Source organism: Erpetoichthys calabaricus, chromosome 4 (assembly GCF_900747795.2).
Source record: "Erpetoichthys calabaricus chromosome 4, fErpCal1.3, whole genome shotgun sequence".
Lineage (NCBI taxonomy): Eukaryota > Metazoa > Chordata > Cladistia > Polypteriformes > Polypteridae > Erpetoichthys > Erpetoichthys calabaricus.
In genome coordinates, this window is record NC_041397.2 from 315,187,349 (window position 1) to 315,259,437 (window position 72,089).

Consider the following 72,089-nt stretch of genomic DNA (forward strand, 5'->3'; position numbering starts at 1 on the left):
ATGGCCTCCCAAGAGATGAGCGTGTGCTAACTCACAGACCTGCCACCGGTAGGTTCGTGGGATTAGCAACAGTATTCTCATCTCCCCCTCATGTTCTGCTACTCGATATAATAGATCATTTTCAATCACAAAGCGACGACTCCGTGGCATGGGTTTCTGAGTGCGTTGGCCATTGACAAGCACAACTGCATTTTTCGCAAACTTTAGGGAGTCATCATTCCACTGCTCCTGTTTGAAAGAAGCTGGCATTTCTCTAAATTGAAACTGTATTTTGGAGAGAGGGTCCAGTCTGACCTCAAGGAGCAGAGAATCATCCTGGCTCATCAAGGTGCGGGTTGATGATGTATCTGCCTGTAACGGCCCAGGAATCTCCCCGCTGCCTTCTTGGGTTTCCGTATCTCTCTCCACCGGCTGATTACACGGCATGGAGACAGCTTGAGTCTGGTCATCACCGTCTATAACTAGGCCTAAGCTTCGTTCAGGAGTAGTCAAAAGTATACCGTCCTTATTTTCAGACCAGTCCCGCCCTGAATCACCGGAAAAGGTGGCGAAGGGAGGGCCGCCACGGGAATTTTTCTCAGCGATCCTCCGTGACTGATGAAACATAGGGCGGTTTTATATTTTTGGACTTCTCTGTGTATACATTTAATTTTGGTCTTTACCTTTATCCACTGTCATGGTAATACATATTAGCAATCAACAATGGAGATGTTGCTACCTGAATCAAAGAGTGCCTTGACTTTAAATCCATTAATGACTACAATTCCCATAGGAGATAGTGTCAGGGGGTTGGTAAGTGAACATAAACCGTCCCTCCACCTCCACCTGCATTCCACCTCATCCCTGGGCAGGTTGCACATCCAGCAGCCCAAGAACTTCAAAACAGGCTTCGGAGCACATGAAAGGGGCCGGTTTTGTTGGACATAACCCCATACAATCCCCATCGAGTCCACTAGGGGACTGTTCTGCTCTCCCAGATTGCGAGGCTGGCTTTGATTTTTTGAGGAGCCTGATGACCTGGTGAATGTTGCAGAAGTCTCCCCAGACTGGCTGGATGAGGCTAGTGGGGAGGCTTTTTAGCAGTAAGAAGCAGGCCACCTGCTGCACGATGTGAAACGTGCTGAGTTCAAATGGCCTTAGCCATTGTGCCACCTGCTCCCACAGAGCCTCCGCCTGTTCTCGGGTGTCTTTTGGGTGTTAAATTCCCAATTTATTAGGTTTCTCACCTGCTGCTCAGGGGAAAGCCAATATTTCTCTGGGGTCTTAACCTCAATGGATGGCTCAGCTCTATCCTCCGAGAGAACATAATGAGCCCTCTTCATTTCCTCCCCAGGAACCAGCCCATATCTGTAAGTCTCTTCCATATTCCCCCTGTGGTTATATATTAGCCTGGGTTTATATATAGGGAGCAAAGCCTGTTCTGAGTTACACCTGACCTCCAAACTAACTCCCCACCCAGAAACATGGCCCCGGTACTTTCCCACCTGGGTAGTTTTCAGGTCCTGTCCCATTTTTTTCAGGGTATACACCATCCTGCCGACTACGCCACTGTAACAAATTGACTCCAGACAGTCACAAAGGCTTGGGACAGCCACCCGTATAATATGATCCTGGCTGCAAAAGGTTTGTAAAAGTGAGTTCTTTACAAGACAGAGTCCAAAACAGAACTGATTAAGTGGAGGTAAGATGGCGATTTTAAGGGCTAGGTAAAGGAAATGATGTCATCAGTGGCACTGGAACCAGAAGTGGTGTCATCAGTGGCGCCTGAACCAGAAGTGACTTCATCAGTGGCACCGGAATCTGGTTGGATTTCTCAGGAATGGTCTGCAAGAGACTGAGAGAGATAGTCAGCACACTCTGCCACCCCATGGTCTGACATAGTATTACAGTTACTTAATCCCTTTAGCTGCCTCCTAATCGCACATGTGTGACTATACAGTATATATCCATTAATGACTACAATTCCAGTAGGAGATAGCGTCAGGGGGTTGATAAGTGCACATAAACCATCCCTCCCCCTCCACCTGCATTCCACTTCATCCCCGGGCAGGTTGGGTGTCTGGCATATACATGCATATTGTGGAGGATGGTTAGGATACCCCTTCGATACCTGGTCCGGGGGAACAGCCATGGGCGGCATACTACTTACTCCGGAACGCTTGGTGGCATCCCCCCTGGGCTGCATTGGGGCCACAGACATGGGACTCCAGAGCTCTGCCCTGTTGGGCTCCATGGCTACCACCAGGGGGAGCTGCACAGCTTCCTGAGACCGTCTGGGCGGAAATGCAACCACACCTGGAAGTGCAGCCAGATGCAGGTTATCAAGCACCTGCAGCACTTCTGGGTGGTCTATAAAAGGAGCCAGCAGCCACCACTCTGGGAGCCAGAGTCGGGAGGAGGAAGACAATGCTTGCCGGGAGGAGTGGTGGTGAAGACAAGTGCATTTTGTTTTATTCATTATGTGCTTTTCGGTCTATGCTGTGGCTGGGGGACATGGGGAAGACGTGCCCCCCAGATGAAGAAAAATAAAGTTCTTTAAGTTTTACATGTACCTCTGGGTATCGGTGTGCCAGGTCGGGCAACTATATAGCGCCTTTCACAATTGGAGTCGGCAGGATTCCTGTCCGTCCTTGAGACAGGGACCTGCACATTTTTTTAGGTGGCAACCTGGCACAGCCGTGCAATACGTGCATATGGCGCAGCAGCATGAAGAGCACATCCCTGAGACCCAAAGGTCAGCAGCCAGATGCACCCACACTATCCAGGATGACAGGATCCACAAGGATATAGGTGCTGGGTCCAGGGATAATCAACTCTGGGCCTGTTATACAGCATTTCTGTCCACTTACCTCCTAGATGCTGATGCGCCGGATTCCCATTGGTGGCCTGGAAATGCTTGTCTTTGGCACAATGGAAGGGTGAGACTGGGTGAGATCGAGGACGACCTGGGCCCCCTCTTTGACCCCGGACAGCAGTCAGACAAGGAGAGCTCAAACGATCTCCCCGGTGCAGTTATACCCAAGGAGGAGCAGGGAATCCTCCCTGTAGCAGCTAAGGGGATGGGGGATGTGTGTCAGCTCCCCACCGATAAAATAATATAGGCGGGGGCGACGAATCTCCACCCCGATCTCGAGAAACACTCGAAGGGTCCTGCGAAGACGGCGCAGGGCCTGGATGGCTCGCAGTCGGAATGGTTGGGGGGAACCTGGTGAGTCTGAGTCTACCACCAGTCGACTTAACTAACCTGCTGTATGGGAGATGGAGGACATCGTCCAACCCATACAGTCCTTATTCCAGATTTTGGGACTGCTCCAGGAGACACTGGAGAGGCTGGAGAAGAAGGTCGTGCCATTAGGATCCATTCTGGGTTGGCTGAAGCAGCACAATGCTGGATTCCCAAGCCTGGGTGATACGGCGGTACAGGTAAGTGACGCCTGTACCATAAAGCAAGGAATAGGAGGGTCATGCGAAAAGGCAGCAATATATGTTAGTTCCACTTGTCAAGTAGCCACACCTCCTACAAGGGACACAGCAGCGGTGACTGATTGCATTGCAGAAGTGTGTGCAAGGAGACGACTGGTAAACAACCTTGCGCCGACTGCCGGCATCGGTCTCGCAGGCGTCTACCGGGGCGCAGATGCAAGGGGTCTCTCTTCTTCTCATAAGGGGACCCAGACCATTGTTGCACCCCAGAGCAAGAGGAGGACCCGGAAAAGGAAGCTGGGAAGTCCTAACCGTGTGCAGTCGAGGGCTGCGCTGTGGATGGGCAGAGACACCAGGTGCCCTCAGCTGGGCGGACGTCACGGCAGGAATTTTCACCCTGCTTCCTATCCCACAGGGATCGAACTAGAGGGGAGCAGTGTTGCTACAAATGTGGCCGCTGTGGTCACGGCTGGAGGTGTTGTCCGTGGAGGACGTCCGGAGTGGGTGGACGCCGGGGCAACACCTCCAGACCTGTTAGTTATGTCTTTACAGGGCCGAGCTGTGGATCAGATGACGTCGTCTCCCCATCCTGGAGAAGACCAGCCCTTGTGGCATGTGCCACTGTGCCCCACGGGGATCAAATGAGGGAGGATGCCCCTTCGATACCTGGTCTGGGGGAACAGCCATGGGCGGCATACTACTTCCCCTGGAACACTTGGTAGTGAAGGGGCGTCTGCCACAATATACATATATATATATATATATATATATATATATATATATATATATATATATATATATATATATATATATATATTATATACTGTATATATACAATATATTATACCTGCCAAATAACACAAAGAGTACATGACATATGTTTAGCCCTAATTGGGGCTCATCAAATGTTCGCACCTTTGCTTCCCCTCTCGGGATTGAATGTCAGCACCTGCGGCGAAGGCTCAGACGTTGCACCATGGCGGCTGATTCACTTACGTGACAGCGTGTATATCTATATCAGGGATTCCCAAACGCAGCCCTGGGGACCCACTGTGGATGCAGGCTTTTGTTCCTACCAGATTCCTAATCAGTGACAACACCTGATAACGCTGAGCTCATTTGATTAGCTAGGATTTTTTTTACTTTTATTTGTACACCAGTGCCATCTGAGAAAGAGAAACATAATAATAATTAATTTTATTTTTAAGGCACTTTACATTTGTAGTAAAGCTCAAAGTACTACATAAAAAATGTAAACAAAGACACAACAAGATAACAACAAAGATAAAACAATAATTAGAAGCAATTTTGTTAATATGCTTTCCTAAACAGTAAATCTTTAGCTATTTTTTAAAACAGCCCACAATCCGCTGTGTTCTCAGGTTCTCTGGTAGGACATTCCAGAGCCGTGGAGCAGCAACTGCAAAGGCTCAGTCACCCTTTGTATGAAGTTTGGTCATCGGGGGACAAAGGCGGTAGGTATTTGCAAGATGAAGGTTTCTTGTAGTGAATTGTAATATAAGCTGTTCCTTGAGATATTGTGGAGCATTTCCATGGATAAACTGGTGAGTGAGCAAACAAAGATTGTATTCAATATGGAGGTGAATAAGGAGCCAATGAAGTGACTGAAGGATTGGTGAAATGTGTTCATATTTCCGCACCCTCATTAGGATTCTTGCAGCACTATATTGGATTTGTTGGAGCTTTTGAAGGCTCTTGCTGGGGATCCCGATGAGGAGTGCATTACAATAGTCCAGCATGGAGGAGACAAAGGCATGAACCAGCTTTTCAGCATCACAAAGGAAAAGGCAGTGATGGAGTTTGGCTATTTTTCTGAGATGAAGGAATGCAATTTTACAGAGGTGATGGACATGTGTATCAAATGACAAATGGGAGTCTAATTTGACACCCAGATTTGTAACAGAGCAGCACGGTGGCGCAGTGTTAGCGCTGCTGCCTCACAGTTAGGAGACCCAGGTTCGCTTCCCGGGTCCTCCCTGTGTGGAGTTTGCATGTTCTCCCCGTGTCTGCGTGGGTTTCCTCTCACAGTCCAAAGACATGCAGGTTAGGTGGATTGGCGATTCTAAATTGGCCCTAGTGTGTGCTTGGTGTTTGTGTGTGTCCTGCGGTGGGTTGGCACCCTGCCCGGGATTGGTTCCTGCCTTGTGCCCTGTGTTGGCTGGGATTGGCTCTAGCAGACCCCCGTGACCCTGTGTTCGGATTCAGCGGGTTGGAGGATGGATGGATGGATTTGTAACAGAAGGGGAGAAAGTAATGGTATGACCAGAAAAGGAAATACAATTTAAAGAGGAATGAAGTTGATGGGGAGTACCAGTTAAAAGAGCTTCAGTTTTGGTGCTGTTCAGCTTAAGAAAGTTCTTGGACATCCAAGCCTCAATCCCATGCAAGCAGGAGGAAAGACTTGATGGAGGTGTAAGAGAAGTCGAATCCAGTCTCACATAGAGCTGCGTATCTGGACAGGCTGAAGTCAAACTAGCAGACCAAGGTTCAAGGTCAAGGTTCTCTCTCAGAAAAGTGAAGACTGGTCTTTACAGGAGCAGAGGGGAGCTGCGTCTCAAGAAAAATCACTCGATTTACAGGATGGACTTCATTCCTCTCCTCACCTAAGGTCATGACTGAAAGAATAAGATTACCAAGTACAAGCAGCAGAAATGTGGTTTCTTTGCAGGGCCACCGAGCTGACACTCCATGGAAGGACAAGAAACTCAGTGATTCCTGATAGCCTTAGAGCACAGTCTCTGCTTCCCCAGTGGAGTCAGTTGAGATGGTCTTGGTATGTCAAAAGGATGGAAAATCTTAAACTTAACATTAGGGAGATTTACATTTTTCTTCTGGCTTGGGAACACCTTGGAATTCCCCAGGAGGGGATAGAATCTGAAGTGGGTTACATGAAATCACGCGTGATCTTCTTGTCCTGCTGCCACTGTGACCTTTACCATTAATAATTGTGGGAAAAGATAAGCTGAGATAAGATGAAACCCTATTAGGTCCAAGAACTTCCACAAGAATATTCGATTCGTCTTCTTGTTCTTCTTCATCTTCATATTATGTGCATCCCCTTTCATCTATTGAAAGATTAAGGGAGATTCCATTGTAAATCTACTGTGCCAATGATTCTGTCACCTCATTTGTTAATCCTCTAAGAATGGTTTACGATTCTGATGCTCAAGAAACTGTGTGGCCTCCTGAACTCTTCAGTGTGTGCCATATCGTCCTTGTCATTAGGTGCTTTTCTGGCGTTCATTAGGGACTCTTAGGAATGCTAAGCGTTCAGAATATTCCATTTTCATGTCACTGCAACACTTAAGGTGATGTAGTGGAAAGTTTTTGGTCCTCCTCATTGTGTTTTTCTGCCAGCTGGGTATTACCAGTGAGAAGCTGAGAACTTCCCAAACAGCAATAACAATATGGAAGGTAAGCACCATGAAAAAGTAGCAATTCCATACAGGTCAAACTCTGAATGTGTTGATTCTGTTTTCAGAATATGAAGCTGACCATTGAGGAAGAAATCCACTGAAATAAGAAAAAGCCAATCAAAGTTGAGAAAGAAGGTAAATCAGTTGGGCACCAAAATGGGAAGAATGAACATGGTGACACTAAGCACATGGCACTTTTTCTTTACTACAAATTTCAGCAGAACTGGGACCCCAGGTGGTCACATGGCATCTTTCAGCCTTTCATTCTTTTTACAAACTTGCTTATTCCAGTATAAGGTTACAGGGGTCCTGCTCTTCCCCTTCCCACATTAGAACCAATAAAAACTCTGGAGCTTTCAAATGAATGTTATGTTTGTTCACGATGAGGAGGACACCATCCATCCATCCATCCTCTTCCGCTTATCCGCGATCGGATCGCGGGGGCAGCAGCTTGAGCAGAGATACCCAGACTTCCCTCTCCCTGGCCACTTCTTCTAGCTCTTCCAGGGGAATCCCGAGGCATTCCCAGGCCAGCCAAGAGACATATTCCCTCCAGCATGTCCTGGGTCTTCCCTGGGGCCTCCTCCTGGTTAGACGTGCCCGGAACACCACACCAGGGAGGCGTCCAGGAGGCACCCTGATCAGATGCCTGAGCCACCTCATCTGATTCCTCTCGATGCGGAGGAGCAGCGGCTCTACTCTACTCTACGTGACAGGTGTCATGGTTGACTCCCCTTGGTGGTGGCTCTGCATGGATGTGACAGCATTTCAGCTAACATTGGTTGGTGGTACTTTCACCCTGAGTGAGGTCATAAAATACTGAGACAGTGGTCGACTTCCTCCCAGAGCAAGTTTGTTCCACCAACACACTAGGTGGCAGCAAATTTCTGGCTGTGCTCCGTTTTGGACACCCACTGGACTGTAAGGGATATGCAGTCCTGTTATCATCTGTAGTTTTTCATATTCTAGAATTGTCAAGAAATGCTACTGGAGCTCCTTTATACCAAAAGCAATATACCTGCTGGGATGCAGCTAAAGGGCTTGAGTAAGGGCAGTTCCGAGTCATACCGGGATGTGGCACAGTGCACTGACTCTTTTTCTCCCTTTCCTGTAGACTATTCATGGGAGATTTCACCTGGATCTCTTGACGTCACTTCCGGGACCGAGCCTATGGAAGGAAACCTTGCCGGCTCCGGCCCCTGTGATGTCATGTCTGGACTCAAACCAATGGCTGAAGACCTTCATGAGCCTTCCCTATTCCCTCAGTTCTGTTTTGGGCTTGGTTTTTTGCACAGCAGTGCTGTATTTATTTACTCAACTTTGCAGCCAGGAAACCAATTATACTGGTGGCTGCCCCAAACCTTCTCATGACTCTGAGTTGAGTTTCTGACACTGCATAACTCCTTGTGGTGAATGAGACATGTAAAATTGCTAATCGAAAAAAATTGGATGAATAAAAGAATGGGACCGAGTACAACTTCTCTCAGCCATCCAAGAACAGTTTGGTGACCAACAATGAACAATCCAGCATGATGGAGCACCGGACCATAAGGCAAAATTGAGAAGTAAGTGGCTCGGGGACCAAAACATCAAAATTTGGGGTCCATGGCCAGGAAACTCCTTAGACCTTTATCTCATTGAAAATCCTCAAGAGGTGGGTGGACAAACAAAAACCCACCAGTTCTGATTATGCAAGAATGGGCTGCTGCCAAGAGTCAGGATTGGGCCCAGAAGTTGTTGGACAGCATGTCGGGGTGAATTGCAGAGGTCTTGAAAAAGAAAGAAGGGCCAACACTGCAAATATTGACTCTTTGCATAAACGTAAGGTAATTGTCAATAAAAGTCTTTGAAATGTATGAAATGCTTGTAATTCTACTTCAGTCTACCATAGAAACATCTGACAAAAAGATCTAAAAACACTGAAGGAGCAGACTTTGTGAAAATTAACACTTGTGTCATTCTCAAAACATTTGGCCACAACTGTATGTAATTGTAGCAAAACATTTAAATAAAGCCATTTAAAACTAATTATTGTTTACTGTTGTTAGACGATACTCCGTCATTACGATATTTGCACATTTTTCAAAGTCTACTCTTAAGTACAGTATAATTGTTGGCTTTACTGAGCTGTCATCACTCTCATTTAATGCAATGTTTTGCAAGCAAATTAAAAATAGCTTTAGAACAGACAGCAAAGTGAAAAAAAAAACAAATCCAGATTATTTCTACAAGTATTTTCCAGAAATTTTCTTCGTCACGACTACCATGAAATTCTTCTACTGGTACGTATTTCTTGGTATGTGTCATTCAGCGACAACCTTAATGTGATGTGATGTGTACTCCACAACTCTGCATTGAACAGAAGTCTGGTATCTGAGTCTTGGGAAAAAAATAATAATAATTACTTTACACTTAAAAGTCTCACTCCCCTTTAGAAGTACATATTAAAAGCTGATGCCATTCCAAGTCTAAGTATATTGAAAGAAAGCATGCAGAAGCAACATGAAAGGTTTGGGGCACCCAAAGGAAAATCCCTTTAATAATCTGATGAAAAAAATAAATAAATAGCATTGAAGATGTATTTTCAGCCAGGGGTCTGCCTAGGATGTCGGATCTTCTGGTTTTAGACAGTTCTGGCAAGTAGAGACGGGTTCAGGAAGATGAGTGCTGGAAATGACATCATGGTGGTGTTAAAGTCTTCAATCTTCCAGTCTGCAGAGGGAGGAAAAGTAAAGGCATTAGTACACCACTAGAGCTCTTGAGCTGTCTCCTGTGCGCATGCATGTGACAATACACACACACACACACACACACACACACTACGATCTGAACACAAGCCAGAATGACTAAAAAGGAAGAAAATTAAAAAGAAAGAAAACTTCTGACTTGGTAGTCCGAGTTCCAGTGAGGTGTTATACATGGCCGAATTGTGTTTCTTAACAAACCTCTGAGTAATTTGTTTAGCTGAAAGTCTTCGGTGTTGGTGTGGCACAGAGAGAAAATTGTGACTTTGTTCATAATGGCACTTAATCTTAATACTCTGCTCCTCTGTGATTTCCAGGGGGTCTGTGATGGCCAGTGTGGTGTGCTGGGCTAGTAACATCACCTCAAGCGAGGACCACCGAATCAACAGGCTAATAAAAATGCCATGCTCAGTGATGGGATACAGTTGATTCGGTGGTCCTCTCCTGAGGTGATGTTACCAGCCCAGCACACCACACTGGCCATCACAGAGTTGTAGAAGATGTGAAGGATGTCACTACTCACATTAAAGGAGCGCAGTCTCCTCAGCTCATCTCTTTCTTCTTTAGTTCTTGTGTGTTCTGAGACCAGTCATTGATGTGGACCACCAAGTACTTGTAGGAGATGGACCACCTCTACATCCACTCCCTGACTGGTGACCGGACACGGTGGCTCTTTGGTGTGGTAGAAATCAATAAGCAGTTCCTTGGTTTTGCTGATGCTTAGTTGTTGACAATTCTCAATGTTTTCCACCAGACTCCTCTCCTCTGTCTCATCCCCCTTGTCAAAATCAAAGCCAACCAGCAATGCCAGTGACAAGCATTAGTAGCAGCCGTGCTATAATTTACAAAAATACAGGAATGAAAAGCGTTTGTACTTACATGGAGATGCAGGAATGCACTTGACCTGTCTGAGAGGTGGAGTTCAGTCAGCAGGAGGACGGACTTATTAGATTCTGCCTTCCACTGAGTGAAGTACTGTGGGTAGCAGGAAGAAAGAGAAAGTATTTGCACTTCACAAAGTTAGAGAGTTCCTTAGAAATAGTGTGTGTCAAATGAAGCAGCGTAAGTTCTGTTCATTTGTTTTTTGTTAGTATTATAATAGTTACGCTTGTAATTTCATTAACACTAAAAAGTTTCTCAATAGTGACTTTAGTTATAAGGTGCCACCTAGTGACCAATTTCAGTAATGCAACTTTAAGATTAATATTTGTGTAAGATTTGCAATGGCGGCACGGTGGCGCAGTGGGTAGCACTGCTGCCTTGCAGTTGAGAGATCTGGAGACCTGGGTTCGCTTCCCGGCTCCTCCCTGCGTGGAGTTTGCATGTTCTCCCCGTGTCTGCGTGGGTTTCCTCCGGGCGCTCCGGTTTCCTCCCACAGTCCAAAGACATGCAGGTTAGGTGGATTGGTGATTCTAAATTGGCCCTAGTGTGTGCTGGGTGTGTTTGTGTGTGTCCTGCGGTGGGCTGGCACCCTGCCCGGGATTGGTTCCTGCCTTGTGCCCTGTGTTGGCTGGGATTGGCTCCAGCAGACCCCCGTGACCCTGTGTTCGGATTCATCGGGTTGGAAAATGGATGGATGGATGGATTTGCAATGTGTAATTTGAGAACTAAGAATAGATCTACTTTATTTTTTATTGTAGACCACACACCCACACTGTCATATGTACAGCTGTATCTACAAATTAAAGGTTTGGATTTGAAATCTACCTTCCAAGTGTTTTAATGGACACTCTACTGCGAATGCCAACTATTCCTGCACAACCAGAAGAAGTCCTTTAGTTGTTTCTCTATTTCATGACCTGAAGAGATCTTTTTCAGCTGCAGACCTTGTCAGTTTTGTATTGAACTGATTTGGTGATGTAACGTATCACACTGAATAGGCACAGTGCAATGTCTGTATAATTGACTGCGTTATATAAATTTTGCGATACAACACAAAAATAAAATTTTGAAGAATAAGGCAGGACAGCAAAATTAGAACTGGAAAAATCAGGCTGTCCTAGGACATGCAGAACATTCTGTCACCCTCTACCTACTTTGTGACAACCTGCATGCAGAGGACGTCTCCAGTCGAGGTAGCGAGCTGCTGCTGAGGCTCTCATGGCTTGAACTGGAGGAGAAATCTTCAGGTGTAGATGAAGTGGTTAACCTTGATGGTATGTCTACATGTCCGCTCTTGTTATATGCAACAATTTGAAAAAAAAAAAAAAAATCACTCCTTTTGTTGTAAACATGCCAGCTGTTGTATTTATACTCTCATCCCTGTAATTTAACAGTAGTCTGAAAAGGCAGATAACAGGAGACCACCTGGAGGCCTGTGAGGAAGGCTTCTGTTGTGTGCCGAAAGATGGTCTTTTATTATTCTAGCAGTAAAAGTCTGAAAGTTCAACAACACTGCTGCGTATTGACACAAAAGCAGATAACTGACTAGAGCAGATGGCTCGCTTTCCATAGGGGTATCAGCAACCTGAGCAGCTTCTCCCAGCATTACAAACTACTGCATGTGCATCCGACTTTATAAGGACAGCAGAAAAACGGGGCAAACACCAAGGTGGATGAATACTTTCACTGTGAATGTAAAAATAAAGTGATGTGTAAATCTAGAACAGTCAGCACTGCATCTCTTCCTCTGACTCCTCCCTAAGATTTCAAACTTATCTCTCTATCTACAGTATATAAAATCCAACATCTGTCTGTCTGTCTGCTTTTCACAGAGGAACTACTTAATGGATTTTGATCGGGTTTTTTTCTAGAATTTGCTTGAATATTCTGGTTGATTTTGTAACTTCTCTCATTGTGCTAAGAATCAGAGTTTGCTTCCAGGAGCGATATATTCACACTACTGTAATCTAAGACAGAGGCTGCGGGCAGAGGGGATGGGGGAAGTGTGGCGTCAGGAGTAGGGAGCTGCGGGTAGAGCCACAGGGGCTGGCTAGTAAAAGATAAAAGAGATTTTGAAACAACAACGTATGGGGGGCTCACCTCGTAACACAACATGTTTTGTCCATTTGGATGATAAATTAGACTGGACTGCCAATACTGATGCGCTGTGCAAGAAAGGACAGAGCCGGCTATACTTCCTTAGAAGGTTGGCAATAAGATGCTGCAGATGTTCTATCAGACGGTTGAGGTGAGCGCCCTCTTCTACACGGTGGTGTGCTGGGGAGGCAGCATTAAGAAGAAAGACGCCTCACGCCTGGACAAACTGGTGAGGAAGGCAGGCTCTATTGTTGGCATGGAGCTGGACAGTCTGACATCCGTGGCAGAGCGAAGGGCGCTCAGCAGGCTCCTATCTATTATGGAGAATCCATTGCATCCACTGAACAGGATCATCTCCAGACAGAGGAGCAGCTTCAGCGACAGACTGCTGTCACCGTCCTGCTCCACTGACAGATTGAGAACATCGTTCCTCCCCCAAACTATGCGACTCTTCAATTCCACCCGGGGTGTGAACGTTAACATTTAACATTATACAAAGTTATTGTCTGTTTTTCACCTGCATTATTATCATTCTTTAATTTAATATTATTTATTGTATTAGTATGCTGCTGCTGGAGAATGTGAATTTCCCATTGGGATTAATAAAGTATCTATCTATCTATCTATCTATCTATCTATCTATCTATCTATCTATCTATCTATCTATCTATCTATCTATCTATCTATCTATCTATCTATCTATCTATCTATCTATCTATCTATCTATCATTTGCTTTTATGCTCCTCTATGGACACCTTTGACGAAAAAATATGTCCATCAGTCTTTACTAGAAATGGCCACAGAAAAAAAAAATGAAGGTGGAGCAGGCAAGGATAACATGCAACATCAAACAGAAATTAGATTTGTGAAAACCCAAAATGAAAAATCTCTCACCCTGCCGTTGAGACTCAGCTAAAGTAATCTGTCAGTTGTGTTACAGCCGGGGTTTACTCCTTGGCTTGAATTTATTTTGCTGTTGAAGTGAATGTATGTTTTCATGTATTTTTTTAAGGTTTTATGGTTATATTTATTAATTGTCTATTATTTACATGGTTGAGCAGTGGGTAACGCTGCTGCCTCGCAGTTAAGAGACATGAGTTCACTTCCTGGGTCCTCCCTGCATGGAGTTTGCATGTTCTCCTCATGGCTGCGTGGGTTTCCTCCCACAGTCCAAAGACATGAAGGTTAGATGCACTGGTGATCCTAAATTGCACTTGGTGTGTGGGTGTGTGTGTGCCCTGCGGTGGGCTGGCACCCTGCCCGGGATTTGTTCCTGCCTTGCACCCTGTGCTGGCTGGGATTGGCTCCAGCAGACCCCCATGACCCTGTGTTAGGATATAGCGGGTTGGACAATGACTATTATTTACAAAGCATTCAGAAAGTATTCCGTCCCCTTCACTCTCTGCACAGTTTATCGTGTTGTAGATTTCATTTTAAATGGATAAATTTCACATTTTTACCCATCCATCTACATTCATTAACCCACATGGACAAAGTGAGAACATATCTTCAGAAAGGTTTGCAAATTTATTACGAATCAAAAACTAAACTCTCTCATTCCTTTACGTATTTAGATCCTTCATTCCGTACTTTGTGGAAGCCTCTCTGGCAGCAGTTCCAGTTTTGAGTCTTCCTTGGTAAGTCTCTACAAACCAGAGGCGGCCTTAGGGGTGTGCGGGGCTTAGGGCTGACCAACTCCACGCGTGGCCGGTTAGGTCAAATGCTGTTACCGGTATGAGTGGACTGTATAAACTTCAGCGTGAATTTAATAAAAACTAGCCAACCCGCGGCATGGCATACGCCGCATAATTATTTATTGATGGGTGAACACTTCCTGAAAGACACAGTTGTCCAAATGGAGTGGGCTTGAGTGAATGAAAAGATGGACCTCTGGAGAGAGCAACATACAATTGTCTGTGACTGAAAACTGGTTTTGGCAGATACAAGCATATCGTTTTGAAAGTTTGTCCCTGTGCCTTATTAATTGTCATTGCGAAGGCCAATCTAACAGGAAATTGTCTGCGTGTAAAAGTAAAAGGCAAATTTGAACCTGATGGGGTCAGGGATATCTCGGAAGTGAATGGTGATAGTAGCTGGAAGCATTTGGAACATCGCCACAATTTCTGCCTCGCCACCATAAACTCCGGAAGTATTCATGAAGTCAGCGAATTGTTGAGCAAACTGTATGACTATGCTTCCGTGACTAAGAACAACGCTCTGTCGTGCGTACCCCATGGTCTTAGAGTTGGCGGGCGGGGCTCTGTCGTTGGTGAGGTGTTGCATGCTGGCACATGAGGCTCTGTCGTGCGTATCCCATGACGCTGGAGGAGGGTTAGAGTTGGCGGACGGGACTCTGTCTTGCGTGCGTGCGTATCCCATGGTCGGGCGACTTGGTAGATTATATATAGAAAAGCAGCCGGAACCGAAAAGAACAATGAAAAGTCAACGTGGCTCAGAGGTGCATGTGGACTGTAGCAGAGATGAAAGCGACTGAGGTGGTGTTTGGTGAGGTGTTGCGTGCTTTGAGAGCGAGGGTGGACTCGGGAGGAGGGTTAGAGTTTGCGGACGGGGCTCTGTCGTGCGTATCCCATGGTCTTAGAGTTGGTGGGCGGGGCTCTGTCGTGTGTATCCCATGGTCTTAGAGTTGGTGGGCGGGGCTCTGTGAGTTGGCAGGCGTGGCTCTGTTGTGCATATCCCATGGTCTCTGTCTTGCGTGCCATGGTCAGCTGCTTAGTGAATTGTTGGTGGGCGGGGCTCTGTGAGTTGGCGGGCGTGGCTCTGTCTTGCGTGCGTCTTGCTTGCCATGGACTTAGTGAATTATATATATAGATAATGCTAACATACACTGGAATTTCTCATTACAGTATTCAGCTAAATTTTTGCAAGATAACACACCGACTTTATCAAAATCTAACGATATAATCTATTAAAAAAGTGCAATTCATTATTCATGACAATACCACGACATTGCGAAATGCGATGCAGTGTCATGCAGATATTTGCAGGGTCTCTTCTAGAAAACATACCCAGATTGCAAGTATACTCTAACATGTATAGAATTTGACCCTGAAGAGGGATTTTTAAAGGGTTCCTCTTAGAAGAATCTCAAATATATATATACTGGAGAATATAACTTGACAAATCCGCTCAAATGGGACACCCGGACCTCAAAAGCAGGGCCCTATTAGGTGTGGGGCCTGGGGTGGTCGCCCCACTTGCCACCCCCAAATGCAGCTCTTGGTATAAGCTTTGCACACCTGGAGTTTGGCAGTTTATCCCATTCTTCCTGACAGATCCTCTCAAGCTCCATTAGATTGGATGAGATGTGTCTGTAAACTTCCATCTTCAGGTCTCTCTGTGTGTGTTGTAAATGGTTTAAACCAGCTTGTTGGTCGAACTATTTAAGGACACTCACACTGAAGCCACTCCAGCTTTGTGTTTTCTGTGTGCTTCTCATTATTGTCGTACTGCAAGGTGAACCGTCAGCCCAGTCTGAGGTGGCCTGGTCTGTGGAGCAGGTTTTCTTTGAGGACCTCTATGTATTTGACTGCATTCAGCCTTTCCTGAATTCTAACCTGTCTCCCTGTCCCCATCATGCTTCACTGTAAGGATGGTATTAGGCAGGTGATGAGCAGTTCCTGGGCTTCACCAGACACAGTGCTTGGAATTCTTCTAAAAGAGTTCATTTTTTTGTCTCATCAAACCAGAGAATCTTGGTCCTCATGATCTCAGAGTCCTTAAACTGTTGTCATATACCTTTCACTAAAGCATGGCTTCTGTCTGGCCAGTCTACCATAAACACCTGATTGGTGGAGTGCTGCTAGGACAGTCATCGTTCCTAGAGATTCTCCCATCTAAGCAGAGGATCTCTGAAACTAATTGGGTTCTTGATCACCTCACTGATCAAGGACCTACTTGCCTGGCTACTGAGTTTAGCAAGATGGCCAACACTGAGAAGATTCCAGGTGTTTTCAAACTTCTTCCATTTCATAATCCATGATGTAATTGTGCTCCCGGGTACACTCTAAGCTTTAGAAATGGCTTTTTCACCTTGACTTGATGTTTGCCTCACCACAATATGATTGTAGAGGTCTACAGAGAGTTCCTTGGACATCTTGCTTTATTTCCTGACATGCAATGTGAATTGTAGGATCTTCAAGGCACAGGTACATGTGTGCCTTTCTGAATGATGTCAGTTCAGTTCAGTTTACCCCACTTGGACTCCAATCAATTTCTGGAAGCATCTCAAGGAGAAGTAATATCTAATGGGATGGACCTTGGCACTATCTGGAGTGCCACAAGGAAAGGTTCTGAATGCTTCGAGGAATGAGATATTTCAATTTGTGATTTTTAATAATGTAAGCCTTCAGGAGGATGGACAGGCATCCCAGCTATGATCAAGGAGGGTTTCATATCTGGCAGGGAATCAATAATGAAAGTACAGACAAAATGCGGATATTACCAAGCCGGGACGCCTTATAATTCCCATCTTGATTGGGATCCGGAAGGATGAGTGGACTAATGAGAGTAGTTGATCCTCCAAGGTAATAGGTGGCAGCGTTCCTCACCAGTAATCCCAGTTTGGACACCCACAGGGCTGCATGGGCATTGGAGTTCAGAAGCACAGCCCTGTAAGGGTCCTTGGGGAACGATAGAGGGTGCGGCCAAGAAATGCTTCGAACAAGCTGTGACGTGCCACCAGAAGTACTCTCGGGTCCAGCATAAAATGAGCCCGCTTCCATACTTCAAGGAGTCAGAGCTGGGAGGAAGGAAGGCAACACTCACAGGAGGGAGGTGGATGGAGAGAGAAAAGAGAGAACGGAGAGCAAGTATTTATACTGTGTATTGGCTGTGGTAATTGTTCTCTTAAGTCATGTGTGGAGTAAAAGGTCTTTTATTGAACCAGAGTGATGCTGGGTCTTGTATGTCTGGGGTCTGGGGGCTCAGTGGCACCCTCTACTGTTCACAATAAATTTGCAAATCTTCCACAACACATTCAGTTTGTCATTATGGGTTATTGAGTGTAGTTCATCGATGGGCCAAAAATGGCAGGTTTATCAATTTAAAATGAAATGTAGTGTGCAGGAAGTGAAGGGGTCTCAATACTTTCTGAATCCACTGTATGTATAAAAATGTAATTTCTACATGTTGAATCCAAAATGTATAAAAAAACATTTATTCAAATCTAAGAATTGTGCACGTTAATTACACAGGAATTCCTTGATTAAAAACACAGGGACAATTCAAGTTAAAATGTGGCTTTCTCCCAAACCTTCTGGTGGGCTCAGATGAAGACAAAGAAATATTAGAGGGACTACAGGCTAACAGAGACTATGGTTGTCATTCCGTCACCGAACAGTATGTGATACAGCGGGTCCATAGCTCTGAACAAATAAATAACCCATCTGGCCGTGTCAGTAGCCGTGGGCGCGCTTGAGCAACCGTGGGGAGTTGATGAGGTAATTGGGCGAGACACACCTGCAAATGAGGGTGCGATCGTTCTCAGTTGCTTCATCAGCTTCCTGCGGTGAGTGATTGAGGGTCTGCGCCATGGAGCTGTACTGTACAGCGGCATTGGGGCGGAGAAAGAGGACGAGCCAGCCGGCTAGAGAAAGAGAAAAGGCAGCATGGTCCGGGGTCCTGCGAGGGATTGGCACTCGTGGAACAGATCGTACCAACTGATTGTGCTGAGAAGTGGATGCGATCAAGGTGGCATTCTCTCCAGGGATCCAAGAGACTGAAGGATAACGAGAGGACAACCAACCCCGAGCTGTCTGGCAGTCGCTGACGGAGGCAGCCAAGGCCGGGGTCGGGATTGAGAGGACTGCGGCTGCTGAAGTCCCTCCAGCTGAACAGGCAATGGGTGAGCAGGAAGACATGGAAGGAGTTGGGCTCGGCTCGTTTAACCCAGCGTCTGGGTTTTTTTTTTTTTTTTCTCATTTTTGGCCTGGTTTTAAACATTTGGATTTCACTGTTTTATGGATTATTTATGAACTTTGAGAACTGCACTATTAGACACAGACTGTTTAGATTTTTTTTAATTGTTAATAAAAGCACTTTGTACCATCCTGTTGTTTAGCATGTGTTTTGTTCTCATCTGTCAGCTCATTTGGTGTCGGATTCAAGAGGCTCCCAAAACTGAAAGAGGGAACAGGACCCTCACTGTCACTGCTGTATGACAGTAGCTTTACACAATCGTGCTTTACACAATTCATCTAACCATTTCCTTAACCCTCGAGTGTATACAGCATTAGAGTGAGTAATGGGTCAACCACAAAACTTAAGATGCAAGTCAAGAACTGACCCTGGACATCTCATAGAGCAGAATGTCCTGACATTAATGGAGGAAATTTAGCAGAACATGAAAACGTTAGACAGAGGACACCACACAGGGACATGCTGGCTGATTCATCAGCACACTGAGTTCTTTTATTTAGATAGTATTATTCTCAGACTTTTCACCTACAGTATCTTACCATTAAAAGGCCCTTATATAGCGCTTATTTACCATACTGCTATAATTTTCTTTCACAGGCCCTTTTCTTATATAGTGCCAGACAGAAACTGTCAAATGGATGATTGATGACGTCAAGCCCCTGCCCAAAAGAAACTGTCCAATGAATGGTTGCTAATTTTAAGCCCCGCCCCCAAATGAAACTGTCAAATGGATGATTGATGATCTTAATCCCATTGTGATTAGGAGACAATCGGGTCTCTTGATTATATCAAAATAGACAAAGAAAGCCTCTCCCCTAAAAGGAGGAGTTTAGAGATAATCAATTATGGCAGTTGTCCAACCCTCATATTACCCCTCCCCACCCATAGGGGTGGAGGTAATTTTCATAAATCATATTTTGGGGGTGGGGCTTAAAGCTGTCAATCAATCATCCCTTGGACAGTTTCTGTCTGGTATTACACAAATTCACCATATTGGACAGATTTGGCAGATGTTGTTAATTATTTATTTTAAACAAAAATTATTACATTTCAGCTACTTCATGGACAGTGGTATAGCTGAAAAATCCATGCATCAGTATTTCAAAGGGTAAAAATACTCTGCCATTATTGAGTCAGCACCACACAGACGACGACACCCCACCAACTTAATCACTGATCAGGGTGGCATTTCTGTGGGAATTCTGAGCATTTAACAGCCAGCCCTCATTAATCATTTGACTATGAGCCACACAATGGTTTAAACAACGACGATGATAGCCATTCAAATTAGCTGGGCTGCTGATAGTACCTTTACTAGCCATTTACCACACGAGAACAAACACACAGAAAAGGAAGGACATTTAGCTGAATCAATGACTCTTTTCATCTAAACCTCAAGACACAATAACAGCTTCATGGGATGATCTCAGGCTTTGTTGCAGTCCTCTGTCATGAAAAAAGCTCCTGGTATTTCAGAGGTCTGTTCCAGAAAGGACGTTTAGTATAAAATCTTGTCTAAATTAGACCAGGTTTCACTAAAACAGGGCTAATTCTGTTCCAGACAAACATGGGCTTGACATGGATGTAACAGAATAAGCCAAAAGTACACAACTAGTGATGTCAATGTTGTTAATCCTGCTTTCTGGAATGGCTTCAGGTTTTGCCTGTTCCAGAAAGAAAGATTTGAATTCAAGAGAAAGCAATGTCCTAAAACTAATATGCAAAATTGCCATACCACCTGCACTTCAGAACAGGTCATCTACCTGAAACTAAGCATGTTCAAGCCTGGCTGATATTTAAATGGGAGACCATGATCTAGAAACAGCTTCTGGAAGAGAAGATGGTTAATGCCTGTCACACATATGCGTTTAGGAGACAGCTAAAGGGCCTGGGGAACTATAATATGTGAATTTCCCCTTGGGATTAATAAAGTATCTATCTATCTATCTATCTATCTATCTATCTATCTATCTATCTATCTATCTATCTATCATACTACAGCAGATCAGGGGGTGGCAGAGTGTGCTGACTGTCTCTCTCAATTTCTTGCAGACCATTCCCGGGAAATCTCACCAGGTTCCGGCACCTCTGATGATGCTACTTCCGGCCCCAGTGCATCTGATGATGTCACTTCCGGTTTTGGTGCCTCTGATGACCTCACTTCCTGTTCAGGACTATATGACATCATTTCCTTCTGCTTTCGAAACCTGGTCTTGATTGTTCCCAGGGCGCCTATGCGTACTGGAGCCACTATTGACCTCATGTTCCACATGCCTCTGACTTTGATCACTGGGTCTTTATATTTGATGATCTTCTCTGCCTCCTTTGCTCAGGATGTTTTTGTCATCCAAGATCTCACTTTGATGAAGATACATGACTTGCTCTACTTGTCATGGAACATGATGTCCAGACTATTGTCGATGATGGTACAGTCTGTGGGAATGGTCTTACCCCATATGATGATACAGTTACTGGTGTCAATGACTGCTTCTGGTGTATGTTTGTACCACTTGTTCAACTGTTTACATGGTGTCCAGTGCAGGTACATACTGACATGGTTGTGATGTTCAAGATATTCTTTCAGGGCCAGACACTATGTGGTTGATTGTCTCCTCAGCTTCACCACACAGATGGCATTTGCTGTTGATTTCCTGCTGTATTACTAAAGAGTCATTTACATGGAAGCACTGGATGGATCATTCCTCCATACTGATTTTTAGTATTACCCTGAAGACCAAAACTGCACCCAGAACTCCAGATGAGGCCTCAGCAGTGTGTTATAAAGACTGAGCAGAACCTCCTGTGACTTGTACTCCACACATCAAGGCGCTATATAACCTGACATTCTGTTAGCCTTCTTAATGGCTCCTGAACACTGTCGGGAAGTCGATAGCTTAGAGTTCACTATGACTCCTCATAAAGTGGACTCTCGATTTTCCGACTGCCCATTGTATATTCAAACACCACATTTTCACTTCCTGTGTTATACTTTACATTTACTGATATTAATCTTCATAGTCCACAAATCTGCCCAAGTCCCTCTGTAATGATGAGTAAAGGTCAAAGAATAAATTTGGAATGCAGACATTGTAAGTTAAACCAGGAAGTTCATAATGATATCAGTCAGTCATTTCTCAACCCGCTATATTCTAACTACAGGGTCACGGAAGTCTGCTGGAGCCAATCCCAGCCAGCACAGGGCACAAGGCAGGAACAAACCCCGGGCAGGGCGTCAGCCCACCGCAGGGCACACACACCTACACACCAAGCACACAGTAGGGGCAATTTAGGATCGCCAATGCACCTAACCTGCATGTCTTTGGACTGTGGGAGGAAACCCACGCAGACACGGGGAGAACATGCAAACTCCACGCAGGGAGGACCCAAGAAGTGAACCCAGGTCTCCTTACTGCCACCCTCATGATGATATCATCCGTTATAAACACTTGGTTGAACTCCTCTCAGGAATACAAAATTTCCCTCATTAGTTAATACACTGGGGGATTCCCATGCCTGTCACACATTAAAATTTAAGCCCTGCATTATGTAATTTGATATTTATGGATGCCAATACTACTTTACATATATGATAATTGGTTAACTACATCATGGATACACAAATTTAAAAGCTGTTGTAACTATTAATATTTATATATGGCATTACAGAAAAAGGCTCAATATTGTCCACTCGAATGATGTTGGTACTTTTAATAAAAAGCTGTTTATTTATTTATTTAATTCCTTTTTTAAGTATCGAAGATTGGAAAATTCCACTGGAATTGATATTGAATACAAAAATACTGGTATCGGCAGAATCCTAGCTCAGAGCACTTGAACAATTTCACAACTATAACACAATAAAAGTAGTTTGCTAGACCATATACCATTTATAAACATGAACAATCCAACAATAATACACACGCAGTGAAACATCCATCCATCCATTTTCACCACCCACTTCATCCTATGCAGGGTTGGGGGGCGCAATGAAACAGAGGAGTTTAACTTTTATTGGCATTAACATTATAACGTACAAAGTCCAAAACAGACAAAGTTAACAATCTGATAACCAAAGGCCACTGGCTGACTCTCCCCACTTGGCCAGTCTATCATCCATTTCTTTTCTTACTAACAACTCTTAATAGTCATAATTGAAAGCCTCCTGCTCTCATTTGTCTTCCCAAGATCTACACATGGATTGCACCAGGATGGCCAATTGTTCCACAAATTTAATCTCAGTTTCCCTGAAAAATCCACCAATTTCACTTTCAGGGTCCTAACTTACTCCATGTTCACCATGGACCCCACTTCTTTATGTGTTGTCACTCACCCTGATGAAGGCATCAATGCCCTCAGACATACCTTGAGGAGATGTTCCCTTAGATCGCTTTCAGACACCTTCATCAGTCTAAAAGAAGTGGTTCATGTTTCTCTATTACCAGCAATTGGGCTTTACTGCAAAAGGTGTGATTTTATCATTTTCTGGTGATGACCATGTTTCATCTCCTGGTCCTCTTCCAGTCTTTGAGCAGAATACTTGAAACAACTTCATTGAATTAAAGATTGTTTTGGTGAGGCCTTCTAGTGCCAAAATCAGCTTTGGGAGTTCATTATGTGCTTTAATCGTTCATGTGTTTTTCACCACACCTATATTTCTCCACATTGTTCTCTGACTTTTCAGGACTTTAAAGCCCTGCTTATTACAAACACAAAGTCTCACATATACTGTATTTCTTCTCAGCTGTACATCACATGACATTCCAGTCACACTAAAGGTTCCTCATTTTTCACACTAACTCCACCATATCTACAGTGCCATATCTTTTCATTGACAAGAGAACATCTTCCTGAAAATCTGCACAGGAAACTCACCCAAACCAGAATAAATGAGTCATAATATTCACATGCTTTTAACTCAAGAGTGACTTCATTCTAGTCTCTCTACTGTAAATGCCTGACTAATGGAGTGCTGCTGTTATGGTTGGTTATCTGTAAGGTTCTCCCATCTCAGCAAAGAACTTCTGAAGATCTGTGAAAGTGACCATTGGGTTCTTGGTCACCTCCTTGACCAAGGCCCAAACTGCCAATTTTAGCAAGAAACCAGCTGGTTCCAATTTTTTTCCACTTCATGGGCTCTTTGGAACACTCAGAGCAATAGAAATGGTTTATACACTAACCATGATCTGTGACTCCCTTCAATTTGATCACAAAGGTCAACAGAGAGTTCACTGGACTTTGTGGGCTTGGGGTTTGTGTGAATTGTGTGAAGTGTGAATTGTGGGACCTTATATACACAGGTACACTCAGCAATGTCCAATCAACTTGGTTTGCCACAGGTGGGCTCCAATCACATTCTAGACAACAACAACAACAACAACATTTAATTCTATTGCATGTTTTCATACAAATGATGTAGCTGAAAGTGTTTTACAAGATGAAGAAGAATAAGATTAGATGACAATACTAAGTAACAAAGAATAAAGTTGTTATACTATGTACTTTTTTTATTTAAGTTTAATGTCACTGTTCTGTGTGCCCAATGTTATGGATTCATTCATACAGGCAGACCAAATATGGTACACAGGCACAGTATCGGCATTTAGAATTGCCGAGCCAAGCACAGGGCTAGAGAGACACAGACAACTGAAGAATTGAATAGTCAGCCTAAAGACAGACTGGTATATTTCTGTCTTCTGTCAGCACAGAAAGCTTTCCTTGTTGGGAGAATGAGAACTGTATGTGGGCATTGTGCTATTCCTGAATGTTTGAAGGTGGGGTTTGAGTACCTTCCTGCCCTTATTTGGACCCGGAGCCAAGAGCGTGCACATGGAGGAAGAGTATATAAGAATGGACACCTACGGCCAACACTATGAAGCTTCAAGGTGGAAGAGTATGTCTTCTGTCCGAGGCCGGGCAGAAGATTCTGTCTTCTGTCTGGCTAAAATCCTTTCAGCGTGGCGACGAAAGATAATGGGCTGCACAGATCGAGATTCCCACGGCTTGAAATGTCTGTCATAAGCTTCCCGTTTGTAACACCACGTGAAACCGTCAGTAAAGAGCTAAATTATCCTTTTGTACTCGTGTAATCTTTTAACCGTCATATTGCATGCAGGGGAGGGATAATACCTTTTTATTTAAATTCAGGTTATTAAAACGCCACAATTGAAAAAGAACACATTTCCAGAGAGCTAATACCTCTCTTCAGGAAACAAAAGTAAGGTCTGATGATGAGGAGGAGAGAAAAAAAACTCCTGAGGGCTAGAGATAAAAATAACAAAATCTGCAGGGGGTCCGAGGCCATAAGACCACCCAGCCCTCTCTAGGCATTCTATCTAACATAAATGTCCTCAATCAGTACTCATGCTTTACAGGGTTCATAAGGATGAATTAGACAATGAGGGTCATGTGGACCTCTGGCCTTCAATCCATTAATGTAAGGATTTAAGAACTGCATTGTGCCCTGATCAGGTGGTGGTGGTGCAGATCGCCACCACAGAAAACTGGAAAGAGAACAGAAGAGAAAGTACTGTAGGGGTTACTACGGATTGTGGAGCCACCATGGATGATAATGATAATCCAATGAATATACAGAATATCAGGGTTACACTAAAATGAAGCTATGAGAAAGCCATGTTAAAAGAATGAGTTTTTATCAGTTTTTTAAAGTGCTCCACTGTATTGGCCTTGCAAATTTCTATCGGTCAGCTATTCCAGATTTGAGGTGCATAACAGCAGAAGGCCGCCTCACCACTTCTTTTAAGTTTTGCTCTTGGAATTGTAAGCAGACACTCATTTGAAGATCTAAGGTTACGATTTGGAGTGTAAGACATTCTAAAATATAAGATAGAGCAGATTATTGAAGGCTTTGTAAACCATCAGCTGGATTTTAAAGTCAATTCTAAATGACACAGGTAACCAGTGTAGTGACGCTCAGACTGGTGTGATGTGCTCAGATTTTCTTTTCCTAGTTAAGATTCTAGCAGCTCCATTCTGTACTCGTTGTAATAGATTGATGTCTTTTTTTGGGCGTTCCTGAGAGGAGTGCGTTACAGCAATCTAGCCGACTGAAAACAAAAGCGTGAACTAATTTTTTAGCATCTTGTAGAGTTATAAGGGATCAAACTTTTGCTATATTCCTTAGGTGAAAAAAATTCCTGGATAAACAGAGAGCGTTAGTGTCAGGAAGGGCATTCAGCAGTAAAACTTTAGCCATAACCTAAATTATGAAATCAATCTGATCAGCTTTGGAAAATGCTAGGGCCTCACCTGACAGTCATTTCAGAGTGTGGAGGAATTGTGAAAGTAATAAAGCAAAGCTGAATGAAGATTAGGTGAGAAGGCATTGGGTGAGATGACAGGGAGGAGCCCACCTAGGGCCGTTTTAACAAATGGGCACACTGGGCAGTTACCCAGGGGCCCCATGTTAATCTATGTATGTTGTGACTTGCCGAATGGTTGTGTAGGTAGGGGCCCCAGTGCACTGCTTTGCCAAGGGGCCTGTAATGCTGTTAAGACGGTCCTGAGCCCACATGGGTACCAAGAGACATGGCAGTGGAACAGAGAGTTGCAGGATGTGATAAAGACCAAGAAAGAGGCAAGAAATGGTACCAATCAGGGAGGGAGGAAGACAGAGAAATGTCTGAGCAGACAAACAAGGAGGCTAGGATGACAGTGGCAGGAGCCAAGGGACAAGCTTGGTGCAGGTGTATGAAAAACTGCAGAAACAAGAGGGGGAGAAAAGCATTTATAGAAAAATGAAGACTAAGAAGAAGGCTGGAAAGGATTTCAGTCAGGTAAATCAGATGAAATATGAACAAAGTGAGGTTTTGAGTGAGCAGGATAGGATCAAAAACACATGGAAGAGCAATTTGAGTTGGTGGTGAATGAAGATAATCCAACAGGTGTTTGGGCGTGACAACCCCAATGAAGGTCAAGTACCAAGAATAAGGAGGCAGGAAGTAAAGGAGGCGCTGAAAAGAATGAAAAAGGGAAAGTCAACAGGTCCGGATGAAATACCAGCAGAAGTGTGAAAGACTTTAGTAGAGGAGGGCGTAGATATGCTGTGGGATCCAAAGATCTATGAACAGGAGAGAATACCTGAGGTGTGGAGGAACAGTGGGATTGTACCAGTTTATAAGGAAAAGGGTGATATTTGGGATTGTGGAGCATACAGAGGGATAAAGCTGATGTCAAACACAATGAATGTTTGTGAAAGGGTTATAGAGAGGAATCTTAGAGAAGAGACTACCACAGGGAAAGAGAACTTTGGTTTTATGTCAGGGAGAGGAACAACTGATGCTGTCTTTGCATTGAGACAACTGATAGAGAAGCAACGAGAAAAACAGAAAGGTTTGCATGTGGCATTTATTGATTTGCGGTAGACTTATGATAGAGTGTCACATCAAGAGGTCTGGAGGTGCATGAGAGAGAAAGGAGGACCAGGGTAGTGTGTGAGGACTCAAGTTAAAAGCAGTGTTGGGTTAACAGTCATATCCAAATTAGAGGAGGTCTGCACCAGGGATCTTCTTGATGTCCTTAACTCTTTGATGTGGTTATGAATGATTTGATTTGTGAAATTAAAGACCAATTCCCTTGTGGTTTATGTTGAAGACTTTGTGTTGTGCTGCACCAGAAAAGAGGAAGGGGAGAGTATGTTGGAAGAATGGAGAAGGGCTTTGGAAGATAGAGAGTTGAAGATAAATAAGAAGAAGAAGAAGAAGACAAAATATCTGAGGTTTAATGATGATCAGGATTAAGAAGTTACCTTTCAGGGAGTGCAGTGTGGATGGAACAATTGGAAGAAGGTATTAAGAGTATTGTGTGATGAATAATGAAGGTGAAGGTTAAAAGTAAGGTTTTTAAGACAGTGGTAAGACCAACAATGATGTATGGAGCTGAGGCACAGGTAGTAAAGGGAGTGCAGGAGAAAAAGTTAGATGTAGCAGAAATGAGAATGTGGAGATGGATGTGTGGAGTTGCAAAAAATGACAAAATAAGAAATGAGACAATCAGAGGTACAACAAAAGTGGGAGAAAAATCTAAGAAAGGTCAGGAAACTAGGCAGAAATGGTATGGACATGTGACGAGGAGAGATAAGGAATATGTGGGCAAAGAGTGATGGGAATGGAAGTCCAGGGGAAGAGAAAGCGAAGGAGGACAAAGTGGAAGTGGATGGATAAAGTGAAAGAATACTTAAAGAAAAGGGTTCTGACTGGCAAGGAGGTGCAGGAGATCAAGCACATCGACGCCACATAGGAGCAGGAAAAAATGAAGAGACAGAAAAAAAGTAAGTGTCCATCATGTCAAAGTGCAGATCGTAAATGGTTTTGTTGTGAGATATTACATCTGAAGTTTTTTCCTTTTTTTATTGAATGGTGTGTGTGTGGCGTCACGGTGGCGCAGTGGTAGCGCTGCTGCCTCGCAGTTAGGAGACCCGGGTTTGCTTCCCGGGTCCTCCCTGCGTGGAGTTTGCATGTTCTCCCCGTGTCTGCGTGGGTTTCCTCCTGGCGCTCCGGTTTCCTCCCACAGTCCAAAGACATGCAGGTTAGGTGGATTGGTGATTCTAAATTGGCCCTAGTGTGTGTTTGTGTGTGTCCTGCGGTGGGTTGGCACCCTGCCCAGGTTTGGTTCCCTGCCTTGTGCCCTGTGTTGGCTGGGATTGGCTCCAGCAGACCCCCGTGACCCTGTGTTCGGATTCAGCAGGTTGGAAGATGGATGGATGGTGTGTGTGTTTGCCCTGTGATTGTCTGGCACTCTGTTCAGGGTTTGTTCCTGCCTTGCTCCCTATGCTAGCTGGGCTACGCTTTGGCAGGACTAAACAGGTTAGAAAATGACTAACTGACTTTTAAAAGTGTAAGGCTTTAAATATCAGCTAAAGGGCTTGGAAGCAAATGAGTCGGTCATCTAGCATTCGCTCATTTTTCATGCTGCTCTATATTCACTTACTTACTTAGAGGCAAACAACAAACAGAAACTTTGAAAATGGGAAAGAAGCTGACAAGAAAGAATGTGTGACTCATGTAAGACACAAGAGAATTCATAAGATCTGGCAGGTCATGTGTTAAATGCCTCAGCTTTTATTCATTCACTAGGGGGCTCCGCCCCCTGGTCGCTTCGCTCACCAACCCCTGGAGTTGGGTATCCTGAAATACATCGATGTATGTATGAGATAGATTGGAGTATAAAGGTGTAGAGGACGCACATAGGAAGTAAAGAACCCATAGCATGGCACATTACAAAGATTTATTGGAATATTTCTTTATAAACAACATTTGTAGTAAAGATGGTGTGTTGTCCTTGAATGAGTTTTCCTTGGTATGGAGTATTTATAATCTTAACTTTAATGTCAGATGAACGCCGAACTCTTGAGAAGGCAACATAAAGTTGTCCATGTCCAAATACAGGCTCAGAGAGGTAAATGCCCACTCTGTCCATGGTCTGTCCTTGGGATTTGTTGATTGTCATGGCAAATGCAGGTTTAATGGGAAACTGGCGTCGTTTAAGTGTAAAAGGTAATTCTAGGTCAGAACTTCTAAGGTCGACTCTAGGAATCAAAACAGTATTGTTAGCATGTGATCCTGTAAGTACTTTTGCTTCAATAACATTGTGTGTCATGGTGTTAATGACTAAACGTGTACCGTTGCATAAACCTTGTTTAGTATTAAGGTTTCTCAATAGCATGACTATTGTCCTGACTTAAAGGTTAAGATTGTGTTGTGGTAATCAGGCTGGGTTAATAGTGTTTAAATATTCTAAGGGGAAATTAAGATGGTCATTCTCGCCTTCAGAATCAACTTTGTCAGTACTTAGAAAGAGGCGGCTTTCTCCAGGAAGTAATGCAATGACCTGGTTATTTATGTGATCAACATCAATATTCTTTGGACATAATATAGCCCGTCGCGTTAACAGTGGTATCTAGTCTAATGAGATTGCTGCCCCAAACACTTCAGTCACTAAGTCCTCGCAGATAAAGGCTTGTGAGATCTGAATAATATCCGAGTGAAGTCCATATGTATTGGTTAGGTTTCCATCTCCTCGTTGCAACAACCAATTGGTATATTCAGGATCTGGACATTGCATGTTTTGTACTAAATGTATTTTCTCAAAGTACAGTGATCCCTCGCTATATCGCGCTTCGCCTTTCGTGGCTTCACTCCATCGCGGATTTTATATGTAAGCATATTTAAATATATATTGCGGATTTTTCGCTGCTCCGCGGGTTTCTGCGGACAATGGGTCTTCTAATTTCTGGTACATGCTTCCTCAGTTGGTTTGCCCAGTTGATTTCATACAAGGGACGCTATTGGCAGATGGCTGAGAACCTACCCAGCTTACTTTTCTCCCTCTCTTGTGCTGACTTTTTCTGATCCAGACGTAGGGGGTGTGAGCAGGGGGGCTGTTCGCACACCTAGACGATACGGACGCTCGTCTAAAAATGCTGAAAGATTATCTTCACGTTGCTATCTTTTGTGCAGCTGCTTCCTGAAACGACATGCTGCACGGTGCTTCGCATACTTAAAAGCTCAAAGGGCACGTATTGATTTTTTCTCTCTCTCTCTCTCTCTCTGCTCCTGACGGAGGGGGTGTGAGCTGCCGCCTTCAACAGCTTTGTACCGGCGGTGCTTCGCATACTTAAAAGCCAAACAGCCCTATTGATTTGTTTGCTTTCCTCTCTGTTTCCTTTGAAGAGGAAGATATGTTTCCATTCTTTTAATTGTGAGACAGAACTGTCATCTCTGTCTTGTCATGGAGCACAGTTTAAACTTTTGAAAAAGAGACAAATGTTTGTTTGCAGTGTTTGACTAACGTTCCTGTCTCTCTACAACCTCCTGTGTTTCTGCGCAAATCTGTGACCCAAGCATGACAATATAAAAATAACCATATAAACATATGGTTTCTACTTCGCGGATTTTGTTATTTCGCGGGTGGCTCTGGAACGCAACCCCCGCGATGGAGGAGGGATTACTGTAATGCCAATTGTCTGCGTATTTCAAACTGGACTGAACAATAGCTGAACGCATGGCATGTGGAACAATAGCCAAGCACTGTCGAAAATCTCCTCCTAATAAAAGTACTTTTCCTCCAAATAGAATATTATTATTCATTAACGTTTGGAGAAGTTTATCAATGGTGTTGAGCAGATGATTGGATGCATTGTACATTCGTCTAAAATCAATAGTTTTGCAAGACGGATGTCATTTGTCTGTGTGTTCTGTGGTTGAACTGTTAGTAATGTATCACTGTAATGTGCTTCACGTTTGGGGATTCTGTCCATGTAATACGGAGTGTTCGTTTATTAATATTATACCTCCGGTGCCGTGTGTGTGTTTCATGTGGTAGTCGTTGTAGGCGCATGCGCCCTTCATAGTATCTCAGGTTTGACTATGCTGTGTTTTGTGGACGTTTGGGGACGGCGTACTCTCTCCGGTTTGATTGTGGGGCGGGGCGGCGAAGCCTGCTGTGTTTGTTTTGTCTGTGAGTACTCATATTATTGTATTACTGTAATGTGATTCACATATGCTGTGGAGTCCGTATCTCTGGGGCTTCTGTACCATCTCGGGGGTCTGCCTGCGGTGTGTTAGACGCGCGTTGTAGGCGCCCGCACCTTCAGTACTATGTCATATTTCGTATTTCCGTTAGTTGAGCTTTTTTGGTTTTGGTGGTGTATCAGAATTTGCTTGCGGTGGTGAGCTATCGGGTTTGATTATGCTGTGTGTTGTGGACCTTTGTGGACTCCGTAGTATTTCCCGTTTCACTCTGGGGCAGTGGGCTGAATCCTCTTTATTGTGTGGCTGTGTGGTTACCTATGGGCGCGTTGCCTCATTTCTTATTTACGTTAGTTGAGCTCCTTCATTTTTGAGCTGTGACTCCTTCGTTCTCGGTGGATCAAACTTTGCTCGCTGTCGGCGCCTGCACACTATGTCTCCTGCGTCCATGGGCATGCCATGTACAGGCGTCCATATCCGGTTTATTCTCGGTTAGTAATATGGATTACTGTAATGTGATTCCCATATGCTGTGGAGTCCGGATCTTTGGGGCTTCTGTACTATCTCGGGTTTTTGCTTGCGGTGCTTTCGAAGCGCGTTGTAGGCGCCTGCACCTTCCGTACTATGTCAGGTTTGACTATGCTGTGTAGTGTGGATGTGTAGGGTTCTGTACTCTGTGTTATTTGAGAACCGCGTTGTAGGCGCCTGCGTGCATTGTTTTCATCCAGGCGGGCTCGTGTTTGTATCTCCGTCAGTCGAGCTGTTTCTTTCTGGAGCCGTGCCTGCTTTGCTTGCGGCATTTCAGACACGCGTTGTTCCAGGCGTGCTCGTGGTTTACCATTCTCGGTTAGCCTGTGTTTTCTGTAGTTGTACTGTCAATATTGTATTACTGTAATGTGATTCACATATGTTGTGGAGTCCGGATCTGTGGGGTTTCTGTACTATCTCGTGTTTATGCTTGCAGTGTGTTAGAAGCAAGTGGGCCATGCTGTGTAGTGTGGACGTTTAGTTCAGAAGTGTGTTGTAGGCACCTGCACCTTTCGTACTTTCCCGCGCCTTCTGTACTATCTTTGTGGACCTGTGGGGCCTCCGTAGCCTCTTCCGTTTGAATCTGGGGTGCAGCGCAGAATCCTCTTTTTTGTGTGGCTGTGTCGTTAGTCGTTAGCTATGGGCGCGTTGTTGCTTCATGTCTTATTTACGTTAGTTGAGCTCTTTCGTTTTTGAGCTGTGAATCCTTCGTTCGCGGTGGATCAGACTTCGCTTGTGGTTTATGAGACGCGCGCTGCGCGCGCCTGCGCACTATGTCTCCAGGGTCCATCGCCGTGTACCTGCGTCCGTGCCTTCCGGTTTACCATCCTAGGTTAGTAATATGGATTTTTAAAAGGGCCTTACAGATTAGCTTAACATCATCTGTTACCATTATAACCTTCTGAGAATGGAATCATGGAAGTGCTTCTTGTTAACATTTGATTTATCTAATGCCTTTAAGAAGGAATGCTTTGAAACAAATGTCATATATTATATTAAAGGATAAAATGATAGGGTGCAATGCAAAGTAATACGAATGTTTGAAAACTCAGAGAAAAATGCTGTAACTACAGGTGGAGCCTCAAGAATTTATTAATATAAAACATCCAAGGATGAGAATGTAAAGTTCAATAAAAAGCAATATGGCATCATGGTAGAACAGACAGCAGTACAATAAGAGCAGTGGACTCAGTTATCCCTTTATGCAGCCATACATGCACTTACAGTACAGTGTTATGAAAAAATATTTGCCCCCTTCGTGGTAGCCTGTATTTTTATCACAATAAATGGATTTAGAACTTCAGACAAGCTGTTATACAAGAGAAGGTGAATCAAAGTAAACACATAACAGCTTTTGTAAATGGCTACTTCATATAGTTAAGTTATAAAGTTATCTACCTTCTGTATTGCCTCAGTCTCGGACTCTCTTTCGTTATCTTTTATATCTTTTTCGTCCCAGTCTCCTGTGCCGGCCCATACTTCTACGCTCCGTGGGAGCAGTGGCACAATCACGCACTGCAGGAAGGTGATTAAGCAATTGAGAAAGATCGCATCCTCACGAGCAGGTGCGACTCTCCACAATTATCTCATCAACTCATCGCAGCTGCAAAAGTGTACCCACGGAGACTGACAGCCTATGGATTATTTAAAAAACTGCCATTCTCTTAGAGCCGCTGACCTGTTATATCACAAGATATGAAAGGCACTATATAATAGATAGATAGATAGATAGATAGATAGATAGATAGATAGATAGATAGATAGATAGATAGATAGATAGATAGATAGATAGATAGATAGTGTGGCAGGCGGCCGTGGTCCATGCCCAGCCGGGACGCCCCTGCACACTATATTCAGAGGGAGCAGCCTGGGACAGTGCAATACCTCCTCCTAGATGGCCACCCCCCTGGGTGGGAGTGGTGCCTCAGTTTCCCACAGGGGTCCATGGGAACTGGAGTTGGGTGCAGCCCTGTTGGGTCCCACAGGCACTGCCAGGGGATGCTGTGTTTGGGACTCCTGAGCCCCTATGGGCAACATGTTCATCACACCCGGAAGTGCAGCTGGATCTCAGTGATCAAGCACCTGGAGCACTTCTGGGTGAACTAGGAGGACGAGGTTGCCTGAGAGGAGTGGTGGTAGGAGAAAGGAGTGCTTTGTGCTACTTGGTGTATTGCTGTACTCACAGCACAGAAACTGCACTCGTTAAAGTAGTAAGTGACACTATATGATAGATAGATAGATAGATAGATAGATAGATAGATAGATAGATAGATAGATAGATAGATAGATAGATAGATAGATAGATAGATAGATAGATTAGTATTAGTATTCCCAGCGCATCACTTTCTCCACATTTTGTTATGTTACAGCCTTATTCCCAAATGGATTAAATTCAATAATAATAATAACTGGTAGTGGGTCAGTTCTTATTTACTGTGGCATTTCTGCATTAAGCGCTAGGTGTACAGAGTGAAGAGTAAAGCACACAGGCCTGTTCTTCATGGTGTTGCTCACACTGTCCTTGAGTCTCGCAGATGGTGGTTTGCCTGACAGATAGTCCATCATCAGGACACCACAGGCTCATCCACCTGCATATCTCTGAGTCTACCCTTAACACCAATGGCACTGAAAGCAGTAGAGAAATTCACAAAAACAGAATCCTCCCAGTGCTGCCAGCTTTATCCAGGTTGGCAATAAGCCTTGTAGAGCAGATTTTTAATTTCATCCTCCACTCCAATCTTCGTCCAGTAAGCAAACTGCAGGGGGTCCAGGTGGTCTACCACAAAAGGGCTCATAGAGGGAAGCAAAGGACTGAACAGGGAACTCAAACTGAACTGACAAGAAAACTAAATTTCTAAAACAAGTGAGTTTGGGGTCCTATGATGGTGCAAGTTTTTAAAATTAAAAACAGTGATCTTGGGCTTGGTAAACGTGGGTGTGTGTGCCGTGAGGCAGAGTGGCCTCGCACTGCTGATCGTGCATTCACATGTATGGTGTGATCGGTTCAATTAAATTCTTTATTCAGTAGGCCATCATTAAGGCACCTGGCCCCAACAAAACATAAAAGGAGACTCAGCAGGTTAATCGAGAGGGAAAAAAGGAAAGGAGGAATAGCAAGATCGGGAAGGGAGAAAGAGCTAAGTCGAGCATTTTGTCAACAGGAAAGAAGACAATTGGATAAGCAAGATGATGGGATGGGTCAAGAGTTGGTCTTGCAGTTAGCAAGAGGAGCAGCAGTTACAGGGTAGGGTCACTCCTGTTGAGTATTCGGGAGCAGGAGCAATCAACAGCCTTTGAGGCACATCCTGTGGATGACGGTGTGAAGGCAATAGGATTGTGGGGTCGTGCTTGGGATGCCTAAGCAGTACTTGGCTGAGGTGACTGGTGTGCAGGACAGTTTTAAATGGCTGACCACACTTGTTAGTGTTATCAGCTCATAGCTGAGTATACCTGATGGGTGAACTGGAGCAGACAGAATGTAGAGAGGCACTAAGGCTTAGACAGGAAAGAAAGAGAGAGAAGCCTTGATGTTATACTTCTGGTTTTATTCCTGTTTTTATTTTTTGGGATTATTTCTTTATTGAACTTATTTATTTGGATTATTTATGAAGCACTGCACTTTGTTGGACACAACTGTTTGAAATCAAACTGTACAATGCACGTGTATTGCACCGCTCTTGTTGTTTTGTGTCCTTACTCACCCTTGTCCATCTCAGTGCTTGACTATCAATGACCGGGTTCAAAGTGGAAATGGGCAAGCCACACGTGACAGAGACAACTTACAACTTAGTTTTGTAAAGTGCTCATCACTGAGTGCAGGTTTAGAATTCTGTGTACAAATTCTCATGCATTAAATATGAATTAGCATATGTAAAGATCCAGATTTGTTAAAACACAAGATTTAAAAAAGTAGAAACTGATTAACATACAGTATATGGAAACCAACAATATCTGTCCATTAATTATTTGTTAAACAATGGCCAGTTGACAATGGACGAGAATAAAACTGTAAAGGAGAATATCAAAAATAAAGTCCAAGTGCTGGCAACTGGCCACCTACTCCCCACTGGTCATTCTGTACTGGAGCCTGTGCTGGGGCATCCAATCAGATGACAGAATCTTCCTTCTTTGCAGAAGTGCTTTATTTCAGATGCATTTTGTAGATGCCAACTGATCTTTTCAGATCCTTTCTATTGGGTTCAAGTCAAGACTTTGACTAGACCAGTGGTTCTCAAAGTGTGGTCTGTGGACCACCAATGCACCCCTTGCGGTCATTCATCACAGCAAAGTAACTTTTATGTTGCTCAAATATGTTACATTACAGTATGTACTTACTGTACCTAAACATTTACTTGTAATAATCATGGCTGCAAGCAAATATTGGCAATATTTTGATACATCAGAACATTCTCTAAATGTACTACAATGGAGCACACCGTTTAACTTACATTTATCTGCAAAAAGTCAAATATCCCCCTGGGGACAAATAAAATTCTATCTATCTATCTATCTATCTATCTATCTATCTATCTATCTATCTATCTATCTATCGTGCCTTTCACATCTATCTATCGTATAGTGCCTTTCATATCTATCTATCTATCTATAGTGCCTTTCACATCTATCTATCTATCGTATAGTGCCTTTCATATCTATCTATCTATCTATCTATCTATCTATCTATCTATCTATCTATCTATCTATCTATCTATCATATAGTGCCTTTCACATCTATCTATCTATCGTATAGTGCCTTTCATATCTATCTATCTATATATCTATCTACTGTAAATGCAGGAATAGATTTTATTTAACAAATTAATCATTGAATCCCACCCAAAGCCAAGATTGGTCTTCAGAACAGTTCATGTACCTTTTTAACGTTGCTGCTTCATCTTATGTAATCACATTACCAGGTGGTTATGTAAAAAAAAAACAAATAAAGTGTTTCTCATCAGTATATTTTTCTCACAGGATTTGAACACAGTTTTTCGGGTCTTTTGAACAAGAATGACTCAGAGTTTATAAATATATCTTTATGTTTGTTCCTTAGGTACCACCATTTTGTGGTACCATCATTAGGAGAGGATGATCAGTTACAAGGGTTGAGGCTTGGGAAGTTGAGTGACAATTTGTGATGGGATAAAGTCCAGCATTGTGTACTTTACTTCACCGTAATGTGGATATTGCACATCAACCTTTGGGAAAGCTCTTGTTGTTGATTCTTGGATTTATGATCTCTTTTATAGTTGTCCTCATCTCCAGTTTAGCAATTAAATTTTGTTTTCTTTCCAGTTCCTTTTGAGTTTCTGGTTCTGATTTTTTACTTCTCTTTCTGACCACATTACTCTCCTTGTCTTCATTTATTCTTTGTACCAATTTGGTTTCCCTTATGTTACAACCAAGGAGGGACAGAAAGGGTCAGACTGAGCAGAATGTTTAGTGCCCATTTCTTGTAAACCAAACTAAATAAATGTGATGGTTACATATCATACACTGAAAAAATCCTCGTAGCTATGTCAGTCAGTGATCAAGCAGGAGAGAGATGGGGTCTGCACCTGACAGGAACTCATCCCTCTTACATCATTGGCTTGCACACAACAGCAACCCGATATTTTCCATTTTTATTTATTTATTTTATTTTTATTTATAGGCAAAGGTACAAAGATATATGATATCATAAATATTAATTCTTTATAATAATAGCAATTAAAATACTTTGAAAAGAAAGTGCTAAATTTCAACAGTAATAAAAGAATATTAAGAGGTTAAGGGCCTTGCTCAAGGGCCCAAACGAGCTGAGTCCCTTTTGGCATTTACGGGATTCGAACCAGCAACCTTCCGATTGCCAGTGAAATACCATCCATTCATTATCCAACCCACTATATCCTAGCCACAGGTTCATGGGTGTCTGCTGGAGCCAATCCCAGCCAACACAGGGCGCAAGGCAGGAAACAAACCCTGGACAGGGCGCCAGCCCACCGCAGGGCACACACAAACACACCAAGCACACACAGACCAAGCACACACTAGAGACAATTTAGAATTGCCAATGCACCTGACCTGCATGTCTTTGGACTGTGGAAAGAAACCCATGCAGACACAGGGAGAACATGCAAACTCCACGCAGGGAGGACCTGGGAAGCGAACCCAGGTCTCCTAACTGCGAGGCAGCAGTGCTACCCACTGCACCACCATACCACCCACAGTGAAATACTTCATCTGAAATATGTCATTCAAATTTTTTCCTTCATACTTTTGCACTATTTTAGGGAAAAAAATAAAACAAATAAAGAAAGAAAATATTGCATTATTTCACAAAGATATTGCCTGCTGCTGCTGCTGCTGGTGTCATAGTGCACGTGCCTGCTTAAGCATACGTGTAGTTGGTTAACTGAACAGACATTATAGGCATGAATTTAGTTTTAATCAGACAGTAAGTTCAGCACAGACATTTTAACATAGTGGCAGAGTGGTAGCGCAGAGCTGTCATTTCTGCCTCACAGTGCTGTGGTCTGCATGGAGTCTGCAGGTTCTGCCAAAAATTGACTGGTATCTGAGAGCATGCCGAACTGTTGATGATTACTCGTTTTCATACTGAATACTGGAAAGGTAAAAATAATACTTCTCAATAATAATGCATTTATAGGTTTCTGATACTGGATTGCATGCAGCACACCATTTTCAGATTGTCTATGTCAGCGTTTCTCAGCCTTTTTAAGTATTTGCGACCCGAGTTTTCATAACAGTTTTAATTGCGCCCCCCCCTAACATTTTTTTGAAAGGAGCCCACTAATACCAATTTGTTCTTTTTTAATTAATGATATATCATAGATGCATATTTTATTATACCTACTTAACTTTTATTGACATTTGTCTAACTCTAGATTTATTTTTCTAGTATCAGAATGTAGTTTAAGTTAATTTGTTTTGGTTTCAATAGATAGATTTTTCATATTTTTGATTCTTGTTTTCTTTTTTCAAATCTTCGCGCCCCTCTTTTTGTTACTTCCCTATGGGCGCGCGCCCCACAGACTGAGAACCACTGGTCTATGTGGTTTGCCCTGCAACATAGTGGTGTACCGTCCACCATGTTTTCTTTTTGCATTACACCCGGTTCTACTGTGATAATCACTGCCTCCCACTGACCCAAACTGGGACGATTAAATTCATCTGTCACTCCATGTAGGATTAAACATATACTTATAATATCATTCTGCTTCTTGTCATGCTTAATGTCTTTCTCTAGTAGCTGTCACTAGACAACTGAAGCACATGCGTGTATGATATTGCACAGACAGCAGCAGGCAAGACCTTTTGTAAAAATACACAATCTTCTTTTTAGTGGCAGGAGTAAGTTTCCACATATTACTCCCAGTAAAGACCTCAAGTAAATTACACAGTGAACAGAGGTCTATTAACAGCTACACTTCTTTTAAATACTGATGGGGTCTGCTTTTGTAAATGCTTGTTTAAGGTGCACTCATTTTACATTCAAAGATATATCAAATGCTTTAAATTAAAAAAAAAAAAAAAACATACAGCGACACTTTACTGACTCAATTGTATTTTTGCCTTAGAATCTATTTTACTTTAATTCTCTGTAATTCCTTAATGACTCATCTGTTAGCTCAAATTGCATTTTGGATTTTTTTGTAAAGTGTCTGATGCAATGTGAAGAGTCGTACCAAGACTGACTCACTGGAATTACAACACTAAACAACAAGCAAGGTGTGGGTGTATCAGAATATCATATTCTTCAAGTCAAAATTTTAAATGCACACAGTTTAAAGTTAACCTTAAAGTTTTCATGTTACATTAGTTATGTAGCAGATGGTGCTCAGCGAAACAGGGACTTTTTCTGCCTAGATGTCTCCAAAAACAGCAAAATTTGATTTTCTTTGTTCTTCATGAGAATTCCTTAATTTCAAACATGATAGCAAAAAAAGGATAAGCACTTAAGTTTATTTTGAAACCTGTGAACACAGAATACAGGCAGTCAGTGAGGAAAGCATTAATCTCAAAAACATATTGTTTAATATTAAAAAAGCAAGCTTAAAAAGATACAGTACTCAAATAGTAACTGGCCTAGCCTTACACATAGCGGAGCACAAGAGCAGGAGTTTCTGGAGGTAACCAGTGACTGTTTTTAACCTAAAGGGGCCTCACTTTTAGCCCTTTTCTGCTACTTTGATTTAACTGGTTATAAATTCATCATACTTCACTTCACAATACAGAGTAGACGTTTCTCTTTTAGAATTCTTATTTCTGTAGAACTAGTTATATTACATACATATATTACAGCAGAATACATTACACAATTCAGTAACATTTTTACCAAAAAATGCACTTTGAATGTTATTAGTGATGGAATGCGTTTCTCAAAAGTATCACTAATAGTGTCAGGTACAACTAAAAAAATGGTTATGAAATATCTGCAATCAACAGGTCTACTTTTACAGGGTGAGCCAAAATGAAGTAGCACATTTCTCAAGGTTATTATGTGAGGTAGAGGCAGCCGAGTGGGTTGGGGTGGAGGAACTGGTCCTTTGATAGGTGGTCCCTTGTAGTTTTCAGTCGTCAACATGCCTTGGTCCGGTGCTCACCATTGCTTTCACTGTCAAGGTGTTCTCCAAAAACAACGAATCCATCATCACTACACAATGCACCTTCTGAATGCACTTCAGTATTCCTCCCAACGGTGACGTCCCAAATCGGAAAACAATTCTTCAGTGGATGGCTAAATTTAGACAGACGGGTATAACATTGAACTGAAAATTTCCAGGCCATCCTCGGACTGTACGAATGCCTGAAAACATCCAAGCTGTTAGGGCATCAATTTTGCAGTCTCCTCGACATTCAGCGTGCAAACCTGCTTCTGCCTTAGGCATTTCCAAAACATCTTTGAGGAGGATTTTGCATGAGGACCTTAATTTCCATCCATACAAAATGATGGCAGTGCAGGAACTCAGTAAGAGACACTGGGAGAGCCATAGATAGTTGTGGGCCAACATTCTACAAATTGTTCATCGAGATACCATTGTCAAGTGCAGCGACGAGACACATTTCCATTTCAGGCCCGGCCTTAGGCATAGGCGAAGTAGGCGACCGCCTAGGGCCCCGGATCGACGGCGGCCAGGCCCCCGACCCGCCCCTCAACTCGCATGTTTAAATCACGTGGGCCAGCGGGGGCGTGTCCGCGTGGGCGGCTGTTTATAAAAGCGGAGCGGTTTGAGTCAAGATCTCTATGGGTCGAACGTTCACATCAGTGAATCAGCCCTCATCATCATTCGTCGAAGAAGAAAGAAGAAGTCAAGATCTCATAAATCCTTCCACCTCGTCAGTGGCAGCAGGTGGCACGGGAGCGGGAAGGCAGAACCGCAATCTGAGTTGCGAGAACGAACGAAACCCCTGTCTGTCAGTATGTCTCCTTGGTCTAATTTTCACGCATTTCGCAGAGCTTCCAGGGGGGCTCTGCCCCCCTCAGGGGGCCCCTGGACCCCCCTTTCGCCTAGGGCCCCATAATACCTAAGACAGGGCCTGTCCATTTGAATGTTTGCATAAATAAGCATTGCTATTGGATTGAAACCAACCCTCGTGAACTTCATCAGAGACTCCTGCACAGTCAACATGTTACAGTTTGGTGCGCTGTTGCAGAAATTGGCATTGTAGACCTTTACTTTTTTGAGCAATGGTCACGATCACTTCAGAATGTTACATTGAACTGCTAGAGACCTTATTGCAAAATGGAACAAATGGATGTGGTGGATGCCTGGTTTCAGCGTGATGGAGAAACAGCTCCTGCGGCGTGGAGACCCATGCAAGTTGTTTCCAGGGAAGCTGATCTCCCTGTCAGGTAGCCTTTATGTTCGCCTGATCTCGCTCCATGCGATTTCTTCTTGTGGGGTTATCTGAAGTTGAAGGTATACACAGACCAACCTCAAAACCTTGAAGCCCTCAAGGACGCTATTCGCCATGAAATGGCCAAACGAGTCATGCAAGTGTTCAGAAATCATCTTGAAGAGTGAATCGCTAATGATGGCCACCACCTTAACGACATGGTTTTTAAAACAAAGTGGAAAAAAATCTATTTTGTATACCCTTTCTTGTGTCGTAATGAAATGTATTTTATCTTGTAGCATTTTTGTGGAATAAACGTTTGAAATGTGGTACTTCTTTTTGGCTCATCCTGTAGTTTTTTGAAGTACGCTATTACTTTTATTTCTCTCTAAGTTACTGCCTGTAGCATTTAAAAAAGACAACAAGCTGTGACTTCTTTATCAATCTCTCACAATCAATAGGAAGTAGAAAGGCACAGACTACCTTGCTGTAAAGAGCAGAAGCTGAATGCTGAATGACCAGCCCATCATTTTCATTTACAAACAGGCAGTCCAATTGTTGGCAAGTGAAAGAGGACACTTTAGTATCGACATTGAGATTGTCCTATCTTCTGATCAGCACAACATTGGAAAGCTGAATTGTCCCTCTTTAAGCCTGTCAGTCAAATTGGAGACAATCAGAACAAGACATTTGAGCATACCAGAAGGATGGTTGGGTTTCGCTGTGATGCATGGTGGGCTCCATCGAGAGGGCAAGAAACTCCGGTGACTGTCAGAGGTGGCAGCTCCGGGGAAGTGCAGTGACTGGATGAAGTGGCAGTTGTTACTCCACAAGGTAAATTGGGATATAGCAGGCTGTATTTGGTGCATCTATTTGGACATTCTAACAGCGGAAAACTGTCTTTCAAGAGAACACGTGGTTTTAAATGTGATTATTTGGATTTCCTTTTCAGTTAATCACCTTAAGACACTGCTTTTGTTTGAAGGCATGGATTTTTTTTAAAGAATAATTTACTGAAATGGCTTACTAAATGTATACACTGTTTTGCACATCTCTTTAGAAACACTTTAATTCAGGGCCGTCTTCATGTATGAGCATAATGGCCACTGGCCAAAGGCCCCAAGAGCATAGGGGCCCACGATGTTTCTGATGCCTATGTATATTTGTATTTTGCTGTCAAAACAGGGGCCCCAGTACATTACTTTGCCAGGGAGCCTATGTGGCTGGTAAGACAGCCCTGCTTTAATTCTACTGATTTTGCTACAACCTGCTTCACTTTTAAAAAGTAAGCCTCACTCGTTTGCTCACTTGCCCTGGTCCATCCTCTGTCATGACTATTAATGCTCTTGGATAAAGAAAGGTGACCATCACTCAGAGATGGGTAGTAACGAGTTACATTTACTCCATTACATTTACTTGAGTAACTTTTTATATAAATTATACTTGTAAGAGTAGTTTTACTGCACAGCACTTTTTACTTTTTCTTGAGTACATTTGTGAAGAAGAAACGCTACTCTTACTCCACTACATTGGGCAACACTCGAATCGTTCCTTTTTTTCCATTAGATACACTAGATTTTTGCCAGAGAGAAGTTGCCAGTGGATCTACTGCATGACTGTTTCACCACTCAGACATAGCGACAATAATCACAAGACTCCGTTTCACCATTCAGACGTAGCCATGCAGTCACATGACCACACACAAACTGTGGCAGCATAGCGGCACAAACTCCTCATAGACAGTGGACAGGGAAAGAAAGAATACATGAAAAATGAGAGCCAACTCCTGCTGAAGCTTAACCATCACTTCACGGAGCGAAGAACAAGCAGGTTTTAACTGAACATACACAGACACAGACAGTCGAGGTAAAGTGAGACTTGTTGGACGTGCACAAGCTGCCTTGTTCTAATGTTATTTTCTATCTGCTGTGCTATTTGGATGGCAAGTGACTATGCAGTATTCTACTGTCAGTGTACAGTAGCTCTCATCACTGTAAGTACTTTGCACTGTTCAAACATACATGTTACCTACTGTAGGTATCGGCTTCAAAATCTTTGTTGTGAAAAACTGAGATTTGGAACTTTGTGTTATTTGTGCATCTTAATTTTGTAAAGATGTTATTTATTTTTACTCATTTTTTATTTTATTATTTGGAAATAGCAGAATTTGCACATTATTTTATATTTTTGTCTGTCTTATTACAACATTTCTAAAAAATAAATCATTTATTATGATCAAACAGTTACTCAGCACTTGAGTTGTCTTTTCACCAAATGCTTTTTTACTCTTGCTTGAGTTATTTTTTAGATGACTACTTTTTACTTCTACTTGAGTAATATTATTTTGAAGTAACGCTACTCTTACTTGAGTACAATTTTTGGCTACTCTACCCACCTCTGCCATCACTGCAGGTCATCACAGGCCGACTTTAGAAGCTGGTGAATTTTGTACTTTTATTTATATACTCCAGACTTTCTACACTCTTAGCTTTTCATGATGTTGTACACAATAGGAATATAAGCCACAGTGAGCCTTGGAGGACATCACCTGCAGCCTTCCTCCTCAAAACGGTGAAACCCAAGGGTAAAAGGATGAACTCATCTCCGGAGTTCTGCCACTGTGTTTGAAGGTCTCTAAGTGTGTCCAGTATTACATGTTCCTAAAACCTTTTAAGTGAGGTTTCATAGCTGGTGACAGTTTGAAGTGTAATTCCCAGGATCTGAGAATCTGCTTGTAAACTATGTTCTCTGTCTACTTTTCATTGACTTTTCTTAAATATGAAACATTAGCAGTTGTATCTTTTGTATCTACAGTCAATGTATGGCTACTGCTTTTAAGTTTCAGTAAAGGTTTGTTTGCTTTTGCTCTATGGCACCTTGGACAATACAGCTGAAACAAACAAACTTTGCTATGCTCCTAAGCTGACTGAGCCACATTAAGCACCAGAAAATAATCAAATAATGAATCCACTCTATGATGCCATCCTCTGATGCAACTTTAGGCCATACATCAAATTTTCAATGAATGTCTAATTACAATTAATTTTTCATTTTATATTATAAAAAAATTGAGTGTACCTTTAAAATAACAGCTGATTATTATCCTAAATACTGCAGAAGAAACAATACAAAAATAGACAGTGCAAGACTGTTTTCTAAGATTATTTTCACACTGCTGTTTCCAGGTGCTATAAGATCCTGATTTCTTGCGGTGCTCTCAGTGGTTGTTATTGGCTCTGCAGTAAGACAAAATAAAAAGAAACTATATTAGAAACATAAAATAAGAAATTTTAAAACATACAGAATTGTTACAAAAACTTACTTTAACTTTTTCTCTCCTATTGAAAAAGGCACATAAATTGATCCTTTAACTCATGTGGTCAAAATTAATACATTTTTTAGTTAGTTATAAAGGTCTGTGTGCCGCACTGTGAAGGTGGCATTGATTTACCAGTAGCTAGTCTGCACTGCTTTATACCCCTTTACCTACAAGTCCCATGTGTGAGTGTGTGTGTGTATGAACTGCAGCTTCCTTACTGGATTTAGGTTGAGAAATGTATAACATCTAAGAACTTATCCTTCACAAAGTTAGTACTTGTCAGTTACAGTGACACCGACACATTGCATACATTAGCTGGTGTTACCCTAACTACACTCTGGACACCCTGGAGGTTGTAGCAAAGGACAGAATGAAAACAAAACTGAGTGCCATTATGAACAACGCTGCACATCCTCTCTGTGACACATCAACACTGAGGACTTTCAGGTAACTAATCATTCAGCAGAAGATGGTCAGGAAACACGACTGGGGGCTCCTTTAAAACCAAAGACAATACATCTATATAGCGTCTCACTGGGACTGGAATGGCAGAAGTTTTCTTATTTTTTTTTTTTTAATTTTCTTGCTTTCTAGTCATTCTGGTGTGTGCTCAGTCCAAAAGGTGTTTATATACTGTATATTAATAGCTGTCCCCCGCAGCTCCACCCATATAGTAGTGAAACAGGACAAAATTTAAAAATCAATAAACAAACAGGTATCGTTAGCTAAGTGAAGGCAAGGAACTCTCCGAAACACAGAGGTATAGCGGCTTGAATGGAGGCTGACGCATGAATGAGGAGGGCCCTGTCCAGCTCCCCACTCCTGACGTCACGCTTCCCACTCCCCTCGGCCCGCAGCCTCTGTCTCATATTAGTTTGAATATATCGCTTCTGCAAGCAAACTATGATTCTTATCATGATGAGAGAAGTCGCAAAATCAACCGGAATGTTCAAGCAAATTCAAGCAAAAAACCCAATCTAAATCCATTAAGTAGTTCTCTCGTGAAAAGCGGACAGACAGACAGATGTTACATTATATATATTGTGGCAGACGACCAGAGATCCTGCCCCACCGGGACACCTGGAAGGACAGACTGGGAGAGAGGCACTAACTTTCCCTGGGCACAAGAGGGCAGCCCCCCTGGATTCCATCAACCCTGTGGGGACCTGTGGCCACCACCAGGGGGAGCCTGGAAGGTCCTAGAGCCCTGGAGGACAGCACGTCTGCCACAACAGGAAGTGTTGATGAACCAGGAACTGTGTACGCCTGGAGTGCTTCTGTGTGCAAGGGCAGAACTTCCACCACACTAGGAAGTGCTGCCGGAAGACCATCACAGAGCACCTGGAGCACATCTGGGGCATGATAAAAGGGGCCGCCTCACTCCCTTCGAGGAGCCAGAGTCAGGTGGAAGAGGATGGAGTTTACAAGAAAGGAGTGGAGGTGGCCTGAAGAAACAAGTACTTGGCGTCCACATTAATGACAGGTTGAACTGGTCTCACAACACAAAGGGAATATAGAAAAAAAAGGCAGAGCTGACTCTTTTTCCTTAGGAGGCTGTGCTCCTACTAACTTTGCAAACAGAGAAAGGAAAGCCTTTTTATTTCTTCTGCATGACCTTTGCTCAATTTTTTGTGGCCTATGCCTATACAGTAATAAAAAAAAAAAAAACATATTCTATACATGGACAACTGTTACCCAAACATTACGATTCTTTTTGACCAATTATTACTACATACCTTTAACAGTAAGTTTTACTTCATGAGATAATGTTGTATGGTCAAGAAAGCACTTGTAAGTTCCTTCACCTGCTTTGCTGATATTATACAAATGTAATGAAGCATTTCTTGAAAGTGTCTGAGATAACTCAGCTCGATTTCTATAATGCTGATCTATAAGATGTTTCTCATTAGAAATGTACACAATAATTTCTGGTGATTTTCTCCAAATAATATTTTTCGAACTTTTTTCAAACTCTGACACTGGGAAAGCACACGGAAGCAGAACATCTTTTCCAACTTCTTGACAAATGTCTTCTGGAAATACTAGAAAACAAAACAAGCAAACAAGAAACTGTTAATTTTATTTCAACAACTCCATATGTATTACCACTATGTACTTTAAAAATGTTACCACTTTCTAATTTCATCTAACTAAATAAAGCATTTATTTCTTAAATTTGCTTTATCTTAAATATGGCTGCATGACCATTGATGCTCACACCAATTGATTCACAGACAGTTTCTACCCACATTTCATAAGGTTACTGAGCAGCATGTCATAACATCTAATACTGGATGTGTTCTTGCAAATATATTTAATAATGTACTGTCCCTGAGGACACAATATTTGTGGCTCCTTACTCGGCCAGGACACCTTTACTATATAATGAAAGGTCAGGGATGGATAAGCTGTCAAGCCGGATTGGTAGGACAGAAGAGAACTGTATTCTGTGGGCGGATAACTCCCTAATATAGTGGTTCTCAACCCATGGGACAGGCCCCTCTAGGGGGGCGTGAAGTAACAAAAATAGGGGCGCGAAAACAAGAATCAAAAATATGAAATATGATCTATTGAAACCAAAACAAATCAACTTAAACTACATTCTGATACTAGAAAAATAAATATAGAGTTAGATAAATGTCGATAAAAGTTAAATAGGTATAATAAAATATGCATCTATGATATATCATTAATTAATAAAGAACAAATTGGTATTAGTGGGCTCCTTTCAAAAAAACATTAGGGGGAGGCGCAATTAAAACTGTTATGAAAACTCGGGTCACAAATACTTAAAGGTTGAGAAATGCTGCCCTAATACATGGGATGTAGTCCTGATGAGCAACCCTGATGGGTTATTTGGGGACCACCAGGAGCAACTGCAGATGGGGGTCAACTGGAATTTTAAGGAGATCATGACAGACTTGGAGGTGCTTCCCAGATGTGACATTGGGGCACCAGAAGTACTCCCAGGTTCAAAATAAAAGGAGCTGCTCTGCATATCCAGGAGAGTTGGAGTCGAGAAGTAGCAGACAAGACTTGGTGAGAAGTGTGGATGGAGGAGGGAAACACACAAGGAAGAGAAACTGCGGACTGTTCTGTTATGTATTGTGAAGAGAAGCTTGGAGAGAGGCATTTCGTTACTAATAAACTATTATTTGTACCTGGGACTTGGTGCTGTCTGGGCTTTGGAGTGCTGCAACGGCTGCTGCAGGTCACAGTAAAACAAAGCAAAACAAAGTGATCACTGAATTCAATGATATATATTTGAGGAACAAAAGTGGTCACGGGAAACCTACACAAAAATACGAGAAAACATGCACAAAAATTACCCGTCAGTGCTAATATTGTATTGTTTAAAGGTCATGCCACCTTCCCACTCCATTATTTATTTCCTCGCCTCAGTTTAAAGACATACAGAATGTTAGTGAGATAAACTGAATTCCATTTTGTAATCATATTAAACATCCTTTGACATAGTGAGCCACACTGGGGGTGAAGCTTCAGCCCACAAAGAGGGTCTAAAATTGTAAACTGCTTGTCCATTTGATTAGTTACCAGTCACTCAAAAATGGCTGAACCAAATTTTATAAAATTTGACACATCTGTTGTCGTTAGTCCAACCTAAAATACAGCTTATTTGGTATATCACGGAGAGGGTTTATAATAAAAGTGGGGCAACCCAAAAATCAATACTGACATGGGGGCTACAATTCCTATCAGGCAGCAAGAGTGCACTGGGCTAATAGGATGAAAAACAACATTCTGTACCATCCAATGATGAATCTCATTTAACACCACAGGTACAGTGTTTTGTTCTCAACTAATCTGTGTAACGCTTTAATTGCCTCACTGGATTACAGGTTCTAAGAGTATACCATTTTGTCCCACTGGGGGTTGTGTTTAACCATGTTGTATTTCCATTTTATTTTCATCTAGACCAGGGGCTTCATGTATAACGCCGTGCGTAGAACTCACACTATAACATGGCGTAAGCACAGAAGCGGGAATGTGCGTACGCACAGAAAAATCCAGATGCAGGAATCTGTACGTACGCAAACTTTCACGTTCTTCCACTACATAAATCCCGATCAGCGTGAAAAGTAACGCACGTGCACGCGCCTTCTGTCCCGCCCCAACTCCTCCCAGAATTACGCCTCTTTGAATATGTAAATCGATATAAATAGCCTTCTGTGAAAAGACAATGGGAAAAGCACAGGGGAAAATATAAGAATTTCAGCGAATACCAAGTGGAGGCAAAGGAAAAACGTACTATTTGTTGGTTTAAACAGTGGTATAATCAACAACAGGAAGTTGATCGAGTGACAAGAGTGTCGGAGAAACTCGAAGGCTCAAGTTCACAAAGTCGCACAGTGCCCGAAATAAAAAAGAAGTCACATATCAAAGTCAGCGTGAAAAGGTAAGTCGTAGCCCACCGTCTGAGTGTCATATTAAAGCTTATTAGGGTACAGAGAAAAAAAAAATAGGTGCACAGTGGGGAAAAAAGCACGAAATGTCAACTTTAATCTCGAAATTTCCACTTTAATCACGTAGTGTATTTTGCCATTAAAGTAGAATATCATAAACTTCATCTTAAAATCGTTTATTTTACTAGTTTCTCAAGTAGCATGTTAAATGCTGTGTTCTGTATTTGATCTTCTATGTGCTCTATGTGTGTGAATCACTACGTGCTTCCGTTCTTTCTCTTTCTCCGACAGGACACAGAATCCATTGTATTTGTGATATTACAGCTCTCGGAATAATTAAAATACTGAGATGTATACGTGATATCTTTTTCATGATGATAGGAATGAAAGCATGTTATAAACATGGGAACACGGTGGCGCAGTGATTGTTCATATCTCACGCAAGAGGCTTGCTGCGCCATGCGCGACCTTCGATGAAATAATTTATTACAGCAGTACTGTCTCTTTCAAACGTACTAACCTCCAATTCCTGTCCTTACTTTTCTTTTTCCAAATAGCCAATCGCCACACAATCAGCTCTGTAATAGACGTGAAGCCATCTGTAAGCTTAGAACGCCGATTCTTCAAAACATTTAAGGAACATTGAAATATCTTTGTAGTACATGTTTAATTATTCTATCCGTCTATCCTTCCAGTGTCGCGTCAGCACCAGCAATAATACAGCGCAAGGCAGGAGCTATCCTTGAACTATACGCTGCGGCACCGTGTCCTCACATGTTTAATTATTAACAATACAGATTATTTAAATGAAGTTAAAGTTTTATCTGTATACTATAAGCAAAATATTTTTCTGCATTTCATCTTAAAAATGGTATCGTCATCATACGCGCTTTATAAAGTGGCGCAGATTATGCAATATTATAACTGTAGTGCAAGTTTACAGTGAGGTAATTGTACTTATAAGTACAAACAGTTCTACAAGGAGCACTTGATGGACTGATTGAGTGCGTTTAGAGTTCTTGGGATGAAACTTTTTCTAAACCGCAAAGTCCATACAGGGAAGTCTCTGAAGCGTTTTGCCTTGGCTCAGGCAGCGTGTGCTTCATGCTGTGTACCGATAATTCTCTTTCCGATCATCTGCTGCTGTGATTCCCCACTCAGATACAGTGATATAATTACTCCGAGTGGTGCAGTGAGAGTAATATGGAAAAAGATGATCTGCTGTGGCAACCCTTAACGGGAGCAGCTGAAAGAAGAAGAAGATGCAGTGAGAGTTACAACGCTAAAGCAGTTATAGTATTTGGAATACTATGGCTATTCCCTGGACCATTATATTGTCGCAGGTTAATTACAATCGGATGCATTACACTAATAAACAATATGCAGTTAGTTTCAGTGTATTTATAAAGCTGCGTCAGGAATGTGGATCTAAGAAAGAGCACACAGGAACAGTAGCACTGCTTTGACGCTGGGTGCCGCCAGTCTGCAAAACCGAGCGGAGAAATTGCATACGCCAAGGAATGAAGTACCGTGGAAATGTGCGTGGCTTTATGCCAAGTTTAAGTTTTATACATCGTGATCTGAGCGTGGAAACATTCGTACGCAACATTTCTGTGCGTACGCACCGTTTATACATGAGGCCCCAGGAGTGTTGAACTTTGGGCCCAGAGGGCCACAGTGGCTCAGGTTTTTATTCTAACCCTTTTCCTAATCCTGTTTTTTAGGATTCAGTCCTCTCAATTGATTCTTTTCTTCATTAAATGACAGCCAAACAGAATTGAGACGTGAAACGAGCCAACAGTTGATCAGCTAAATTGGGGCTTCAAACTCCAACCAATTTCACTCCAGCCAGTCTCTTAATGAGAAGCCAGTTCTTGCTGTTAATTAAACCCATTATTTAATTCCATGGCTTGTTGCTGCTCTCATTCTGCCACAGCAGACATTTCCAAAACTGTTGATTTTTCTGTTTTTTCTAAGAACGCCGTCAAGATGTTTGGGTGACCTGAGAGATCAGCCTTATTGAGTCCTTCACCTTTCTTTATTTTCAGATATTGTGTGATGGACACAGGTGAGTTGCTCATATGGCGGCTTCTTTTGTGTCTCGTTGTTGATTGGCTGCTAATTAAGGAAAAAGAGACAACAAAGGGGTCTGAGTCAAGTGAATTAAAATGAAGGCAAAAGAAGTTAATTAGCAGCAAAAACTAGTCACTAATGAAAAAGATGGTTAGAATGAAAACCTGCAGCTGCTGCAGCCCTCCAGGACTGGAGTTTGACACCCATGATCTAGACCCTTTCTTGAAAAACATACAGGTCTGAAAGGGGTGTAACAGTGTCGCCAAACCCTTAAGAAGCAATGTTCATTTCTTTCCAAAAACTTTTTAAAATTCCAAAACACCCTTTTTGGTGAGCTTTGTGATTGTGGAATTGCATGCAAAACAAAGTTTAATGTCAGGTTTGCACAACTATATGTGAAAGAAAATGTGTCTGCTGTGCTCAGCTCTAATTATTATTTTGTGATGTTGTAAGCAGGTTTAGAAAATGAACGGATGGATATTATACATAGCTAATGGAGTGATACTCAGGCAGCTCGTCAAGGACTGTTGCAGTCTGTACCATGTGGCCCTGGGATATTTGTATAAATGGGTTAAGGTAAGAAAGCAAACACATACAGTGCATCCGGAAAGTATTCCCAGCGCATCACTTTCTCCACATTTTGTTATGTTACAGCTTTATTCCAAAATGGATTAAATTAATTTTTTCCTTCAGAATTCTACACACAACACCCCATAATGACAACGTGAAAAAAGTTTACTTGAGGTTTTTGCAAATTTATTAAAAATAAAAAACCTGAGAAATCCCATGTCCGTAAGTATTCACAGCCTTTGCTCAATACTTTGTTGATGCACTTTTGGCAGCAATTCCAGCCTCAAGTCTTTTTGAATATGATGCCACAAGCTTGGCACACCTATCCTTGGCCAGTTTTGCCCATTCCTCTTTGCAGCACCTCTCATGCTCCATCAGGTTGGATGAGAAGCGTCGGTGCACAGCCATTTTAAGATCTCTCCACAGATGTTCAATCGGATTCAAGTCTGGGCTCTGGCTGGGCCACTCAAGGACATTCACAGAGTTGTCCTGAAGCCACTCCTTTGATATCTTGGCTGTGTGCTTAGGGTCGTTGTCCTGCTGAAAGATGAACCGTCACCCCAGTCTGAGGTCAAGAGCGCTCTAGAGCAGGTTTTCATCCAGGATGTCTCTCTACATTGCTGCAGTCATCTTTCTATTTATCCTGACTAGTCTCCCAGTCCATGCTGCTGAAAAACATCCCCACAGCATGATGCTGCCACCACCATGCTTCACTGTAGGGATGGTATTGGCCTGGTGATGAGCGGTGCCTGGTTTCCTCCAATCGTGACGCCTGGCATTCACACCAAAGAGTTCAATCTTTGTCTCATCAGACCAGAGAATTTTCTTTCTCATGGTCTGAGAGTCCTTCAGGTGCCTTTTGGCAAACTCCAGGCGGGCTGCCATGTGCTTTTTACTAAGGAGTGGCTTCCGTCTGGCCACTCTACCATACAGGCCTGATTGGTGGATTGCTGCAGAGATGGTTGTCCTTCTGGAAGGTTCTCCTCTCTCCACAGAGGACCTCTGACAGAGTGACCATCGGGTTCTTGGTCACCTCCCTGACTAAGGCCCTTCTCCCCTAATCGCTCAGTTTAGATGGCCGGCCAGCTCTAGGAAGAGTCCTGGTGGTTTCGAACTTCTTCCACTTACGGATGATGGAGGCCACTGTGCTCATTGGGACCTTCAAAACAGCAGAAGTTTTTCTGTAACCTTCCCCAGATTTGTACCTCGAGACAATCCTGTCTCGGAGGTCTACAGACAATTCCTTTGACTTCATGCTTGGTTTGTGCTCTGACATGAACTGTCAACTGTGGGACCTTATATAGACAGGTGTGTGCCTTTCCAAATCATGTCCAGTCAACTGAATTTACCACAGGTGGACTCCAATGAAGCTGCAGAAACATCTCAAGGATGATCAGGGAAAACTGGATGCACCTGAGCTCAATTTGGAGCTTCATGGCAAAGGCTGTGAATACTTATGTACATGGGATTTCTCAATTTTTTTTATTTTTAATAAATTTGCAAAAATGTCAAGTAAACTTTTTTCATGTTGTCATTATGAGGTGTTGTGTGTAGAATTCTGAGGAAAAAAATGAATTTAATCAATTTTAGAAAAAGGCTGTAACATAACAAAATGTGGAAACAGTGATGCGCTGGGAATACTTTCTGTATGCACTGTACGTGTTTTTTAAATGTTTACCGTTTTGTAACTGCTGGCTGAAAAGCTAGTCTTCCATCCACCATGTACACAACCTCTCTGAGAACTATCAACTTCTCTGCTGTTTTATGGCTTCATTCCATAATTGCCGCAACTCCATACTAGGTTGGCACCATGAATATTATTTGTTCATATTTTCTGCTTTAGTGTGGTTTTATAAATTGATATTTAATCCCACATTAAAAATCTGGATGGCTTATTGAATAATGTAATTGCATGGATGGTGGAAAGCATCTACAGTATTGTGGGGCAGAGAGAATTTGACGTTCACAGACATTGCTGCTGGGCTCCATATTATTACAGGACAGAGTGCCTCAGTTGTTATGTTTCTACCATATTGTTAACAGCAACTAAGCATGCACTAAAAAAATTGTGTGTTCTTCTCTTTCATCATGGCTACCAATATTGCACTCAGTAACCATATTTCTGTGAAGATCTGGTGAATACAGGGGGTACAAAGCAACAATCACATTGTTTTTTGTCAAAACCTCTTCAACCATTAATGTGTTGTGTGAAGGTGTATTGCCACAGTACACAATCCAGTTTTGCATGAGCCACTACTCCAGAAATTTTTTTTTTCTAGCTGCTTTACAGTAGACACCTCTGCAGTTCAATATACAGTGGAACCTCAGTTTGCAAGCATAATTCGTTCCGGAAAAGTGCTCGTAGTCCAAAGCACTCGAATATCAAAGTGAATTTCCCCACAAGAAATAATGGAAACTCAGATGATTTGTTCCACACTCCAAAACTATTCATATAAAAATGATTAATACAAAATATAAAGTAAAAATACATAAAACAAATTAACCTGCACTTTACCTTTGAAAAGAATCATGGCTGGTGTGAGTGAGTTTCAATGCAATGTGCTGTATCAGCGTCTCCTCCTAGCCTCTCTCTCTTAATGTGTTTACTGTTTTGATATGAACATTTGAAAGTGTGACTGTATGACCAAACTTAGAGAAATGAAACAAGACAAATAAGCCTAAAACAGAACTTCTCCTTTCTTCAGTATCAATTTTTGTCTATTTTTTGTGTGAACTGTTTTTCTTTGAATTTTACTAAAACTTTTAAAATGAAGATATTTCGTCTGTAGAATTATTTGAACACATATCACACTATTGCCTGAATCATCCTATGAAGTAAACTAAAAGCTGCAGAACTTTAGTAATTTTGGATAAACACAGCTACATACACACTCGATCAACTTAGCATGATGCCAGTTAGTGGACTGATTAAGTACACTGTAGGCGTATGTTTACTATCATATATAACAGCTTTCAGTGCCAGTGAACTCCCATCGCTTTCAAATGCTCCGTACCTGTGGCTAATCTAAAAAGGTGACAAAAAGAGCTACGCCATATGTTCATTCCACAATGAAATTATTTAAGTTAGTTTTTAAAATCCTTCACATTAGCCTAACATCCGTTAATGATATAACATGTAAAGCATTAAGGAAGCACTTAAAACACAATGACATGAAATTAGCGGGTCTGCCAAAACAGAATACTTCAAAATGAATCACAAAACACTACATGGGAGTCACGTTGAAGTTTTTGAACTCAAAATAAAGTTCATTAAGCACAAAAACTAAAATGTGATAATTATAGTTAAACCACATATGACACAGGCACAGGGGCAAATGAGATGCAGTATTCACATAAAAGTAATTCTTTATAGTCAATCCAGCTGAATGGCTAATTGTGCAAAGGCACAAGCAACAAAATGGTTTGATAACTTGCTTGAAGGACTATGAAAAAGTTTTAATAGAATGACTTCCTCTTCAATTGACAAGATAGGGAAAGATTTGGAAAATTAAAGCATTGGTGGTATATGACATTTGAAATGTGAATTAATTGACTTGTATGATAAATATTACTTTTTAGTAAGTGTGATTATCAAGCTAATGTGTGCGAATTGTTGGCAAAACTGATTTCAAAAGTGTGTTGTTACAAGAACAGCATTAAAGAATTTGTGTAAATGAAAATGTCCTGAATTATCTTGGTATTCACCCATTCATGTGGCATTGTTATAATAATGTCCCCATCAAATCCAATAAAACGTTCTCTGTTCATTATACTGTAACATTGATGGAAATACACTCCTCAGTCACCACAGAAATTCAAGCCGTACTCTGTACTTTAGTATGTGTGCTGTTCCGTTTTGTCAAAAGCCTTTCTGAATCTTTTCTTCCTCCCTGGAATAAGGCTACAATTTAATGATGCTCACATACAGCACAACTGTTGGATCATTTTCATTATTCTGGAAAATGTGTAAACCTGTATTTCATTAGAAAATGGTAAAACTCTTACCATATGCAACATGCAGAATCATCAACAATGGTATATGTAGATATCTGTTAGAAAAATAATATTTACATTTTAATTAGGAAAACAAAAACAAACAAACATAAAAGTACATGTCACCCATTAGTATTTAAAAGTATCTTAAAATGCCTTCTTATCATTTACTAAGAAGTAAAACAACATCAAAAATGCTAAAATGGTAATTGACTTGTTTTTTTATCTTTGGAATAATCTTTATATAACAAGACTGAGAATAAAGCATTTGATGAATCAGATAGATAGATAGATAGATAGATAGATAGATAGATAGATAGATAGATAGATAGATAGATAGATAGATAGATAGATAGATAGATAGATAGATAGATAGATTTGGCTTTTTACAGAATCTCCTAAAAGTACATACAAAAATATGACAGATAAATGAATATATACACACACACATTATTATCTGAACACACATCCGAATGACTAAAAGGGAAGAAATTTTAAAAAGAAAAAAAATTCCTGACTTTACAGTCACAGTGAAGTACTACACAGGCATATTGCTGTTGGTATAACAATCATTAGATGACATTGCTAAGAAAAAAAGCAAACTCAACACATAAACATATTTAGAAACTGGGACGCATTTGTAAGAGATAATTCATTAAGACTGCATAAATATAGTATTGGCATAATGCAATCACACTGCTTCATATAATGAGCAAATAATGTGTCCGTGTTCAAATGACTGCCAGCTGAGTATACAATGATGCTTAATCAGCATACCTACAGGACAAATTAAGAATAAGCACATTTTTGAGCAATTGCATCTCTGGACACTTTTACTTGCTTTGAATATTAAAGGCCATGTTTGAAGGAGAGAACATGTTGTCATGATTTTTATATTTGGTTCTGTTTTCCTTATAACCACCCATTTCATCTAGTATTGATATACAAGAGACAACTGCAATAGACACCATGTAAGAAGCAACTTTAAATGGGGTGCCAGTTTACAGGGCACACACACTCACTCATTACAGTCCACTTTAGAGCCACCAGTCACTTCTAATGTGTATATTTTTATGTTGTGGAATGAAACTCATGTGAAGATACAAAATGCACCTTTTATATCATAAGTAAATATAACAATCTTTTTCAACAAAATTTTGCTGTCTTCATGGAAAAAATTAAACAAGATGTGAATAAGATGGTCTACCCTCCATCTCACTTTAGCAAGGAGAATCAAAACTGTCAAGGTGGACATCATTCTAAAACTTCACTTTCTATTTCAAAGCATCCCCATATACATTACAAAATTGTTCTTTAAAAATTAGATTCAATTATAACCTCATTTATTTGGAATTCAAAGCATCCGTGCGTTGAAAGGGTGACTCTACAATGATAATAATAATAATAATTCATTACATTTATATAGCGCTTTTCTCAGTACTCAAAGCGCTATCCACACAGGGAGGAACCGGGAAGCGAACTCACAATCTTCCACAGTCTCCTTACTGCAAAGCAGCAGCACTACCACTGCGCCACCGGTGAGGACATGATCTAAAGCAGAAGGTGGCATGGCACTACCTAACTTTCAATTTTATTTCTGGGTGACACAATTGCATGAATATACACAAGCTTGGTCAGTCAGTCATTTTTCAACCCGTTATATCCTAACTACAGGGTCATGGGGGTCTGCTGGAGCCAATCCCAGCCAACACAGGGCGCAAGGCAGGAAAAACAAACCCTGGGCAGGGCGCCAGCCCATTGCAGGGCACACACACCACACTGTAGGGACGATTTAGGATTGCCAATGCACCTAACCTGAATATCTTTGGACTATGGGAGGAAACCAGAGCACCAGGAGGAAATCCATGCAGACATGGGGAGAACATACAAACTCCACACATGGAGGACCCGGGAAGGGAAGGTGTTACGTGGGCAACCCCTTGGTCTGGTCCAGCCACTCGGGTCCCCAACAATGAGGATCTTACGAGCCGGATCACTCTCAGGGAAACGCGCCACATGGCCGTAGTGCCATAACTGATGCTCCCTCACAATGCAGGTAATGTGCCTCATTAGGGACTCCATGAGCTACACAAAGTCAAACCGATGGTACCCAAGGATTTCCCGGAGAGACACAGTACCAAAGGAGTCCAGTTTTCATCTCAGGTCACTGGATAGCGTCCATGTCTTACTACCATATAGCAAGACAGGAAGCACCAGGACTCTAAAGACTTGGACCTTCGTCCTTTTGTAGAGATATCGGGAGTGCCACCCCTTTCCAGCGACCTCATGACCCCCTATGCTCTCCCAATCCATCTACTGACTTTATAGGAAGAGTCACCAGAGACATGAATGTCACTGCCAAGCTAAGTAAACCTCTTGACAGGGTCGACACTCTCTCTGCAAACAGACACACTGCTGATGGCCGTGCCCAAGAGGTCATTAAAGACCTGGGGCCTCATGTATAAACGGTGCGTACACACAGAAATGTTGCGTACGAATGTTTCCACGCTCAAATCGCGATGTATAAAACCTAAACTTGGCGTAAAGCCACACACATTTCCATGGTACCTCATACCCTGGCGCACGTAATTTCCCTGCTCTGTTTTGCAGACTGGTGGCACCCAGCGTCAAAGCAGGGCTACTGTTCCTGTGTGGTTACCCTTTCTTTCTTAGACCCACATTCCTGACGCGGCTTTATAAATACACTGAAACTAACTGCATATTGTTTATTAGTGTAATGCATCTGATTGTAATTAACCTGCAGCAATATAATGGGCCAGGGAATAGCCATAGTATTCCAAATACCAGAACTGCTTTAGCGTTGTAACTCTCACTGCATCTTCTTCTTCTTTCAGCTGCTCCCGTTAGGTGTTGCCACAGCAGATCATCTTTTTCCATATTACTCTCACTGCACCACTCGGAGTATTTATATCACTGTATCTGAGTGGGGAATCACAGCAGTAGCTGATCGGAAAGAGAATTATCGGTACACAGCATGAAGCAGATGCTGACTCAGCCACGGCAAAACGCTTTAGAGACTTCCCTGTACGGACTTCGCGGTTTAGAAAAAGTTTCATCCCAAGAACTCTAAACACACTAAATCAGTCCATCAAGTGCTCCTTGTAGAACTGTTTGTACTTATAAGTACAATTACCTCACTCTAAACTTGGGATACAGTTATAATATTGCACAACCTGCGCCACTTTATAAAGCGCGTATTTACATATGATGACAATATCATTTTTAAGATGAAATGCAGCAAAATATGTTGATTATATTATACAGATAAAACTTTAACTTCATTTAAATAATCTGTATTGTTAATAATTAAACATGTGAGGACACGGTGCCACAGCGCTAGCTAGTTCAGGGATTGTTCCTGCATTGCGTTGTATTCTTGCGCTGACGCGACACTGGAAGGATAGACGGATAGAATAGTTAAACATGTACTACGAAGATATTTCAATGTTCTTTAAAAGTTCTGAAAAATCGGCGTTCTAAGCTTACAGATGGCTTCACGTCTATTACAGAGCTGATTGTGTTGCGATTGGGTATTTGGAGAGAGAAAAGTAAGGACAGGAATTGGGGGTTAGTACGTTTGAAAGAGACAGTACTGCTGTGATAAATTATTTCATTGAAGGTCGCGCATGGCGCAGCAAGCCTCTTGCGTGAGATATGAACAATCACTGCGCCACCGTGTCCCCATGTTTAATAACATGCTGTCATTCCTATCATCATGAAAATGATATCACGTATACATCTTAGTATTTTAATTATTCAGAGAGCTGTAATATCACGAATGTAATGGATTATGTGTCCTGTCGGAGAAAGAGGAAGCCCGTTTAAGAAGCAGGTAGTGATTCACACACAGAGCACAAAGAAGATCAAATACATAACAAAGCATTTAACGTCCTACTTTAGTTACAATGGGATTTGAGAAACTAGTAAATTAAACGATTTTAAGATGAAGTTTATGATGTTCTACTTTAATGGCAAAATAATCTACGTGATTAAAGTGGAAATTTCGAGATTAAAGTTGACATTTCGTGCTTTTTTCCCACTGTGTGCCTATTTTTTTGTCTGTACCCTAATAAGCTTTCATATGACACTCAGACGGTGGGCTACGACTCGCCTTTTCACGGTGACTTTGATATGTGATTTCTTTTTTATTTCGGGCACTGTGCGACTTTGTGAATTTGAGCTTTCGAGTTTCTCCGACACTCTGTCACTCGATCAGCTTCCTTTTGTTGATTATACCACTGTTTAAACCAACAAATAGTACGTTTTTCCTTTGCCTCCACTTGGTATTCGCTGAAATTCTTATATTTTCCTCAGTGCTTTTCCCATTGTCTTTTCTCAGAAGGCTATTTATATCGATTTGCATATTCAAAGAGGCGTAATTCTGGGAGGAGTTGGGGCGGGACAGAAGGCGCGTGCACGTGCGTTACTTTTCACGCTGATCGGGATTTATATAGCGGAAGAACGTGAAAGTTTGCGTACGCACAGATTCCAGCATCTGGATTTTTCTGTGTATACGCACATTCCCGCTTTTGTGCTTACGCCATGTTATAGTGTGAGTTCTACGCACGGCGTTATACATGAGGCCCCTGGATGTTGGTTTTTATCAAGACACTCACAAGCCCAGACACTCAGACTCCTCACTCAGTCTCTTGAGCGCCCCGATCAGTGCCTCCATTGACTCTGCGAAGATCACAGCATCGTTAGCAAAGTCAACATCCGTGAATCTTTCTTCACCAACAGAGGCCCCACAGCCGCTGGACCCCACGACCTTGCCCAACACCCAGTCCATACAAGCAGTGAACAGAGTAGGAGCAGAACACACCCCTGACAAACCCCAGAATCAATCGGGAAAAACACAGAGGTCCTGCCTCCACTGTGCACAGCACTCACAGTCCCAGTGTATAGGCCAGCCATGATATCCAGCAACCTCTAGGGGATCTTGCAAACCCTCAGGATGTCCTACAGGGCAGTTCGATCAACTGAGTTGAACGATATAAATAAAACCAGAACGAATAAATAAAACCAGAATCCTATGAATAAATAGAGACAGTGGAAGAAGTATATGTGCAGGTAGCAGTGGAGGTGACACAAGGTTACTGATTGTTCATGAGTCTGAATGCAGTTGGATAGAAACTGTTCCTGTAACTGGAGGTGCGCGTCAGAATGGACTTTAGTCACATCCCAGATGGAGGGAGGGTGAAAAGTGATAGTGCAGGGTGGCTATGATAACAAAAGCACAGTGGTGGGGTGTCATACAGTTACTGGAGCGGGTAAAGCACAATAGATCCTTGCTAAAATGAATCAACTAACACTAAATCTCTGTTATTTGTGTGGGTTTTTGAAGCCAAACTAATGATCATAGTGTAAGTACTAGTACGAGTTTAAAGGAGTGAAAGCACCAGTGACATATGTCAATGGACAGAATGACATGCAGTCTCCAGTTACTGCAATTAAAATTAGTTAAATTCAATGACTAACTCCAGATTAGTACACAGGCATAAGTAATAGCAAAGTCTGATCACTCACTTACTTGAGCCAGCTCAAAAACAAAACAACAAAGGCTACTTTACAGAAATCCTGAAATAATTTTAAAATTGACAAGTCTGATTTCAAAAAGATAGCCTTAAAGTTTTGGAACAATTCTAAAAGAAAATAAAGAGATTTGTAAAAGTATTCCTAATACTCCTGAGCAGCACATGTCTAGAGCAGGAGTGCCAGTGAGCAGTCACCATGGATTTAGATGAAGGAGATTGTTTCAAAAATATGCTGGAATTCTATGAGGAAGAAAGAAAAGGGTAGAATCAGACAGATGAATATGGTACTGTTTATCCTGATTTGGGATTTTATAAGGTCCCAAGCGGTGATTCTTAAATGTACTTTAACTTTTACTTCACTGCAGACAGTATGAAACCAAGATAGTTCATGCTTTGTCTGGTCACCTTCATTTCATTTGTTAATATATATCCATTCCAGCACTTCAGGCTTTCAACACATTTAAAAAAAGTTGGTATGGTAAAGTATTCAGTGCTTTGTAATGTTGCCACTCCTTCTCACAACAATGAAAAGACATTTTGGCACTGAGGATGCCAAACATTAAAGCATTTCAGGTGTTATTTTGCCCCATTCGTCTTGCAAACACGTCTTAAGCTGTGCAACAGTACAGGGTCATCGTTGTTTCATTTTTCATTTCCAAATTCTCCACACATTCTCTGTTGGGGACAGGTGAGGACTGCAGGCAGGCCAGTCCAGTACCTGGACCCTCCTCTTCGTCATCCATGCCTTTGTCATGTGTGCAAAATGTGGTTTTGCTTTGTCTTGTTGAAAAACAAAAAAGATTTTGTCTTGAAGGCCACATATGTTGCTCTAAAACTGCAATGTACTTTTTCGCATTTAATGCTGCCATCACAGAAGTATAAATGACCTTTGCCAAGAGCACCGACACAACCCCAGACCATGATAGACCCTGACTTTTGGACTTCTTGTTGGTCTGGTTGGTCCTTTTTGTCTTTAGTCCAGAGCACATGGCGACCATTTCTTCCAAGAAATATCCGGAATACTGATTCGTCTGAGCATAATACACGTTTCCACTTTGTGATGGTCCATCCCAGGTACATCGAAGGTGAGAGAAGTCGACACTGCTTCTGGACACGGTTAACATAAGGCTTCTTTTTAGCACAGTAAAGTTTTAAGTGACATTTGTAAATGGAACTCTGTATTGTGGTGCTTGACAAATGTTTACCAAAGTCATCCCTTGCCTGAGTGGTGATATCAGCTATTGATGATGCAGTACCATCTAAGGGATTGGAGATCACGGGGTTCAGCTTTGGTTTGAATCCTTGTCCTTTATGCACTGAAATTCCTCCACATTCCTTGAATCGTTTAATTATATTAGGTAGAGGAAGAAATATGCAAATCCCTTCCAATTTTTTTTGGAGGAACATTGTTTTCAAACATGACAATCATTTTCTCCTACATTTGTTGACAAATTGGAGATCCTCTGCCCATCTTTGATCCTCAAAGACTTTCATGGACACCAAATCATGATCAACTGTTTGAAATCACATCATTATTTCATTATTTTACCACATTACTGGCCCTAATTTGTCCCCGTCTCAGCTTTGTTTGGAATGTGTTGCAGGCCTGAAATGCAGGAATGGATGAATATCGACAAATTAAATGAAGTTGACCAGACAAAACATGGGGTTATAAAAGAACTAGGAGTACAGGGCCTGGTGGGTACAAAATTGGTTCAAACCTCAAACCCATACAGTATGTCATGTACAGTGCATCCGGAAAGTATTCACAGCGCATCACTTTTTCCACATTTTGTTACGTTACAGCCTTATTCCAAAATGGATTAAATTCATTTTTTTCCTCAGAATTCTACACACAACACCCCATAATGACAAAGTGAAAAAAGTTTACTTGAGGTTTTTGCAAATTTATTAAAAATAAAAAAACTGAGAAATCCCATGTCCATAAGTATTCACAGCCTTTGCTCAATACTTTGTCGATGAACCTTTGGCAGCAATTCCAGCCTCAAGTCTTGTTGAATATGATGCCACAAGCTTGGCACACCTATCCTTGGCCAGTTTCGCCCATTCCTCTTTGCAGCACCTCTCAAGCTCCATCAGGTTGGATGGGAAGCGTCGGTGCACAGCCATTTTAAGATCTCTCCAGAGATGTTCAATCGGATTCAAGTCTGGGCTCTGGCTGGGACACTCAAGGACATTCACAAAGTTGTCCTGAAGCCACTCCTTTGATATCTTGGCTGTGTGCTTAGGGTCGATGTCCTGATGAAAGATGAACCGTCACCCCAGTCTGAGGTCAAGAGCGCTCTGGATCAGGTTTTCATCCAGGATGTCTCTGTACATTGCTGCAGTCATCTTTCCCTTTATCCTGACTAGTCTCCCAGTTCCTGCCGCTGAAAAACATCCCCAAAGCATGATGCTGCCACCACCATGCTTCACTGTAGGGATGGTGCCAGGTTTCCTCCAAACGTGACGCCTGGCATTCACACCAAAGAGTTCAATCTTTGTCTCATCAGACCAGAGAATTTTCTTTCTCATGGTCTGAGAGTCCTTCAGGTGCCTTTTGGCAAACTCCAGGCGGGCTGCCATGTGCCTTTTACTAAGGAGTGGCTTCCGTCTGGCCACTCTACCATACAGGCCTGATCGGTGGATTGCTGCAGAGATGGCTGTCCTTCTGGAAGGTTCTCCTCTCTCCACAGAGGACCTCTGGAGCTCTGACAGAGTGACCATCGGGTTCTTGGTCACCTCCCTCACTAAGGCCCTTCTCCCCCGACCGCTCAGTTTAGATGGCCGGCCAGCTCTAGGAAGAGTCCTGGTGGTTTTGAACTTCTTCCACTTACGGATGATGGAGGCCACTGTGCTCTGACATGAACTGTCAGCTGTAGGACCTTATATAGACAAGTGTGTGCCTTTCCAAATCGTGTCCAGTCAACTGAATTTACCACAGGTGGACTCCAATGAAGCTGCAGAAACATCTCAAGGATGATCAGGGGAAACAGGAGGCACCTGAGCTCAATTTCGAGCTTCATGGCAAAGGCTATGAATACTTATGTACATGTGCTTTCTCAATATTTTTATTTTTAATAAATTTGCAAAAATCTCAAGTAAACTTTTTTCACGTTGTCAATAGGGGTTGTTGTGTGTAGAATTCTGAGGAAAAATGAATTTAATCCATTTTGGAATAAGGATGTAACATAACAAAATGTGGAAAATGTGATGTGCTGTGAATACTTTCCAGATGCACTGTATGTTACCCTAAAATTATTCTTCCAAGCACCTCTCATCTCCTTCTGTCTCCAAGATTTATGGAGCTCAACTCCTTAAGGCAGGCAATCACCCATCCTTGAGCTGCTTGGTAAATGTAGCTCCTTGCCTAAAAAATCAGGATAAACATTTGAACATTAAAATAAAACATAAAAGAACACACCCACGGAAGCACAGCAAGCCACCAAGCAGTCCAAACCCATTCTAACAAGTGCAAATTTCGGGATGCACTGTGTCTGACAGACACTACTGCATTTATTACAGGTCAGGTAATATTCGAAATGTGAATGTGTACACAGAGTGGGCAATAACAAAATCTGCTCAGTGATATAAGGTTACTGAGGATGTTTGAGTTTCGATATTGTGGTGACTTTTTTGCTTAAAAAAATCTTTTTAACTACAAAGTCAAAATAATTTCAATTTTTTAAATTTTTTTCTTGACTATGCTTTATGATAAGAATTATTTATGTATATTTTTTTATTTTATTGATTTTATTAAAATCAAATAATATTCCATACAAATTACTCAAGTTTTAATAAAAAAAGGTTCGAAACAAATCAACCCCCACCCCTGAGAAAGAGAGCTCGGCCAGCAGAGTAAAACTTAAAGCTAGTAAAAATAAGTCAATAGATAAAGTAATAAATGAATAATGATACATGGAGTAAAAGAGATGAGAGAACCTGCTACCTCAATTTAAATACTTATTCTAAAATATTATTGATCAGATCCTGCCAGGTTTTGAAAAAGTTCTGCACAGATCCTCTAAGTGCGAATTTGATTTTTTCCAGTTTCAAATAATATAAACAGTAACATCAGTTACCGACTGACTTAGAATTGGAGAGTTAGGATTCTTCCATTTGAGCAAGATAAGTCTGTGTGCCAACAGTGTAGTAAAGGCGATCACAGTTTGTTTGTCCTTCTCCACTTTAAGCCCCTCTATGAGCCCACCAAACACAACTGTTAGTGGATTAGGAGGGATTGTGACCCCAATGCTGTCTGAAAGGCATTTAAAGATTTTGGTCCAGAATGATGTTAATTTGGTGCAGGCCCAGAACATGTGACCCAGTGAGGCTGGAACTTGATTGCAGCATTCACAGGTTCGATCTCACCCTGGAAACATTTTGGACAATTTTAAGCGAGACAGATGTTCTCGATATATAAGTTCTGCACAACAAAGTTTTTGCTTCTTGAACACTGTTGGGTGCTTCTTATAGATTTTTGGGTGCTGATCATGAATATTAAAAAAAATCACATTCAGGTTTTTTCTTATATTTGTATCCAAACATTTTCGCTCCCGTAAGTGACTTATCAACAACAGTTTGTGCAGCCTGGGCATGTCCAGCCATGGAATCAGGGCTGGTTGGAAGCTGTTCTGTGGAAGTTGACATCCTGGGCAGGTCTGAAAGAACTTGACGCTGTCTCAGCATGCTATAAAGGTGGCCTGCATACACCGATCCTGCTCATTTGTGTTATATAGATAGTCTGTGTGTATGTATAGTATCAGTATAGTAAAGTCTAGTATCAGTAGTAAGCTTGATGCTATAGACGTTTTGGTGTCGGGCGATATGTCTCGTCAATGTCGTAACAGCCATGATACATTCTGCTTTATCTGTGGTGAATATACACTTGTGCCTCAGAGATGTTGGATGACTGCTTTTGTAAAGAAAGCTTATCATCTGTATTTCGGCTGGTGATCAAGACAAGGAATGGGCGCCTCACATTTGCTGTGCGACATGTGCTGTCAGTCTGAGAGCCTGGCTCAGAGGCACTCGAAAGATGATGCCGTTTGCTGTTCCAATGATATGGTGAGAACAGAAAGACCATGTGATGGACTGTTACTTCTGTTTGACTAATGTGTCTGGTTTATCTGCCAAAAACAAGAAGTCAATTGAATATCCTAATCTGCCTTCAGCAATGAGACCCGTGCCACATGACGACAGTCTTCCAATTCCGAAAACACCAGAGGATTGGACCTTAGACGAACCAGATGAAGAAACTGCAATGCAGGGTGCTGACAGTGACATTGACCCGGATTTTGAACCGTGCTCATCAGGTGATCCACATCTGATAACACAGTCCGAATTGAAAGATTTGGTCAGAGATTTGGGTCTGTCAAAAACAAAAGCCGAGCTGCTAGGTTCGAGACTGCAGGAATGGTGTTTGCTGTCACCAGGTACGAACATTTCTGTGTTTCGAGGCCGACATCATGATATAACCAATTTTTTTGCACAAGTCGACAGTCTCTGTTTCTGTTGAGACATTGAAGGATTGTTCTCTGCCTTCGGTTGTGCTCACAACCTGGAAGAGTGGCGTCTCTTCATTGATTCGTCAATGTTAAGCCTGAAAGCTGTTCTGCTACACAATGGCAATGTTTATCCTTCAGTACCTATTGGCTATGCAGCACACATGAAAGAAACGTATGAGAATATGGAACTGCTGCTGAAGCACATCCAGTATAGCAGGTACAACTGGAATATCTATGGAGATCTTAAAGTTGTTCCTCTGTTACTAGGACTGCAGCTCAGCTATACAAAGTACTGATGTTTCATCTGTGAATGGGACAGCCATGCCAAAGAGTCGCACTATTCTCGACCGAACTGGCCACTTCGTAAAAAGTTAGTTCCAGGACAGAAAAATGTGGCCCATGAATCGCTTGTCGGCCCGGCAAAGATATTTTTGCCTCCTCTTCATATAACACTGGGACTCATGAAGAATTTTGTGAAAGCACTGAACAAGGAAGGCGAAGGTTTTCGTTATTTAAGACAGATGTTCCCCAGAATAACTGACCCCAAGATCAAAGAGGGCATTTTTGTTGGCCCCCAGATCAGACATGTTATTAATGACAAGCAGTTTGAAGATCTGCTAAGTGGGCTGGAAAGCCTTCAAAGACGTTGTTGAATTCCAGAGCCCCAAACTCCATTCAGCTGGTAGACAAACTTATCAAGGCATACAAGGCAATGAAGTGCAACATGTCACTCAAGATTCATTTCCTCCACTCACACTTGGACTTCTTCCCTGCAAATCTCAGTGTTGTCAGTGACGAACATGGTGAAAGGTTTCACCAGGACATTGCTACGATGGAGAAATGATACCAGGGAAACTGGAATCTGTCAATGCTTGCTGACTACTGTTGGACACTGCAACGTGATGCACCAGACATTGAATACAAAAGAAAATCAGGAGCAAAACACTTTTAATCCTGTTGAATTTAATAGCTTATGTGAAACATAAATGTGACTAAATACGTTATTGTCAGTAAACATTGTGAGAGATGGCCGGAAGCTTATCCCGATCAATACATCCAGGCCGCTAGATGGAGTCCTCCCTGTAGCATGGAGGTACCCTGGATTCCCGCAGGGCACCATGGGAGATGGAGTTTGACTTCACAGCCCTGCTGGGAGCCGTGTTGCCATCGGGTGATGCTTCAGGGAGACACAGGGATTTCTATTTTCCCTATAGCCCGGAAGTACTCCCAAGTCAAGGGGACAGAAGAACTGAAGTACTTACGGGCTGAAGAAAAATAAGAGTTTTCATCTGACCCAAACTGCTATGGAATCACAAGGACAGAAGCACTTCGGGGTCGAGGACTATTTAAAGGACTATGGGAAACCCAGCAAGCTGAGCCAGAGTTGGGAGGAAGTGTGACGGAGCTGCTGGGTAGAGAGGAGGATTTTTTGTGTTATTGATTACTGATTTGTGTATTGTTCATGGTGGTGGAGGTGCTTTGGGGCACTTTATTAAGAAGAAAAGAAATTAAAATATTTCTAGTGCATTTTACATGGTATCTGGACATGTTGTCTGTGGGTTACACGGAGCAACAGCGACCCCTAGTGTCACAACATATAAATGTCTGTTTCTCAGAGTTCTTACATGATGCAGTACAACCAAAACTATATTTATGCATACCCAGTAGGTACCTCTCACAATCAGCAAAAACTGTTCAGGAAGCAATACTTTTAAAAAAATTGTTATGCAGTGTAATTTTAAGTTGAATAATTCTATGCTTTGGCACAGTGGTAGCGCTGCTGCCTTGCAGTAAGGAGACCTGCATGTTCTCCCCGTGTCTGTGTGGGTTTCCTCCCATGGTCTTAAGACATGCAGGTTAGGTGCATTGGCAATTCTAAATCGTCCCGTGTGTGTGCTTGGTGTGTGTGTGTGCCCTGTGGTGGGCTAGCACCCTGCCCAGGGTTTGTTCCTGCCTTGCGCCCTGTGCTAGCTGGGTTTGGCTCCAGCAGACCTCCGTGACCCTGTGTTAGGATATAGTGGGTTGGAAAATGGATGGATGGATGGATGGATAATGACTGACTGACTTACTAATTGCTTTGCACATATGGAGCTCGAGTGGATTCTCTGTATTGCTACCTTCCACTCCTTTTCTGAGATGTTGAGTGAAAGATCCTTTTCCCACTTTCCTCTTCGATCTTTGAAAGGGAGGGACTGTAAAATGGTTTTATATATTGCAGAAATGCTGTCTGAGTCCTCAAGACTGAGCAATATTTTTTCCAGCATAGAGGTAGGTGGGAGGTGAGGAAAATCGGGCAGGTTCTGTTTAACAAAGTTTCTAATTTGAAGATAGTGAAAGAAATGTGTTGCTGGAAAGTTAAATTTGGAGTGTAATTGTTCGTAGGATGCAAAGACGGTGTCTATATAAAGATCTCTAAGTGATTTAATCCCAAATGTTTTCCAGACTTTAAAAACTGCATATGTTTTAAAGGGTGAATTATTTAAATGAAGAGGTTAAATTATGCCCTCACTTACCTGTCCTAATTGTGAGGGGTATCTCTATTGAGACTGGAGGACTGCTGACTTAGATAAAAGAATATCAGTACTTTATCAGATTTGGGAATTTCTTGATTCTGCAGTTATGATGGGTGCCACGGATGCAGTTTCTGAAAGAGATTTGTATTCCACTGAAACTCTATTTCATATCCAGAGGTTGATCCACTAAAGTCACACAAACCCTGGAGTAAGCTAGGAGATACAGTAGGTCCAAGGTATCATCACCTAGTTTGGCTGGCTTGTGGATGACTGTAGTACTCCAGTAAACATAGATAGATAGATAGATAGATAGATAGATAGATAGATAGATAGATAGATAGATAGATAGATAGATAGATAGATAGATAGATAGATAGATAGATAGATAGATAGATAGATAGATAGATAGATAGATAGATAGATAGATAGATAGATAGATAGATAGATAGATAGATAGATAGATAGATAGATAGATACTTTATTAATCCCAAGGGGAAATTCACATACTTCAGTAGCAGCATACTGATAATAACAATATTAAATTAAAGATTGATAAAAATGCACGTATACAGACAGACAATATCTTTGTATAATGTTAACGTTTACCCCCCAAGGTGGAATTGAAGAGTCTCATAGTATTGGGGAGGAACGATCTCCTCAGTCTGTCAGTGGAGCAGGACGGTGACAGCAGTCTGTCTCTGAAGCTGCTCCTCTGTCTGTACATGATACTGTTCAGTGGATGCAGTGGATTCTCCATGATTGACAGGAGTCTGCTCAGTGCCCGTCACTTACACTTACACTTACATCATTTAGCAGACGCTCTTATCCAGAGCGACTTACAACAGTGCTTAGTAGTCTACGACTGTTCTTCAGTCTTTAAGGCTAGGATTAAATCTACTGCCATTAAACAAGTTACCGCTGACCATGGATGTCAAACTGTCCAGCTCTGTGCATACAATAGAGCCTGCCTTCCTCACCAGTTTGTCCAGGCATGAGGCGTCCCTCTTCTTAATGCTGCCTCCCCAGCACATCACCTCATAGAAGAGGGCGCTCACCACAACCGTCTGATAGAACATCCGCAAAATATTCAACTGGAAAACAGATTCAACATCCAGGATGAACAGGCGTTACCTTCCCTGAATGGATCACTTCCTATTCCATTTTCTGGTGAAACATAGATCCAGTTGCAAGGGGCAAGATGTTCCTCACTGGTAGCTGCTCACTACTCCATACCGCAGGCAGGTACCACTGCACTGGAAACCATATGTCACTCAGGATTGCAGATACTGTTAGGTTGCTGATTTCATGAATGCCAACCCTGTCTCCTATGATGCTGACAATGGGCGACTCCACAATCAAAGATATCAAATCCAAGTAAAGTGAGACTTTTTTTCTATTTCTAGTGCCAAAGTTAACAATTTAATGTTAGTGCTCCTATGCTTGTCCACTGACTATGCCTCTATAAAAGAGATAGTTGTCGATGATTAAATAACATTCCTTATTATCAATCAGAGCTACTGAAACATGACTTTAAGAGTCTATTTGAATTTTTAAAAATCAATGATAAAGAGGTATTTCTCTTCTGGCCAATTCCTACATAGGGTGGTGGCTATGGACATTTTAGCTGCATGAATGGTTTCAAAGGCAAAGCATAGAGATGGGTTTTGGTTTTGTGGACAATTTTAATCTGTGTGGGGAATGTTCCACAGTTTTTAGAAATGATAGTTTGCACCCAAGTAGACGGGGCATTCCAAGGCTGGCTGCAAACATATTTCACTCCATTCAAATGAAACCATCTTCATGACTAGGTTCAACTAAATGCACACGTTTGTTTAAATACATCTCCTTCCACACACTCCACCAGCTGTTTATAACAAAAATGGCTTAGAATTCTGGCTTTGAATAGAGGCAGATTGAACAAATTATTTACAAATCATCCTCTTTCAAAGATGCTGGACATAGTGAATTGCTGCAGCCTTAAATTGCTGGATATGACTCCTTTTCGGTTACTTTTGCAGCCAGCCAAAGATTCTATACCAATAAAAATGGCACTGATAAATGCACAGTCCATTTTGAATAAAACTTTTATTTTAAATGATTTCTTTTTATTTCACAAGTTGTATTTTTTTCTTTACAATCAAGACGTGGTTAAGTGAACTAAGTCCACTTGATGAACTCTCTCCAGACAATAGTAATTTGTTTAGCTACCCTAGAAGTGTGGGCTGTTGTGGGGGTTTAGTGATTGTTTTTAGAAATTGTTTTACATGTCGAATGTTGACAATGGAATTTTTTCCAGTTTTCAGGGTCAGATAAGGTAAAGTGAAATTAACAATTCCAGCACTTTGCCCTCTTTTCTTTATATCTCCAAAATTCAGTAAGAATTTTATTAAAGGCTTTTCAGACTTTCATCTTTTCTTGTACCTCAACTCTTGGTGATTTTTAATATTCATATTTATTGTTCACCAGCTGTTAGTTGAAGAAATTCTACAGTTAATTGAATCCTTCAGATTGACTCAGTTAGTCAGGGGTTCTTCACATATACAGGGTCATACACTTGACTTGAGATGGTCACCTCCAGCCAACAAAGTACAATACCTGAAGATTGTGTGTCTGCGGACTTATTTATAAAGCTTGCGTATGCACAAAAAGTGTCTCAAAATGTGTGTTCAGAGCTTCCTATGCAAATATCGGGATTTATAAAAGAAAACTTGATGTGAAAGCTTATATATATATATATATATATATATATATATATATATAT

At 42.1% G+C, this 72,089-nt stretch overlaps 1 long non-coding RNA gene across 1 annotated transcript; it reads right to left on the bottom strand.

Moving 5' to 3' along the window:
- Window positions 1-39,552: 39,552 nt before the first annotated feature.
- LOC114641158 (uncharacterized) lies at window positions 39,553-55,811 on the bottom strand. Its single transcript, XR_003714273.2, has 3 exons — window positions 55,766-55,811; window positions 46,430-46,735; window positions 39,553-44,610 (listed from the first exon to the last, which is right to left on the bottom strand). It is a non-coding gene; the product is annotated as an uncharacterized LOC114641158 (long non-coding RNA).
- Window positions 55,812-72,089: the final 16,278 nt, after the last annotated feature.